Source organism: Gavia stellata, chromosome 6, assembly GCF_030936135.1.
Source record: "Gavia stellata isolate bGavSte3 chromosome 6, bGavSte3.hap2, whole genome shotgun sequence".
Taxonomy (NCBI): domain Eukaryota; kingdom Metazoa; phylum Chordata; class Aves; order Gaviiformes; family Gaviidae; genus Gavia; species Gavia stellata.
In genome coordinates, this window is record NC_082599.1 from 16,521,186 (window position 1) to 16,582,133 (window position 60,948).

General features: G+C 38.1%; 1 protein-coding gene across 1 annotated transcript; it reads left to right on the forward strand.

Annotated features, from left to right (window-relative positions):
- Positions 1 to 22,546: 22,546 nt before the first annotated feature.
- Positions 22,547 to 60,520, forward strand: KIF5B (kinesin family member 5B). Its single transcript, XM_059818415.1, has 26 exons — positions 22,547 to 22,814; positions 31,382 to 31,469; positions 33,136 to 33,209; positions 33,678 to 33,782; positions 34,191 to 34,239; positions 34,564 to 34,619; positions 34,725 to 34,812; positions 36,295 to 36,419; positions 38,117 to 38,221; positions 38,649 to 38,794; positions 41,698 to 41,846; positions 43,178 to 43,371; positions 44,185 to 44,253; positions 45,355 to 45,561; positions 47,476 to 47,619; positions 48,248 to 48,436; positions 49,280 to 49,397; positions 49,744 to 49,805; positions 49,888 to 49,997; positions 50,181 to 50,282; positions 52,415 to 52,475; positions 52,587 to 52,658; positions 52,832 to 52,936; positions 53,406 to 53,622; positions 55,440 to 55,572; positions 57,949 to 60,520. The coding sequence occupies exons 1-26, from the start codon at positions 22,689 to 22,691 to the stop codon at positions 57,953 to 57,955; spliced, it is 2,901 nt and encodes a 966-aa protein (XP_059674398.1). The 5' UTR covers positions 22,547 to 22,688; the 3' UTR covers positions 57,956 to 60,520.
- Positions 60,521 to 60,948: the final 428 nt, after the last annotated feature.

Genomic DNA, 60,948 nt, shown 5'->3' on the forward strand with positions numbered 1-60,948 from the left:
TTGCGACCTCAGCTCAGCTCCATCTGGTGATAGAGACATTATTTTTGCCCGTAATGTCACTATCGCTTTAAATAATTTAGACTGAAGACTTTCAGGATGACTTTCACAAAGAGATGCCTGCAATGGAAATCATAATGCTTCCTGTAGCATCCTGCTCTGGGCCAAGGTCTAGAAGAAAGATGAAAACCTGAGCTCAGCTCTCCCTCCGTCCTGTATGTAAGGAAAGCCTGTGCATGGCTTCTTGAGAAACTCAGCTCCTGTCTGCAATGCAGTACAGGTTTCTGAGCTAATTTCAGATTAGCTGGCTAGGACCTCGCTAGAAATCAAGCTTTGGTGCATGGGTCTCAGTAGGTAGGCTTGTCCTCTCACAGCGGACGTTCTGCTGCTGGGATGGGAGACACGAAGCAGTTTCAAGCTACTGAGGGCATGTGTTCAGGGGAGAGAAAAGCAGAGAAAGGAGGCAGGACAGCACAGAGATGCACAGCTTACCAGAACCAGACCAGGGATCTTTAAATCTGCTTCCTGCTTTAGTTAACTTGCAGTTAACACCTTGCATTTGAAGAATAGATCTTACCATATACTTCTATTCAGATTCAGTCCTTAGGCTGAACTCAAGCAATCAAAAAAATCATGACAGGCTGAAAACAAATAAAAAACCCACAGATTGTGCCCTTTGGCTCTGAGCCAGTAAAGTGTACACTCGGCAGTTTTTCAAAGACTTGAGGCATGCTTATTAGCAAGAAAACCCCTGAAAGTGAAAATTCCCACATAACTGTCAGACTCCAAGAATCACGGGTTGGAGAAAAAAACCTGGTGTTGCAAATCTTGCTGTAAACTGGGGGCAGCAGACAACATTCATATTGCAGGAACCCAGGACCCTATTGAGCCTGGATTGTTTTGCTTATTCGTTCTATGGACAATGACCACTACAGCCAATGTCTAGCTCATCCCCATCTATTCAAAATATAACCTGATTGCTGTTTTAAGTCAGTAATGGTGGGTTTCTGTGTCAGTTTATAGATATGTCTCTTGAAAGACAGCTGGTTTTGGCTTTTGGACAACAGCCAGCACTCACTGAAAGCACTGCACAGTTTCCTAGTGAAATGGCTTAGGAGGTTGCCCATTCTGTTCTCAGTGCACATTGCCCTCATCACCAAAAGCACAACCACATTGGCAGTATAACTAAGTTTCAACAGAAAAAGACTGAAAGGCTATGGACACCAAACTCACATCCCATCCTTGGAAATTATTTCTGCCTAGCAAAGCTGGAAATAAGACTTATGAAGTGTATTGATGAAGAGGGCTGCACAGCTGCTACCCATATTAAACATTTCAGTGGAGGAAAGAGGGCACCAAAGATGATTAGATGACTGGAACATCTTTCTTATGAGGAAGGGCTGAGGGACTTGGGTCTTTTTAGTCTGGAGAAGAGAAGACTGAGGAGGGATCTTATTAATGCTTATAAATACTTGAGGGGAGGGTGCCAGGAGGATGGGGGCAGTCTTTTTGCAGTGGTGCTCAGTGACAGGACGAGAGGTAACGGGCACAAACTGGGTCATAGGAAGTTCCACCTAAACATGAGGAGGAACTTCTTTACTTTGAGCGTGGCAGAGCACTGGAACAGGCTGCCCAGAGAGGTTGTGGAGTCTCCTTCTCTGGAGACATTCAAAACTCGCCTGGATGCATTCCTGTGCAATCTGCTCTAGGTGAACCTGCTCTGGCTGAGGAGTTGGACTAGACGATCTCCAGAGGTCCCTTCCAACCCCTATCATTCCGTGATTCTGTGTGATTCTGTGAAACCTCGCTGTATAAAAGTCACTCATGCCCTAAGCATCTTTTTCAATTAGGAACTCTCGCTGAAATTGCTGGAAAGGAAAAAACAGCCTTGGTTAAGGCAAGGGATATATGTTTATTGGAATTAATCCTAGATCCACTGAAATTACTTGCAAATTTTCATTGATTTCAATAGGATGGGATCTTGGCAACTTTTGATGGAGAGTAGATGAACTCCATAGGATGGCAAGTCATTTAACTTTTCATATGGTTTAGTGCAGGAATTTGAAGAAGGGCATCCTTCCTAACATGCATGTAGTGAAGCGTAGTCACTGTTCTGCTGTTCCCAGCCTCCTTATAGCCTCCAAATGAGGCAGAAATCTCAGCTGCTCTCTGATCTCACATGTGGTCTTTGATGCTCAAGTTGTATTACATGACTGAAGAATTCGACTCATTAACAGTTATAAATTAATCAACACAGATGCAATTCAACACAAAACAATTGGGGTATATGTCAGTCTACAAACATCTTAAGTTTCAAAAATCCCAACTGACTGTCCACAGTAACATGTCTGGAAAGCTCAGTTTTTGCTCTCACCAGTGACAGCTTACAGAGTTGGATCCCGATCCTGGTCCTGGTCACTCTTCCTAAGCAGATTTCCTCACCTACCCCACGCCTTTCTGAAGTCAACAGGCCTCCATATGTACGTCAGCAGCTGTCGTCTTAGCCTAACTGCAAAACTGAGCCCAAAGGAAGAAAAAAGGAAAGAAAGAAGGAAAGAAAACAATTTCTGGTAAATCAAAGAGTCGAATCAAATACGGTGAGGAAAGGCCCTGCAGAAATGTATTTGTAACACAGAGGATGTCAAAACAAACAAGTCAGTGATAGAGGGAGAATGACTCGAGCAAGTTAAGTGCCCAAATAATGCATCAGGCTTTCAGTTGGCAAAAACGCTACAGAACCAGATGTAGGCTGTGAATCAGCAGCTCTGGAATGCCAGCACTGAAAGAATGGTAGTAATGATCCAAGGGGACACAGAGGCATGCAGAAACTGTTCCAAGACCATTTTAGCAAAGCACATGTTTCTAATATATATATATATATTCCTGTGATGGTAAAGTAATGTCTCAAACATTTATTAGCTTAGTTCCTCAAGGCATTAATTGAGGTCAAAAAGAGTTCCTGAGATCCTGAACAGATTAAATCTTCTGCTAACCAGACACTAAGGCAAAATTTAAAATTGAAAAAACATGCTTTAGAAAGACCTATTTGCTGAAGGGTGGAGGCAAAATGCTGAATTACTGCTGCTTAGTTTCCAAAATCCAAGTTCCATAGGCTGACTTCTGCTCTGGCTGGCACTCCAATGGGCTGAGGAACAAGCAGAGGGGAGCGATCCCATGCTCCCGGCAATCTGGTGCCAAGCGCAGGATTCCTTTCAGCGGGTGGGGATAAGAGACATGCTGTGGGCAAGAGCAGCATTTGTCCTCAGCTAACTTTGGCTGTTTGCTAAATAGTCTTAGGATAGATGCAGATCCAGCAGGAGGGATTGGCACGTATCCCTACCCTCATCCTGCTGATTGCACTCTCTCCTTGGAGACAGGGGATGCAGGATTATTGCAGTACCCAAACTTAATTACTGAAGATCATTTGGACTCTGTGAAAAGACACTTGTACAGGTCAGTGAGAATCCTTATACCCTTCTCTTTTTGGCAGTGTCACTCATTCCTTCACTCCTATGAGAGGTGAGGGATACCAAGACACTGTTTGGCCTCCTCGGCCCTTTTGAATTCATAGCCCCTGTGCACTCCTAGAGAAAAATTAGATCGGTTTCACGAGAAAAAACAAATGAAGTTTCTGTCTCTGGAAGGAGGAAAAGCACATGATACTGTTGTAAGAATTATCTTTCTTTTCATGAATTAAGCCATACTTCAGGAAATTTTGTGGGACTTAGAACACACCTACTTAACTTCAAATGTCACTTACCGATTTTATGATTACTTTTCCTTTTCTTTCCTTTTTTATATTGAACAGGAAAAAATAATTAGTTTATAAAATTCTGACAATAACCTTTCCTCCAACTCTCAACCCAGAAAAAACTTTAAAAGAATTTCTCTTGGTTACCCCTATCAGCTGACTGACTGAGAGTATACCCTGTTCTGCTCAGCATACAAAGAGACCATTGTCAATATTCAGAAAACACCTCAACACTGCATACAGATATCACATGAGAGGACCTTCATGGGGACCAGATGGGTCAGTTAGCAAGAGGAGGACTGATAGCGATGAGAAGCCTACTCTGGGTGTGTTTATAATTACCACATAGGCTGCTCAGGATATTTTTACTTCTTTTTTCTTGTGGCTCTGCTGTCAGCAAAGTCAATTATCTGTACGGCTTCCATAATCTCCCTGCACATGCATTTTCCTTGAAATCCATTTCTTCATTATGATGGAGGAATAATCCTATCACCAAGGAAGCAGTAATTGTTTTCTTCTTTCAAGTAAAAATTAGTTCTAGCTTTGACTAGTTCCCCAAGTTACTTTGGTCAAGTTCAGAATAGCAATGCTGAGTTCTTTTCAGAGAGCAGAACAGTACCTCAGCTGCTTTTGTCTATGCTAGTGAAATCTCTGGATGTAGTTTGGATGAAGACAGGACAGGAAAAAAAAAGAAATATGATGAGAATTTCTAGTGTTTCATTCTGCTTCTCAGCTGAAAAATCCCATCCAAGATGGTAATGCATTTTACCATGGGTTGTGGTCAGGAGGAGAACATTGTTTTCAGAGAACAATTGCAAAAGCACCGTTCCTTAGACTGGCACTGTACTGTGCTCTGAGGCACATAGTTAAATTACATTCTTTTCAGTCCCACTATGCCCAAACTAAGGCTTAAGGGAAATTCAATATTAGTCTGTGTGGGCCTTCTGCACTCATTGCAATTATAGCTGCGATTGTGTGACTGAAGGGAGCAGCAGCAGCAGTCTTCTCCCACTGCTAATGTACCTCAGTCCTAACTTGAAAAGACCACTGGTAGGATAGGAAAGGTATGTCACTCTTCTGTTCATCCATCAGTAACTGCTGCCCAGATTGCTTACATGTGTGACAAAAATGGTAGTTTGGGTGCTGAGGACACCTCTGTGCTGGGAACTGGCCTATTGCTCCTTGCAGAACACCAAGCAAATACCTGGCAGTAATATGCTGCTGATGATAGGAGAGTTGACCTGAACTGTTTGTCCGACGCATAAGGTTATGCCTCCCACTGCAAAGCACCTGGGCATTTTAGAAATTTGGAAGGGTTTTTTTTTTTTGGACTGTTTAAGCATGAAAGGAAACTGCTCAAACCTCTGCTTATTTTTGTTCCAATTACTGAATGAAGAGTCTAATCTTGGCCTTATAATGTAAAAACAAAAGCTGGCTCCCGTTCAACACCTCTCCTCTAACAAAAAAACTTGAAATAATATAAATCAAAATAAAGAAATCAGAATAAATACCTGCCATGTGTATTTCACATGCAGTTGACCTGCTATGCCCTCTAAATACATACAGACAATGTCTGATCTTCTTTCTATTCATCACTTATTTAGGTAATACAGATGTTTTCCTCTCCAAAGTAAAAGGCAGAAAAGATGAAGTAAAACAAAATGTAAAAAAACCCCAACCAACTCTATGCCTAATGGCTTGTATTTGCAGAGCAAATAAAGCAGAAGTGTTTGCAACTGTTTCTGAAAAGCTTATGGATTTGGATATTATCTCACTGAGCAGAAAATCACTGAGAAATGGAAAAATGAAGAAAGACTTCATCTGTAAAAGTATGAGACCTCAATAAATGGATTAAAATAAGATGATCTGCATCTTGAATTAGAGATCAGAGGTATGGCTCTGTGTTTGATTCTTTGCCAGTTGTGTCACTGAGACTTTGTCTTTGCACTTGTAACCGAGGCAGAGAAATGACATGCAAAGGAGAAAAGTGCTGGAAGGGCTTCTTAATGCCTATGTAAATAGCAGTTCTTGCCTTGTATGGGCACTGGGAATGCTTTTTTTACAAAGATTCGGTGAATACCCAAGCAGCCTCAACACTGAAGGACTCGATATTGCTTTACAAACTTTATACAGACGTACAAGGTAAGATCAAAATGCATCTGCAAAATAGCTCAGACTGATCTGCAGCTAGAATTACCCTATTATTTAACATTTTGATATTGAAAGGTTTTTTTACATGCATCCCAAGTTAACCACTAGCTGTAAAAAGTTAATACTTGGAGTCTGATGGTACAAAATACAGTGGATGCAGAGCAAACACAACAATTATGAGTTTGGCTGAGCCTACATATTCTTTCTGCAATTTTACCTGGTTACATTCCCAACCTGAACTGCAAGACCATAGATGACAATGATAACTTCACATTGAGAAGCAAAAATACATGCCCTAAGAAAAGAAAACAGTTTGTACTTTCCAAAATTAATGGAAAAGTTTTCTGCACAGACTTACAGTAGTTGTTTATACAGAATTGCTCATGGTAGATTGTCAGACAGCAGGCAATCAGCATATTGTGAAAACAATATAATACAGTCAGTTGTACAGACCTAATGTTTGTGATTTAAAATTATATAGCTTGCTAGGGCAAATGTTTCAAGTTTTGTCAATGATGCATTTGTTCCTCTGACAAAATAATTAAGCGTTCTGTTGAAAAGGGTATTTCATTGTGGCAATCTCAGAAATATCAAAATATTTATGATAGACATCCATTGCATTCATTTGCACAGTTGAAAGGCAAATCATCTGTCATCTGATTGATTATCTCTGTGACAGCCCTGAAGCTCCATTAACAGTATTGGAAAATATAAGCAAGTGTAATGCAATCAAAGAGTTTGAATTCTGGCAGTGTGTCATCATATGCCTGTAATGTTAAGAGATGATACCTATTCTTCAGTCATCAATTTGACTCATCTAAAACCACACTATGACAAAGCAGAAAAAATTCAAAAGGAAATTCATTCAATCAAAGTAAGTCTTTCATATTTTGATTTCAGCAAATAAAACTTCCATGGTCTTATTCATCAACTTTCTCCGATTTTTTAGGAAATCATAAGCATTGCTGCAGGGTTGAAATTGGACAAAAAAATTCATAGAGATTGTTTGAACGAAGACTACTGCATACAGAAGAATCAGTCTGTCAGCGCTTGCTCCAGGAGTCTGGTATTAGAATACTAAACCATTTCCTATCTTCAAATCCTACATCTTGAATGATGTGGAGTTCATTATTTTCACTTATAACTCAATTGCAATAGTGAAAACGTTCTCTTACTTTGAAAAATGAACTTGAAAATATTCCAGAAATTTTCAAAATATTGATACTGCTCTTCTATTTAAATTTCATTTTGATTGCACATGCTGAGAGTTTTATGATTTGAGGCTAAATTATTGAAATACATTAAATTATAATAAGGACCATTTCATAAGCTTTCATAAGCTGGAGCTTATGAAAGCGAACTGTGTATTTAGAGGCAAAATAGAAAAAATATTCCCTAACATAAGATATGGTAGCTTATTTTTCATGTGTTTGTCTTTATTGTCCCTTCCAAAAAAGATGATCACTCTGATACCCACATAAAACAATACATAAATTAAAAGGAATATTGTATGCTGTGCTCTGCCAGTGGGATGTCTGTTTTTGATCATTGCAAAGTGTCAATTAAATACATATAATACACCAGTAGATCAAATTTTTTAACCTTGTGTGGGTAGATAACATCACTACACAATTCTGTACTTAGGGTTTGTTTTCATTGAATTTGACATGCATTCATCGATAATAATGTTTCTGTTCCCGCCTAGTGAGAGAAGTGCATAGTAGTCCATTACTGGCAGGCTGTTCAGTCAATCTGTAAAGGATTCCTCTTTGAAGCTGATTGTTCCTTACTTTTCTTTCAAATATACCATAGGCACTTGTCAAATTCGTCTCTTTGACATAAAAGTAAAATGTTTCTTTAAAACATTTGAAAAGCCAGTTTCAGTTTGGGGTTTTTTTTAACAGAGAAAGTGCAGTAATAGGGTGGACAGAACAATTTAGAAGTCACGGCACAGGGAGAAGAGGGGAGAGGATGTATGTACGCACATGCCAGAAGTGCAGTTATCACAGCATCACAGAATAGGTGAGGTTGGAATCGAGCTCTGGAGATCATCTAGTCCTACCCCCCTGCTAATGTCCTACGCCTTTCACTATGTACACAAATACCATTTGGTAGCTTCTATATGCTCATAACTCATGTCAGAGTCTAATCAGCCGTTTCAGAAGGCTAATGACAGAGCTCTTAGAGAGACTACTTCAGCACAAAGTTTGAATCAATAACATCTTAATGGATTCTATTTGATATTTGCAAAATACAGACAGAGAACTAATCCGATTTTACGTCATTTTAACATTTTCCTTCAAAGGAGTGCCAAATACAGCTTCTGCTTTGGAAAAAGTGTACTAAATATGAGCAGCACATATGAGACTATCATGTAATTAAAAAGGATGTTCTGAGACTGATGCTATAGGCTGCTATAGGCAGTTTTCTGGAAATCTCCTTAAAGCAGATTCAAATTTACATTTAAGAACTCCATGAGTGAATTTAAGCAGCTGAATAAAATTCTCCTACTTAGGAGTCCAACTCAGTATTCATCCTACCTAAGCTTTAGGCATCTAGGATTTGGCTGTCCAAAGCTAAGTTAGTTTACTTGGGCTCTTTTAGAGTCAACAGAAGGTACATGGGCCTCTCCAAAGGATGATTTATCTGACCTATCTTACAGTGACATAAATCACATTATGGGGTATTTAAATTGGTCCATAGACTGTAAGAGGAGACTAGGAAGACTAGACTAGATGCTAGACTAGATTCTAGATGCTTATGACAGGTTAGGTGAAATTTGCTCTAGGTTTTAACTCTTCTGGTTGTTTAACAATCTAAGAAGCCTCCTGCCCCAGGCAAGGTCAAAAAAAGAACATAACACCTCTCTGGCAGACTGAACTTCAGCTTTCCCCGGTCAAAATGCTGAAGAGACTCTCATGGACACCAGTCAGACCACAGAACTTGAATACCAAGGTTCCTATATACTATGGTATATGATGTTTCCTTATACAATCTGTTTTATCTTGATATTTCTCAAAAAAAAAGTTATTAGCAGAAGAACAGTGTTCCCACAGGTAAAAGATGAGTATTTTGGCTGTTTTTAATTTGTGGGAGCAAAGTAATCTGAAAAAAATTAATAATCAATTCATCAGTTGACAGCAACTTTAAAGTCTTTTTCATAAGATTTTGTTTATTTTAATATTGAACCTTGAGGAGAGATCAAAGCCATGAACACCAGTAATCTCATGTGAAGCCTGTCTGAAGCAAACCAAACCTTTGCCCCTTTTTCAGTGTTCTCATTAAGTTACATAAATATACTTGCTGGCAATGCAGTAAATTCTGTTGACCGTGTACAGAAAGGAACAGAATTCAGCTTATTACCAAATACATAATTACCATGTCTAACAGGAATAAAAAACAAAGCAAAATGACTTTATCACTTGTGTGTGCAGATAAAATCCTTACAGACAAAGAAATGGATTTGCTAAGTAAAAGTCTGTCATGTTCATACAATTTTTTTCTCGGAACAGAAATGCTATTTTCAGTAAAAAACTTTTATGCATCCCAAGACACTGGTGTGAGGACTCTGCTATACTTTCACTAATACATATGAGATTTTCTGAAAGGGTTTCCTCTGCAATCTTGTATCTGTCATAAAGCCTTCAGTGAGCTTAATAAAGATTTCTATTACATTGGATTTTTTAGTTAGTTCTGAAGTGATGCAACCAGTGTGCTAGTACTTGCCTCTTTTAAAGACCAAATCATGCTGTTGAGCTGTGAAGTACGAGAAAGAAAGGGAATGCCTCCCTCCCAGGGAAAAAGCTGTGCCACTTCCCATATCTACATGCAAATAGAAGAAAAAGAAAATGTACTTCGTACTCCGAGCAAAAAACAGCTTGGTACACATTCAACATCCACAAAATGCTCAGCTGGGATTTCTCAAAAAATCTTTTATTCGGCCAAGAAAGAAGAGTCCTAAGCAGTTCAGAGTCACAATCGGCCAGCCTTCCAAGCTTACAAGCACTGCTTCTCATTCTCTGAATTCAGATCTTAGCACAGTCTAGAACATGGCAACAGAGGACTGAAAAAGACTACTTAGGTCACTGAATGATGTCCCAGGCAATGCAAGAACCACTGAAACAGGTATTTAGTCTTAAAAGAGCCATACAACTACTCCATGAACAATCCCGTACCTCAGAGTGCGCACTGACTGCCTGTAGACCTGAGACACAGAGAAAAAGGACAAAAGCTGTACCTCTGGTGCACCATATGAAGAAAGCAGGAGTCATCATTTGCCAACATCCTTACAGTAGTAAGAATTGGAAGTAAATTGACCAAAAGATCCCAACACATTTCAAGAGCTTCTAACACCAGAAGCAACAGCAGTGCATCTTGCCAAGCACTAAGCCCACCACTCCCTACCCGACTCCCACAGCTAAGCAACAGAAGTCCTGTAACGGGAGGCTAAAACATTGCAAACACACAGAATCTCCTCTCTAATATGCATCTGGGTACCAGCCCTACTAATAAATCGGGTACAAAAGAACAGTTATCTCAAGCTTTAATTCTAACTTCAGAGTCATTCTTATCTTGTTTTGTGATCCCCATCCATAAACTTATCAACCTCCATCTTAAAACACTGAATTTCTTATAACAAAGTATCATTGTTGTCTATCTTTTCCCAGGGAAATCTAACTATGGGGAATACAGCAGAAATCTAATGCATTTTTTCTATTAAAACAACATGAACTTGTGTGTTAACCCTTACATTACGCTGCTAAATATTGTATGTCTAAAATAATAGCAACCAGTGCTGCTTTCTCTAGACCAGGCTGTACCTTCCAGCAATAGAAGCAGGACTGATGTACCTGTAATCAGTGTAATCTGTAATCCTCACACAGAAAGGACAGCTGCTCCAGATAGTCAATTCATGCATAAAAGACTGATACAATTAACCTTGAAATCCTAGATTCAATGCAAAACACATATATGCATAGTTTTTTCCAAAGTGTACTAGGTCTGGTACTCACCTATGCCACTGTGAACCCTGAGATGCTGATAATGTTAGAGAGGGAAGATTTCCAGAAATTGTGAAAGGATTAATGAAGTATTCTTTCCAATTTTTTGGGAGTATTATGTCTGCTCTGGATACTCGATCATCAGTAGTTAATTTTATTAACAGTGAGAAATACATATATGATTTTAATATCACACAAAAAATACTAGTAGTATATTTGCAAAGTAAATAAATACAAATTATTTACTTTTGAATAATGACAAATGCACATAACAATAGAAGTGGAAATTTTCTGCACTAAAATTACTTAAAGCCTTTGACACTGTCTCCCACAGTATTCTCCTGGAGAAACTAGTGGCTCGTGGCTTAGACAGGTGCACTCTTCGCTGGGTAAAAAACTGGCTGGACGGCCGAGCCCAGAGAGTCGTGGTGAATGGAGTGAAATCCAGTTGGCGGCTGGTCACAAGTGATGTCCCCCAGGGCTTAGTTTTGGGGCCAGTCTTGTTTAATGTATTTATCAATGATCTGGATGAGGGGATTGAGTGCACCCTCAGTAAGTTTGCAGATGACACCAAGCTGGGCGGGAGTGTTGATCTGCTGGAGGGTCGGAAGGCTCTGCAGAGGGATCTGGACAGGCTGGATTGATGGGCCAAGGCCAATTGTATGCGGTTCAACAAGGCCAAGTGCCGGGTCCTGCATTTGGGTCACAACAACCCCATGCAACGCTACAGGCTTGGGGAAGAGTGGCTGGAAAGCTGCCCGGTGGAAAAGGACCTGGGGGTGCTGGTTGACACTCAGCCAGCAGTGTGCCCAGGTGGCCAAGAAGGCCAACGGCATCCTGGCCTGGATCAGAAACAGTGTGGCCAGCAGGACCAGGGAAGTGATTGTCCCCCTGTACTCGGCACTGGTGAGGCCACACCTCGACTGCTGTGTTCAGTTTTCGTCCCCTGACTACAAGAAGGACATTGAGGTGCTGGAGTGTGTCCAGAGAAGGGCGACGAAGCTGGTGAGGGGTCTGGAACACAAGTCTTATGAGGAGCGGCTGAGGGAACTGGGGTTGTTTAGCCTGGAGAAGAGGAGGCTGAGGGGAGACCTTATTGCTCTCTACAATTACCTGAAAGGGAGTTGCAGAGAGGTGGGTGCTGGTGTCTTCTCCCAAGTGACAAGTGATAGGACAAGAGGAAATGGCCTCAAGTTGCACCAGGGGAGGTTTAGATTGGGTATTAGGAAAAACTTCTTCACTGAAAGGGTTGTCAGGCATTGGAACAGGCTGCCCGGGGAGATGGTGGAGTCACCATCACTGGAGGTGTTCAAGGAATGTGTGGACGAGGCATTGTGGGACATGGTTTAGTGGGCATGGTGGTGTTGGGTTAATGGTTGGACTTGATGATCTTACAGGTCTTTTCCAACCATAGTGATTCTGTGATTGTGTGATACTTCAGCATATTGTTAATTCTGTTGATGATATCTCTGAAAACAGAAGGAATTGAACTGTTGAAAATGGAAAACACCAATATTATTGACTTGGAAGTAAAAAGGAAGATTATGTTAATGAGGCTTAGAATTAACAGGTAAACAGAGATGAAATTTTGTAGCAGAAACATAGAAGGGTCTGTTCCAGGGAAAACACTTGAAAAAGGACCCTGATATCCATACCTATATTTGTTACAAGGCTGCTAACTCTGACTAGCGTTAAGAACAATGTAAACTGGGCCTACACCATACAAGGACTGTTGATGTCTCATACTAGAAGTTTGACATTAACTCGATTAATTTCAAATACATCTTCACTTTAGAAAATATTCTGAAGAACTTTAAAGTCTATCTATAAAACAGTTTTACAAGTTATTCTTAAAGTATTTCACTGATTATGATGAGTGAAAGTATGTCCCATCAAAGTTTCATTCAATTTTTTTCCAAACGTTTAAAATTTGCCCATATCAAGACACTCCTCCATCCTTTGGGAGCTAATATCAACACAAGATATCAGTACTGGAAGGGAAAAACTCATGATACTCCTTATGCAAATGAAATTCTCACTGTAAGAATTTCATTTCTGAACAGGCTACAAAACCAGTGCTCATCTATGCTACACTGCATATTTTGAGTATGCATATATATATACCTCAAGTATGTGAAGAGTAGCTAACTTGGATATCTCTAGTGATCTCAGTGTGACAGCACGAGATCCATGCAGACTAACTATCCTGCTGAGCCATGACCGGATAGAGGTCCGGTGGATGAAATAAAAGGAACTAAAGGCCACACAAGGCTTCAAATCTACAGTGGCTTTAATAACCTTTTCCAGGCTCATCTGCCAAGTTGCAACAGCCAGTGAACCATGTGCTTCAGCTTCCTCCCTCTCAGCTCCCAACCCTCTTCTTCTATCCTAACTCACACATACTCTTCAAGGTAAACCTTTAATCCCCCATCATTAAACTGTATTCAGAGGAATGTAGAGATCTGTCACCCGTGTGTGCTGCCAGTTAAATGCTTGGCCAGAGCAAAGGGTGTGTAGAAAATTCTAATTTTGCTCACGTTATGCTGAATAAGTTCCAGCTACTGCAAGGGGCACTGTTTCCCATTTTAAAGGACACAAACCTTACTGAAAACTTTATTATGTTTCCTTCACTTTCAGTTGGTGGCAAGTCTAATGCTTTTTGGGGATTCCAAAAATGGAGACTATACCAACTGAGGAAACCTTTTCCTTATTTTTCCATCTAAGTACAAACCGTGTCTTCACAGCTCCCTCCCAAGGGAGGAGGCATTCTTTGGCAGGAATGATGATACTATTGTTTCTGGAAGAGGTGCATATGGACAGATCAGAATACAATTATTTAAGAGGCATGGGAATCACAAAGGCAATTTCAATTCCATTATTCCATTTTTTCTCTTTATTTCTGGCAATGCTTTATAATGTTCTCCAAACGATTAGGAAAACAACAAGTTTGTTGATGTCTAGTGAAGAAGAAGAAGAAGAACTTAGAAGTACCATGGTCAAAAGATGAATAGCTTTGAAAGTGAATCCATGTCTTCTTAATATCAGAAATAAAAGGGGTTTCATAAATTGTTCTCACTGTTCTTTAGTCTTTGCCTAAATTATTCACCATTTTGGTAGGCATCATGACAGACAATTTGATAGCTGGATTGATGCAGTAGAAAGCATTGTGGCAATTCTGGGAGAAAGGGAAAAACTGTATCCTTTCATCACCACCAGAGAAAAGAGGACAGGAAAGCCATGAGCAGAGGCAAGGACAGATACACAAACAGCAGCAAAGTCATACAAATGATGGAAAGCAAAACCAATGATCTTTAATGCTGTGAAGGTACTTAAGGAAGAGAGAATTAAATATAATTAAAGCAAGGGGCAAGAAAGGTTATATTAGTAGAAATGCTTTTTTGGAACTGCTTGAGATGCCTGCTCCACATTGGGAAAGCAACAAATATATCAGGGAAAACCATTACAGGGCTGGATAGACAGGGTAGGGCTATATAAAAGCTGAAAACTGACCACCTACATGAATGAAATACGGATGTGATGGAAGTTTACTTATGATGACAAAAGCTCTTTAGATGTTGCCAGAAAGTGATTAGTACCTGTCTCATCCCTTACCTGATTTTCTTTTCTTTACTCAGCCACTCCTTAGTGTGCTAAATCAGCACTTCAGCACCAAAGCTTCTGAATAACCACTAAGAACTGCTGCTTTCCCACATAGTAACTCCATGTCGTAAGATCTGGCAAACATCCAGATTAAAAAAAAAAATAAAGACTTTTACTAAACATCTTGAAAAGCTGATGAAACCTCTCTACTGTACCCTGTGGACAGCATGGTAAACGAGCCTGATGAAAATAGGACTCTGAGGAGACAGAGAAAACGGTATGAATTGCACTATGACAAATACATGCACGCACACACACCTCCCACTCCCATCACTTATGGCAGCTCTCCAGCTAATGAAGGCTCTTTAACTTTTCTGCATGCAAGGCACACATCCATTTATGGGAAGATTAGAAGTCAGGATGGTGAGTCTGCCTGAGGTCAGCAGGAACTTAATATAAAAAGTTGATTTTGAAGCACAGTTGTCCCACCCTCTCACCCCACCATGAACAGTTTGTTTATCATTGCGAGGGTAATTCTTTCAGCGTACAACTTGAAAAAGCGCTTTCAACCTAGCAATTTCAAACTGGACTCTGAAAGTCAGGTCTGTTCTGTAAATCTCATGTGCTGTCACCAACAATGAATGTCAGAATTGAGATAATTCTGTTGATAAAAGAACTGGAAAAAGGCTTGGATTCCTCTCCTCTGGCATTATTTCTGCAGAGCTTATAGAGTAGAGATTCATAAAATATATTTTGTCAATAGATTTCAGATAGGATTTTGACCATAAGCACGTTTCAAAATTTTTGAGTAAAAAGCTGTATATGGTCATCTTTCTAAACGGAATGACACTTAAAAAATAAATACGGATTTTACAATCATTTTGTGTGTCTGTGTGTGTGTGTGTGTAGCGACTGTGAAAACCACCGTTTCCTTCAACAGTCATAGACCCCAATGTTTTTTGATGCATGAACTGGACAAAAAGATCTAGACAGGTATACTTTTTTGGAATACTATCAGTGGGAGGCAAACCCCATACATCTTAAACTGATTCTGTCTTTAATTTTCATTGGCTGATAGAAGCGTGACAAGCTCGGCCAGTTAGCCAAAAGAATTGAGGAATAAAAAGGAAGGCAAGATGCTATCTCTGCTCAAGCAAGCTTTTTAGGTCCTTCCCTAAGAAATCAACTAGACCTCCCCAAATACTAGTATCTTTTGAACTTTAAATTTTGAAGAAATATATTAAATGATGGGGTTTGAACTGCTACATTTAGGGGTTTTTTTTTATTCCTTTGATATCTGTAAATTCAAATTCAGAAAAACACATGAATTTAGACTTTTTTTTTTTGCAAGTGTCTGATGAACTACTCTTAATCACAGTGGAGGCAAAATGTCAGCGAAGGCTCTATAAGCTCCATCAAAAGTTTTTTTGAATCACTGAAAATAAGATCTTGCTGAATCACCTGCACAATCTCAAGAAAGGCAGACGCTCTCCAAAAAAAAGAGACCCAGGGATTTGTTCCTCCACACTCAAGATGGAACATTGCATACGATTTCTAACACCCTTATAGCCAGCTATATGAGATCACTGGAGACACTGTGATGTGCTTTAAAGTACACAAGATATATGACACTAATGTATTTTGATTGATAATACATATCATATAGATGGATATATGATAATACATAGCTTGACATTTCCTTATCATTCAACCTACTTTCTGTTCTCTCCTTTCTCTGAGTCTGGGGTCTGAAGAAAGACAAATTAGCTATCACCTAACCTGGATTATATTAGAGTGGTGGGGTTTGGCACATAAAAGCACTTAGATTAATACAGCAAGGTGATCTATACATCATACTAATGAGGAGCTGTGACTGATGCTTTAACAGATGCACAGTCTTTGGATCTATTGTTGATTGTAAAGTTCACAATGTAACTTGCGTCCCCTAAATATTTTTGCCATTTACAGGTGAAGAAATAAGCGGGGCTATATTTTCAAATGTAAAACTTTTATCCACAATTTTGCTAATTGCAGGCAAGGTTACCGGGGTATGCCCCTTTAGAAGAGCCATCCTGAAGTGAAGAGGAAGACAAAACAAAATTGAAATCAAACAGAAAAAAAAAAAAGGTAACTTTAAAATGGGGACAAAGAAAAATGTTGCATTCTGAATACTCTGCTGTTACATAGTTAAGGCTGACTTCCATTTTGCACTACAGGTAAGGATCTAGTCTCTGCTTCCTATGAAATGCTAGTTTCACCACCAGCGAAGTATGTGGCAGAACGATCATCTCAGTGGGATTTCTTGTCATTTCTGGATGCAACCTGAGATGCAAAGTAATGATGTTCATAGCCGTCAGTGGTTTGAAATTATGCTATTGTGAGACCACCACTCCCGTCAATACCATATCTTTATGGTTGGATCAGCCAAGAACAATTTTGTGTCCTTCTTAAACATTTAGATGCTAATTTTTACAAAGCTTGTCCAGTGCCTAATTTCTTTGTCTTTAAAAAAGCCTGGAAATTTCTCTATATTACACCATAGTGGCATCAATTTTCTTCTGCAGCACTTGAGTCAACTTTTCTGTAGTACCTCAGTTACCACACAGACACTTTCATGATTGCACTTGATGTCCATTGCCCCTGCTCTTTTCACTAACAAAGCATATGGTAGCTTCACCTGCTTTGCTGAAGGGTTCCACATCTCTTTGCTGACAGTAGAAAGTGAAGGATCTTAGATCCCATTCTTGATGCTGAAGGAGCTCCTGCAGCAGGCACAGACTTTTCTGCCTCGTTCCTTTATATCCCCAAATTTGGCTCCTCCACTTTGCTGCTTCTATCCTAACGACTTTTCTCAATTCCTTCTGTGAATAAAGCATCTTCCTTCTTGAATTCAAGGAAGTCATGCTCTTTGCTTTCAGCTTCAGCTCCCAGATCAAACAGATAGAATGCAAAAGGAAAGCCTGCTAAAACCCTGTTGCCTAGACATGGAGCAAGCTCATTTGTTCAGTGATTCATATATATGCATCAGTCATAGACAGTAGCTGTGATGGGATGGAGGTTTTACCTCTGGTAAAAGCTTCAGCAGCGCTCTAAAGAATATGTTCGTATGAGGTTTTTTCCCCAAGGTCAGTCTTGAGTAGTTTTAGATAATCAAGAGCAGAGCCCTGACATAGGTTTCCCCACCAAATTTTGATCCTTAGGTTCTCTGCTGTAACTCCCACGTGAAATGGTCGTAAAAGTTTTCCTTTAGCAACAATGGCAAACAATGCATGTCTAATCTCAGTCTTTGAAATAGCTAAACCATTTTTGCCACAACTATAAAAAACTTGCTTCAGGCAGGCACCCAGCAAGCTAAGATACAAGCCAGTGGTGAGTTTAGTAAGGGTTATAAACAATGAAAAGCAACTGAGAATAGGGATTTATGATGGGATGTTTCAGACAACAGATGCCGGATGTTTTTAATGGTTAAAAATATAAATGAGGGCCAAAAGTGTGTTTCGTCTTCAAAGAGGATTCAGAGTCAATGCTTTAGGTAGCAAGATGACAAAATGTTTGCATGAATTTGCACAAATTAGCCAAAATAAATATCTAAAATGTGATATTATTCCCAGAGCTTGCTTTTGCTTTTAATTAGTCTAACACTATTGGAAATAATTAAATGTGATCTTGGTGATTGGGAACAAACTAGAGGTTTTTTTGGGTTTTATGCATTTCCAGTTAAAAGGTAAAAATAAAAATGATTTTTAGAACTACTCGTATTTTTGTCAATAAGAAGTTAATGTGTATCAGCAGATGCATCCTCAAAGTATGTTTCATCCTTCCAGTTCACAAAAAAGCCTAAACCTGATTGGGACAGGAGATACATTCCACATCATATTGTTTGCTTGAGTGAAAAGAAGCTTTAGAATTTAGTAACTGAATGAGAGCTTCAGATAAGCTAGTTGGACTCCAATAGTATCTTAGGCCACTAAACTCCATCCACCAACCTGCTAATCTCAATAATTTACTTAATTATTGAGCTCCTCAAGGTGAGTTGACCAGTCACAGTCTGTTGCTAAAGAGACTTTAAAATGTATTTGAATAAGCTGTCTGAACCATAAAATTTTGTTACTTTTAATTATGCTTTTCCAGTGTCAGGCAATGATAAATCATCTTAATAGCCTTTATCTACAAAGTGTGTTACAAGCAAAAAAGAATTTTGTTTGAGGTACACCATATCTGGCAGATTAATCACTCTTTTGTCCTACAAATTGACTTGCAAATTTGGAATAAATTTGACCTGGAACGCACCTTAAATTCTCAGAAGTTGTGTGCTATATTTTCCCAGCACATTGCAAATTAAAATGAGAAGAGCACTTGTGTTTGCATCAGGAACACTGAATGTCAACAAGTACTGTCAACTGATGAATCTCGGAATTTAATTCTTTAAAGGGCAGGAGGAAGCAGCTTTAATTTGCTTCTCCACAGACACCTGGTTTGAAGATTTATTCAAATATGTAATATTCTTTTAAGACCAAATCAAGATCACCTTTACTCTGCTGGAAAAATGTTGATGCTTAATTACATCATTATCCAGATATAGCTTCCCTGTAAGGCTCAGGTTTGCCAATTCCCTTTGCTTAACATGCTTTTATTGCTGGGAAAGACTGGAGATCTAAAGGAGCTGTAAATTATAAAAGAATTTCTAGAGTTTTATTGCACAGATCACAAATGGGAAGAAACATGGTTAGTGAACTAACAAACACAAAATTGTTAGATAAATTACTTTTAATAAAACACATTGGCCTTTACTGAGAAACTTTACCAAACTTATTTGTCAGATAAGGAAAAAGTATGTGATTTATATTGTCATACTAGGCTTAAACACCAAACAGAAAGATTCACTTTTTATGACAGCTGTTATATCACTTTTTCTCATTACAATACTTTTAAAGAGTCTTTTATCCTAAGTGACAAAAAATGTATGCTACAGACATGACATAACAATAAAGAAGACAGTAAATATATTTCCAATTGGCAAAGGAGTATTCTGTAACTGCGACAAAATGGGAAATTTACCAGGATGTTTGGCCTCTGCCCTGTTTTCAAGAAAGTGGCACCGCACTTAAACGCAAGTCCTGAAGACTGTTGTTTTGACATACATTAGCGCCAATAGAGATAACATACTGCCCTCTTTGAGCACACGGCATCCTTGTGTCAGACTTCAAGCAGGTCATGTGAAAGAATGGTTGCTGGGTATTTTGAACAGCAGATCAGAGAAGAGAAACTTCGTGACAGAACCCCTGAAACAGGTACGAGAGCACGCATGTTCAGTTCAGCAGAGCTCATTTAGTAAGGGCTTCCACAGCCAGTTCTCTTATGAGTTTGCACAGAACCAGCAGCTTCAAAGTGAGCATTTTCTTCTACATACTTCACACATGCTTAGGGTTTTTATTTCAAACTAGTTAAAATGAGTAATTACCTATGCATGTGTCAGTGTTGTCTTTGTGGAGTGTCTGCTGTTTGAAAAATTGAAAAGCCCAAGCCTCTATTTTCTTAGAATCCTGTCATTATGAAGTTCCTTTATTTACTGAGATGTTCTTAGATTGTGTACTCTATGCCAGCAAATGTAGCTAATGAGACATCCCCTTTGCTTATGGATAATGACAACTATAAGTTTCTTAAATAGATTGGGGTAAAGGACGTCTCAGCAGCTGAAACATGTACTTCTGGGAGTAATAATCATGAAGTTGTTCATTTTGCAGCTAACATTTCTTTTTGCTCATGTATGAAAGCAAATTAGCTGAAAAAGTAGCAAATAATTTACACACCTTTCATCAAAGTAATAACCTCCTACCACAGGAAATCTGTGAAGATCCAAACCCAGCAGCTGTATAAGAACATTCCTAGCAATAAGCATGTGAATAATCCCAGCAATAGTTGAGTTAGATGCACTAATGTATCTTGCTGACTACGATATAAATTAATAATTTCTAAAATAGCAATCAACAAAAATAGGCTTTCTGACACTTAAAGGCTAATAACCATTATGTTTAAAACATTTTATTGAAAACATGAAGAGAACTGTAGACAGATGTTCATATATATCATATGCTAGATGTTGTGGAGCAGCACTGCACCTTGTGAAGACCGAGTATGCATCTTGGCTTTACCAGACAACTATTTCCACACGTACTCATAGGTGGGGAGGTGTAGCAGTTGCTGCCCTGGATAAGACAGCACAGTCCTGCAGAATTTTTAATCACAGCGGAAAAATAAACTTGTTACAACATGAACTCAATTTAGAAGACTTAGCTTACCTCATAAGATAAACTAGACACAAAAATATTTTTTGTATTACTGTGTGAAAAGAAGCTGTAGATGAAACTAGATTATTAGGTAATTATTCTGTCATATGGAGTAGTTTTGAAGCAGTGTTCATCTTGCACACCTATCCTAAGTGAAAATACACCATTGAAATCCCTAAACTGAGAAGGGTCTTGAAAATGGAGGATGCCTAATTTCAGATGGTCCCTGTTAAAATCCACGATCTTCTTCCTCTTTTTAATGAAAAAGAGAGTACTTTTAAGGGAGGGACATTGCTATTCTGAGTCTTTCTGGCCTACTAAAATTCACTAATTTAAGAGAAAGGCTGCCTCTTTTTTTTTTTTTTATTAACTTCAAGGCTATTTGAAAAATTTCTAGTACAAATTGTGATTTCTCTCAGGAAGCAGACTTCACTTAGCCAAGCTGCGAGTTTGTACTTTGTCCCAGTTTGAAAGTTCATACCCGGATGTAAGAGGTACTGTTGTAAACTCTTGAGAGTCTCTGATCAGAATGGTTTAGCTGACTTTTTTTGTCTGGATACAGTCTGCAAGTTTTGATTGACTAGAATTAGAGCCCCCTGTAATAAATAAATAAAACTTGCAATAAACTAAGCTTAAAAAAAATACTGTGCAGACTCTTTTTTAATTTGGGATGAAAAGGTGGGGAGAGACTCTGCCCCTGGAGGTGGCACCAAGAGCCGTGTGCTGCAGTGCAGCCCGATCCCCACTCGCCCGAAGAATACTGCTTCCCAGCTCCAGGCGACATGCAGGCAACAAGGTCCACGGACACTTTAGGAAACACTGGCAGTTCCCTGACATCTGTGAACACCTCACGGAAGCGGTTTTTTCCCTCTTTAACTCTCCGGACAAGGAAAGAAAAAAACCGAAAAGAAACATGGGAAGTTTCTACCTCAACCGCCTGCTTTAAGCCTTTACTTCACACCCGGCCCCTCGGTTTTCAGGCGCACTTATAAAACTCGGCTCTCGCCAGAACTGCCCTGCTCGGGCGTGCAGCTGGCGAGAGGGCAGTGTCGCGACCCCCCTCACCGCCACCACGGCAGCGAGCGCCCGGCACCGGCCGTTAGCGCAGCCCGCCGCGCGGGACCGCTGCCGCCCGCCCGAGGCGGGAGGCCCCCGCCCCGTCAGGGGTACCGCGGTGCTCGACTACTCCCCGCCATGCGGCAGGGCGGGATCTCATCCCTCCTTGCAGCCCCGTGGCCGAGGTTATCCCTCGCCGCGTGGCCACAAACCCGCTCCGCTCCGCGCGGAGGGGGAGCAAAGCGCTGCGCCAACCTCAGCGGGGCGAAGGCGGGAGACGGAGCCCCGGCCGCTCCCCGCCACGCCTTCCTCCCCACCCCTGGGGAGCCCCGCCCCCTCGCGAGCCCCGCCCCCGCACAGCCCCGCTCCTCGCGCAGCCCCGCCCCCTCAACCCAATGGCAGTCCCATGGCCGTCGAAGCCGCGGGTGGCAGCTGTCCTTCCACCCCAGCAACAGCTTCGCGCCTGCGCCGTAAAGCTCTGTGGAGCCGGGCCGGGCCGCCCGTGCAGCGGCGCGCCTGTGCAGCACGTCCCAGGCGAGGGGGCGGGGCTGGGCGCTGCAGAGGGTGACGTCACCCTCGCTGCTCAGCCGTCGGCGCCTCCTCTGCCCGGCGAGCGGGGGCCGGGGCTTGCCGGCTGCAGGCGCCGCCATGGCTGCCATATTGGGGAGGAAGTGAGAGCGGGAGGCGGTGGCGGCGGCCAGGAAGGAGCCCTTCCCTTTTCCCTTCTGCTTGGGCGGACGCAGGCTTCTCGGCAACGGCGGCTTGCGAGACCCCCAGAGAGGGCGGCGTAGAAGCAGCAGCGGGTGGCGGCGGAGCTGAACGCCCGGGAGGCGGTGTTGGCCTAAGATGGCGGACCCGGCGGAGTGTAACATCAAAGTGATGTGTCGCTTCAGGCCCCTCAACGAGTCCGAAGTGACCCGTGGCGACAAGTACATCGCCAAGTTTCAGGGCGAAGACACCGTCGTCATCGCGGTGAGGGGCCGCCCCGGACGGGAAAGGCGGGGGAAACGGCGGGGGGGTGGGGGTGGGGTGTCAGGGGTCGGCGGGGTCAGATACCGCGGGGATGGGCGCGGTGTGAGGCGAGCGGGCAGGGCTGAGGCGCTCGGGAGCGCCCACGGGCGGGGACGCCTTGGGAAGGGGGGTGGCCTTTTTGGGGTGGGGGGGGAAGGGGAGGAGGGCAGGCAGAGCTGTGGACGGGGCCGGCTAGTTTGGGTATGGGTATGGTCGGGCAAAGAGCGGGGAGCCGCTGGGGGCAGAGGTCCCCGAGCAGTGGGCGTTGTGTTGTAGGGACACTTCGGTGGTAGCAGGTCAGGAAACCTTTGACGAAGGCTCTAGCGAAAGGCTTGCAGTTTGGGGAGGGCGTAGCGTGAGGTTTCATTGCCGAGCCCGAGCCACAGGGCACGCTTCAGTGTGTCCACGGAAAACGCGTGAATTACGAGGTGGAGACTAACAGGCGAGTCCTGCAGTGTGTCCCCCGGCTAGGCTGTCCCTGGTTTTGGCGACCGTGATGAGTTTGACCGCTAAATACGCGCTCAAAATGCGTACATTGGAACTACCATCAAAGTAATTGTCTACAGAGAGTTTTTTGGGAAGAAAATACAGAACAACAGTGCAAGCTCCATTTCATTGGTGCTTGTGATCTGTAAATTAGTCTTCGGCTGATAACTTTCTTTTTAAATCAGAATAAACAGACCATTTGGTTTATTACATGTTTGTAAATGTATTTAACTGAAGTCACCTTGCAAAGTATGAGGCCTGTTATAAAACAATCTGAATGTTATAGGGGAAAAGGTAACCCTTTCTTTTTTGTTCAGTGTGTCATATCTAGCTACAAAGTGGAACTAGAATATAAAATTAAAATACAATAGTTTATTGCTTGGTTTAGTTGCTAATGTACAAGCACACTCTATTCCCAATGTTTGTTTTATTTTTGCTAACTTTTAATTTGTGTTTTCATATAAATACTTTTCTCTCTAGACACAGTGCTGGTTCTGCATTGCTGAAAGTAACTTAGATGTCAGTTACTATCTGTCTTCAAATACTGTTTTTATATTCTGTTTCTTGAGGCTACCAATAATAGCTTTTTTTGCACAGGATCTGAAGTTGAAGGAGGTGATTTAATAAAATACTTTTTTTAGTATGACTTACTAAATACTAGTGCTATAGTCTATTAATATTCAACTGAATTTGTCAATAAAATATGGGCTTCCATGAGTTTGGAGCTACAAGAACGGTAGCATGCTTGTGATATGAGGTAATTTGGGCTTATTTCAGCTGGCAAGTTAGTATCTTGCGGTATATATCTTCATCCTGAGGTTGTACAGGTAAACTTCTCAGAGTAAGGAACCAAGCCTGGAAAATGGAAAATTTAACTAGAACAGATGATCTCAGTTCCATCAGTGAATACCCATTCATTGTGACACTACATACTCTGTTTAAAATCCATGATCAAGTTTAGAAACCTTGATGTTTTCTGACTTTTTTTTTAAAATGAATTTTCCATGTATTCTTTCAGTAGCTCTAGTCTAAAGAGAACGGAAACCTTAACATTGTTTAAATATTCTTTAAGTATGCTTTAAAAATATCTCAAATGTAAATCGTGCTGAGGTGGTACTGTGTGTGGGTAGAACAGTCTAATGGCATGCTCCTGAGGGATCATGTGGGGCTTTCTGCTTCGGGTTGATATTGAGGGTTACAACTGTACTTTGGTGTTTTCTGCATTGGTGAAAATGACAACAAAAAGTCCTTCAGTGGTCCTAGGTCCAGGACTTGCTGTGTCTGACTTTGAGAAATATGCCCCCAAAAATTAGCGGTGACAGTATTTGAGTTCTGTTTCACAAAATCCTAATAAAGGATTGATATTCTGTGGTTTTGATTTTATAATGGTGGATATATGACAAGTTTGATGTTACCAAAGTTATTACTTGATTCTCTAGAACTGTTGAGACAATTACTTTAACTTGTGTTTTTGCTGGGTTTGTGTTTTGGTTTTTTTTTTAACAAGCTGACTGAGTTTGTACAAAGTTATGAACCTTCCAACTTGAGGCTGTAGCCAGACACCTCTTGTGTGTGTATGTGTTGTAGAATTGCTCAAGGGAGGTTAGTAACAGAAACAGTCCTCATGAAACAGTTTCTAAAAACATTCCTCAATAAGCTGTATGGTGGTTACGTTCAGCTGTTTGATTTCTGTCTTTATTGCTACATGCAGTATGCTGCCTGTTGAATGGTAATTGAGCCACTTTTTTTTTTTTTAAATCTGCTTTCCTCAGCTGCCTGAAGGACTTACACCTTCTGTGTGCACCTGGGTCTGTGCTGAAACAGCGAAGGCTTCTTTAATAATACTTGGGAGTTGCCTGTAATGGTAGATAGGAGGTGAAAACTAGGAGATGTGGAAGGAGAGCTTATACCAGACTGCAGATTTGACACCTCTGTGCAGGAGGGTGGGGAGGGAAATCAGTGACTATAACCAAACCATCCTCCTTCCTTGACTCCCCTGTCATCTCTGAGCTATCTATCCTCCCTTCTCTTCCTAGTTCCTGTGTAATTACTGCCATGGTTGTCTTTCTGGACGAGTGAGTTGTTTGGATTTCAGTTAGATAAAATACTTGTTTTAATTGTAGCTAGTGTGTAACAACAATTTGAGGGGACATATGGTGTTGGTCTGTTTTAAAGAGCAGACTTTGAAAAAGTATTGTCCTTCCACAGGATGAAACTTTTTTAACTAAGTAAAGAGCTTTTAAATTATTAATTAAAGGGGGTTTCTTTCCACTTTAATATTTCATTAAGTATTTTCTTCTAATGGTTCTTCCTGTTACGTAAATATAAGGGTTTTTTGTTAAAACAGATAATAGGGTGACTTGTTATGAGTATATAGCTTTTATAGTAAACATCATAAATAAGCCTATATACAAAAATTTGATAGCAATTTGCTTATGGATATCAGGCTTTTGAGTAAGACAAAACAGGGATGAATAGCAAGCTTACAATATATGTGATTATGTACTTTATTTTTTCAACTTAGTAGCTTTATAGTTCTGCATAACATATCTATACTTCTTTTCAAAAAACATTTCTATAGCTAGTCTTGCTCATCTTACAGCTGTCCAAAAGATAAGATAGATTACCGAATACAGTGACGCTCGAGGATTTCAGACTGAAGCCTAAGCTGAAAACAGTACTGTCAAATGACTGAAGTAGCGAGGTGTAATGGGCAGTATCCCTCTGTTGTCCAAATGTTTCTAGTAATGATCATAGTATATTCCTTATTTCTATGGCTTTTAAGAAAGAATCGTGGCTACCTGCCTGTATTTTCATATTTGTTTAGAGTACTGTTTTTTTGTACGCAAGATGTAACCCCTGTGATTCTGGGAAGAGCTTGAGAGGTTTAGCTTCTTTTTCATTACCTTTTAAACTAATATTGTAATGATAGTAAATGAGAGCGAAGCTAGGTTTGTTATGTTAGAATCAGATTAATGAAGATTACTTGCTATTACTGCAGCTTTTGGCAGCAGATTATTCAAAAGGAAAATGTAATTCATGTGCATTCTTGGAAGAAAGGCTGTGCCGGCCCGTATAAATGCAAGAAACAAGGTGCATTCTTAAAGCAACTTCTTTGTGGTATTATTTTGCTAGTGTGAAGGAAAGCACCATTTAATTAGAAACACACAAATAAAAATGCTTAATGTCTACAGCGCAGCTTAAACATAAATCAGAAATAGCAATCTGTAGCTGGAACAACAATATTCTTTCAGTGTTGCTCTCAATTTTTTTTTTGTTCTATGAAATGGTGGATGATAGAGAAGTTTTTCAGATGATGCTGGTATGATGATTTAACAGAAGGTAAATATTCTGGCTTACAGTAACGTGTAAAGGGAGAGCTATACTCCCTGGCTGGCTGCTGTACCACTTGCTTAGAAACACTTCACTCATCTCATATTTGGTTGTTGTTATGAAATTCAATGACCGTTTTTATGCCAGCAGTACTTTCTTTTCTCTTTAGAAGAAACTCTTTACTAAAGCAAAGCTTGGCTGAAACTCTCGTTCCAAATTTAATTTTCTCTCTGGTTTGATGCTGGAAATTGAGTTTCCAGTCACAATTTTTAAAAAATAAATTACATGGTTTAGTCCTTCTCTAACAACAATAAATAACTGCTGTAAAAGTTGATACTTGGGTTGCAGTATTTGCACAGAAATAAGAAAAAATAGGGCAGAAAGAGCTAAGATCCACTAACTGTTCTGTGTTGGCTGCAGTTTTGTATGCATAGAGCTAGGACAAGAAGAAAATCCTTTTTCCTTATCCTAAAAATAAAATACTAATTTGGAACAGTGCCTTTTCAGTCATTCGCAATGTTGGACTCTGTTAGGTGTGTCAAAGCAGCAATACCTTAGCTTAGTAATAGGAAGAACTGAGTCAGGTATTTGACATCATACTTTCTAGAAATTGTTCAGTGTGGGATTTTTCCTTTATCGTATTTTGCACTGATGGGAAGAATGTTCTTTATTAAAGATGTGAAACTTAAGTAATGGGCTTACCTCCCCTTTATTACTTCAACCTCTTACCAAGAATAAGCTAACCATGGGTGGGTATAATATTGCTCTAGCAGTCCATTCTAGCAAAAAAAAAAAAGTAAAGAGCATCTGGATGTGTTGTGGTAGAAAAATACGCTGCTGATTTTCAGTTAAGTTTTCACTATTGACTTTGCTTCAGATACTAATGCACAGAAAATAAGGTCAACTTAGGTGGTGTTATGAGTAACCAATTCTGTAGTTTACAGAAAGTTACAATGGGAAAATGAAAGATATTTTTGAATTATTTCTATGGAGATAACCTTAAGTATTTCCAGGACTTTTAAGGTAAGATTTCAATCTAGTTGTAATCAGTTTTTTGTGTAGTCCTTATTGAAGGTACTGAGAAAAACTAACTTTTCTGAAGAGTGAACTCTCATGTGTGCTACAATCTTGTATAATTTGGATACGCTGAGCATCCTTTTATATAAGGGTAATTGGTAACTAGTCTTTAAGTTAACTGCGGAACTGTCTACTTAAACCCTTTTTTAAGATTCAGTTTAACTACTGCTAAATCATGTTGGCAGATGTACATTGTTGAAGGCTATGAGAGTGCTTGCAAAGTTTTTGCTGTGGGACGACATACCTTTAATAGAAGCAACTACAGGAGCTGAAGTTGTCTTGTAGTTGATTACTGATGGAACAAATGCTAGGCAGGGAGTGAATGTAAATGTTGAATTCTCTGTATTTGGAGAGAGGAAGTCAGAAGCTCTACTTGTTTGCTTGTTATTTGGTTGCTTATAAGTTGTATGTTTTAAATTTTTATTAGGATTTGAGTAATGTTTGCTTAACACTTCTGGAGTATGTTGAAGCAGCATCATATCACAGTAGTGACACTGCTACTACCACTGTTATGGACACCATGTGGTAATGTTGCTTAATCTTTTGTGTTTTCAGTTCCATCATAGTATCTAATTGTTTACTACTTGAGGAAGAAAAGGCATCTGGTATAGAAAAAATAACTGATGCTTTAATCTTTCTTGATTAATCTCTTAAAGGTAATGAGGAGGCTTTCTAGGGCAGGCTAATCTGTGTAATGCTGTTTTAGCTTTTTTACAGCAGAAAGGAGGCTGCAAAGAGAAGTGGTAAGACACAGCATTCCAGATGTCAGAGATGTGAAACCTTATGAGTGGGAGCAACTTGTATGCTTAAAACATAATTATCCTCGAACCTGCTTGGCTAAACCTAGATGGTTAGATACTCATTCAGTAATGATGGAGCTGGGACATGCCTCTAATATGGGTTTTCATAGGTGTGATAAATTTACTGTGACCTGGGAGGGGAGGGAAGTATGTAGTTGGATTTTTGAGTGCTTTGAAGTTGTATTGTGGCTTCATCTAGGAACGTGTAATACTGAGGATGTGTAAACAAATACTCCATTTTCCACCTGCAAGGGATGGGGAAGTGACAAGTGGCATAAACAGGACCCCTTGTGAGGATTTTTTTTTTGTCAGAATTATTGAATTTTGTGGGTACATTGGTAACAGTTAACTTGAGGGAAATTGGGATTTGTCATGTGCCTAGCAGCTTTCATTGTATAAATAAACAAGATCAATTAAAAGCATTACTGTCCGAGTGAAGTCCTTACAGCTTGGTTTTCTGTTCTTAAGTCCATAGCATTCATCATATGTGCTATTATTTATATTAATGTTTTGTAAAACAAAAAAAACTAATAGGAGATACAGTAATTTGGCTCTGTTCTCTTATGAAGGCATTTGAATGGCAATTGGAGAGTAGATAGTCTATATGTATTCTATGTCTGCGGATTACTGTCAGATTAGTAAACATAATTTTCCTTTAGCACAGATGAAGAAGAATAGTTCAATTCAGTCAACCTTTGCTTGGCAGAAGAATTAAAAAAACGCAAACCCCTCTAAACACTGTTTAAAAATTTAGAGAAGGAAAGCTTTTTCAGAAACTGCTGCAAATACCTGTAGATTACAGGATGGTTGCAGACTAGTGCAGGTTGTGCCTACAGTTCTTTGTAAACAAGGTATCTTCCTGTACCTGTAACTAGGCTCGATACTTTTTTATCTTTAAGTTGGATTTCTTTGAAGTAAATAAAAAAAAAAAATCTGCTATTTGGCATCAGAAATATTCTGTAGTAATATATAATTACAAAATAATGTATGTCTATGCATTCAAGCACATACACTATGCAAAGTTATTTTTACATTCTAATGTACTTTTCTGTGCTCATAGTTGTCATGCCTTATTGGGAACAGCAAAGATCATATATATTGGGATCTGTGAGAAATAGTGAGTATAGTTGACAGTTGCTGCATAGACTGTCAGAAGATCATATCCAAGAATTTTCCGTAATTATTCTAAAATCAATTTAATTGGAATAATTGTCATATCTATATTTTCTGGAGCAATAATTTGGAGAAGAGTTTAAATCTTACAAGTACAAACACACAAATTACTAATGCTGCACAGATTGTTTGCAGTGACGTTGAATGCTATCACTCTTCTCACTATATTTTTCCAATGTCTAATGGTAAATATGATCCTCCAAAAGGGTGGTATTTCAGTGCATGCAAATATGTTGAAGAACTTGAGCATGAAACAGATCTGATTAATGTTTTGTGATGTAGATGACTTGCAGTGTGTAGTGTAGCTGAAGTTTGTGAAGTTGGAGGCTTTTTGAAACTGCAGCTGCTAGTGAGAAAGAAACTTCAGGGTTACTTGAATTTGTTAGTTGTTTGTCTTCTGGTGTATGTAATGGCCTCAATTCTACCTGTAGAACATATGAATTTGAGGTGTATTTGAAGCTAAAATGAGTAGTCGAGAAGGCTTGTGATTTCCTTGCTGTGAAACAAGCATTCTGACAAACTTCAGCACCTTAGGGATAGTTTCTGCCTACTGAGTCTTGTGGTTTCTTAGGCGCATTTACGCAGTAAATGCTGTAATTATTTTTTCCAAGAGGGAGATCATCCACCTGAATTCAAGCCCTCTCAGCAGATAGATATGTGTGGAATCTAAAAAGCTTTGTCTAGTGTTATGCTAGATGTTATTAAAAGACAAATAGAAGGTCAGGCTGGGGAAGGGAACGTGGTGGGTGGGTGAAAGATGGAAGCGGTAGTTGTTCCTTTTCTAGGAAGGCAGTTCCAGAATATCCTTGGGGAGGATGATAATGAATTAAATTTAGGCAAAATGGAGCACTTAACAGTTGCAGTGAGTTTGGCAATGGTAACTGACCTAGATCCCTTGTAAACCTTGCCTGTCTGCTTGGCTATCTACTAAACCAAGCTCTGAAAATGCTGCAAAAATTTGAACTTCATAAAATGAGCATAATAGTTCACATCAGAACTGCATTATGAAAAATCTCTTCTTTAAAACAAAGCAAAATCCAACATTCCTTTTGGAAAGCTGTGTCAGAGCTTCCTCTTACAGTGTCTTCCAAAATTATTCTTCTGTGAAAGGTTCCCTTCCTCCAAAATGGCCTTTTCCTTCTGCTTATGGAGCTTTATTTTAAGGATATAATGTGTGGGGAAATAGTTCTTGTGTTGACTGTAGGTGATCTGAATGTTTCTTCTTGGTTTGAGGTTTTTAACAAATATTACCATGACAGACACTATGTGTGATGTGGTATAAGCTGTTTTTAGTAATTGGGTTTACCAAAGTAAACCTGCTACCAGAGTAGAAGAGAATAAGGGGTTCTCAGATGTACAGACTAGGCATTAGTTTACCTTGTAAATCAAGTAAATTGAGGTCATGTGGCAGAATAGTTTTGGAGAACTAGATTGCACTTCGAAACCAAATGTATTTAATTAAAGGCCTTACTTGTAGGTAAGCATGTGAAGGTAAGCAACACGATATAAGCTGATTTCCTCACTACAGCCTTCAAGTGCTTAAAATAAAATAAAAGTTTGGGCTGAGACAGTATAGGCTACTTCTAAACTATATGAACAAACACCTTCCAGTATCTGTTTTTTTAATAGTGCTTCTGTGTCTTTGTTTTTTTCCCCTAGTCCAAGCCATATATATTTGACCGTGTATTCCAGTCAAACACATCCCAGGAACAAGTATACAATGATTGTGCTAAAAAGATTGTCAAAGGTAAGGTGGAACAGCAACTTTAACCATAAAAGTCTCATATTTGTGTGGATTTCAGTGTTGAAAACTGATACTTCTATTGTTCCCTTTTACCTTCTGAATGTTTAATAAAAGCAGACATGCATTGTAGCAGTATAAAATCATCCTGTAGTTGAGCTGATAAATTATGTCAATGTCAAACCTGCTGTTTCAGTCAATTGCAACATGTGATAACATTTACCTGTCATGTTTTGGTTTTTTGCAGTGCTCTGCAAAAGATTGTTTAAAACAATTTTGTCAGAAATTAATCAAAATAACTCTTATGAATAGGTTGGGGATTTTTTTTCCCAAATTTATTGGTGAAAACATCCTACAATTGCTTTAGTTTGCTTGGAGGAATATAAGAGGAAAGGAAACTTGTGAGATCATGTGTATGCTATAGATCTTTTCTAAGCTTGTTTATTTAATACACAGTTTAAGGGGGAGTTTTTTTACAATGTGATTTTTAGCTTCACAATTACAAATTTAAACGTGAGTTATTGCTGTGCATGTCAGGGTGTACAGTTTCTCCAAACTTGAATTGTCAGAATTGGCCTAGTAACTTCAGAAAATCAAGCCTTATCACAAAGAAGGTTATACCACAGTAAGTTGTTGCAGTAAGCAATTAGCTAGTTTCCTGAAAATAAAATTGATTAATCTCTTGAGGAGGTCAGTAATAAGTTCTAATTGACACAACTTTCAAAACAACTTTAACAAAGCCTTCCCCTAAAATATCAACTATTAGTGACAGGAGAAGATTGGGTCAATGTAGGGGGTTTTTGGACAATTAGGGAAGTGAATTGCTGTGGAAAATCCATGCTGCTGCAAGTATTTAACCTTCTAATGAGCTAAATAGTAATCAGGATTAGATCAGAAGTTTGCTTCTTAAAAATCTGAGTTTACTAAGAATTGTAATGCTGCCCCTTTTCTCCATCTAAAAATCTGATCTCTGTTTCTCTGTACAGCATTTCTAGGCTGTGCTATGTCATGTGGCAAATGAGCTCTAGTGGTGGTACAAATAGATTGCAGGCATGGTGGGGTGGCAAAGGCTTCCCAATTTGGAGTATCTCATGCTTGTTTTTGGAAAATAAAAAGTTTGTTTGCAGGATGTGATTCTACATTAACTGGCTTGTAAACAAACCAACCCATCAGTTCCTTACCTGTCAATCTAAAACTTTGTGTTGGTTCATTCAAAATTTGAAATACAAGCTTATGGCCAAAGAGTAAGATGCTTGAAACTTACAGCATAGCCCATTCTCTTCACAACTGGACAACTAAACTTTCCTGAGAGAAAATATTGCAGCATTCTCATGTATGGTGGTTTCTTCTGAGTTATCAAAGATTATCTGTTCAACCTGTCAGCTGTATCAATTTCCTTTTTGTTCTTGACTTTGAAGTCCTGATTTTTTTCTGGTTGAAGGAACAGGTGCTTCTAATACGGTATACTTCTAAAACGCAGTCGATTATGACCATGCATTAAAAGGGGTAGGGAGGAACACCCTCTCTCCCCCCAACTCTGGCACAGAGTTCCCAAACATTAAATGATTTAACTCGCTGAACATTTTAGGAACTGCCTGCTTGCATTCTATTTCATTCAACTTTCCTTTAGAAGAAGGAAATGAAACCTAATGAAAATACTCTTTCCCTTTAGATGTGCTGGAGGGATACAATGGTACAATATTTGCTTATGGGCAAACATCGTCTGGAAAGACACACACTATGGAAGTAAGAAATCTTAAAATAGTTTTCCTCTTAATGTCACTGTAATCTCTTTTCATCACAATAGTCTTTATCTTTCTAGAAATAAGATGTCTGCTTGTTTTCACCTTGCAATTTTAATTTTCATTCCATTGCAACATTTTGATACCCAAAATGGTTTTTTTAGGACTGAGAATGGCAATTACTGTATTTTTTTCAGCCCCCAGTAGCAGGATCAGAAACACAAGAATAATGTTAATAGTACATTTTCACTTCTAGTAGTTTAGGAGATTTGAGCTTGTTCTTTTCACTCCTGGCAAATGCTGGGCCTAAATGGATGGTCAAGACTTTCCTTTATAGATAAAATAAGTGCATCACACCTGTCAGCATTTTAAAACTAATTTGCCTGTTAACTGTTTGTTTTGCCTTCAGCTACTGTTTGTAATGTTGGATTCAGTATGAATGTTTCAATTTATTGTGTCTTTTTCTAATAAGGGAAAGCTTCATGACCCAGATGGAATGGGTATTATTCCAAGAATAGTGCAAGATATTTTTAATTATATTTACTCTATGGATGAGAATCTTGAGTTTCATATTAAGGTAAAATTTTCTTCATTGTTACTTATTTAATCTATATTAAAACTGGAAGTAGTCTGTGGTTAAATGGATGTTCTGTATCTGTTTCAAATGCCTGTAACTTGGAAAATCTAAACGTGAGTTATTTCTGAAGTAACTGACTCTTCTTAAAGAATTACGTTAACACTTTAATCTTGTTTCCATTAAACATTGATGGTAGCTATCCTGATAACCTATGGCAGTGCTGATAGTGCTTGAAGATTTGATCAAAATAGTTTCTTCTTAAAGGTGTATTTTAGTTAAGCCTTAAGGACTTGAGCTAGGTGTAGTATTATGTGGGAGGTCGTAATAATCATGCTGGATCCTTCTGATCAAAAAGCAAAGCATTTTTGCTTTCTGATGCTGTATCTTTATTCCCTTTCCCACTTCTAGGTGTCATATTTTGAAATATACTTGGATAAAATAAGGGACCTTTTGGATGGTAAGCCTTTTATTTATATTGAACATAGAAAATAAATTGTTTTGTCGAGAGATATAAAAAAACGCAAAAACCTTCTCATGATACCAAGATAGGTATGTTATGCTAATAACCTATAAATTATAAGGGTACTTCAAAATAAGAAAGCATGGAGCTAATCTATATAACAATACTAAAGCTGCAGTAGTGGTTGTTTCATGTATATTAAGTTTTTTATAAAGTGTTGCTGAGAAATAACATCTGTGACTTGGACATGCATTCTACACAGCTCATTCATTTTGCAAAGAAATCATATGTACCTTAGCTTTAGAACTTTTTCTCTTCCAGTTTCAAAGACCAATCTTTCTGTTCATGAGGACAAAAATAGAGTTCCCTATGTAAAGGTGAGCATCAATCTGATATGTTTTCATCTTTCACTCCTCTGGTGTATGCCATTTACTTCTGGCTTATTGGTGTGGTGGGTTTTTGCCTTTTTTTTTTTTTTAAAGGGTTGCACAGAGCGTTTTGTATGTAGTCCAGAAGAAGTTATGGATACTATAGATGAAGGAAAATCAAACCGACATGTAGCAGTTACAAGTAAGTATTTTTTTTTTGTCTCCTTTTAGTGCTTTATTGATTTGCTTCTGGTATGCCTTAAAAAGTAGGGAAGGCAAAAATAGTGACCTAAATTCAGGTTTTTGAAGGATCTAGTATAAGCAATTTTAGCATGTCTTTCAGAAACAAGTATTTCAGTTAATTTCTTATTAGATGTTGTTACTTAGACTTGGATTGGAAGGAGAGAGTAAGTGATCACTGTATCTCTGAATCATTGGAGAAAAACATGTAGTTCTGCGTTAGGAATCATGTAAAATTCCAGTTTGTAGGATTTGTTTCAATTAACCTATGAACCCATAAGTAAGGCACTGTGGCTTGTCTACAGTTTGGCCTTTCTGTTACATATTCTAGGAAAAGCTGGTCAGAATATATATTCAGACATGCTGCAGATTTAAGCAGCATCCCAATGTCCTAAGCTTTTTGGCCTGTGGCATGCAACTGAGTTGCAAGGTGCCGTGTCGTAAGTCTCCAAATTCCCACAAGAAGCAGAATTAGGAAGTGGCAGAGGGTTAAAAAAAAAGGGCAAGGAAAGATGAGGTGCATGCAAAATAATACTTCAGTTCTTAGCAACTGAAGTGACTGTCAGAAATCTTTGAGAGCCAGTTTGAGGGTGAGTTTCGTAATCTTCCTGTGTCTAGTTCTTTATTCAGGAAAAGAAAGAATATACAGTCATTAAGAAAATAAAAGATTTTTCTTCTCCTTTCTTTGGTTAAGGATCAAAAATAAAAATATAACGTTCCTTTTAAGGATTGACTCAGTCCTGCACATCTGCTTTGTTGCTTCTAGGTAGTAAGGTTCTGAAGTGGGCACCAGACTAAGTAACAGAGAAATAGCAGAAATTTGGAGAGAAGGATATTTTTGTATGTTGAGCTGCTTCTGTGGCACCACTAAGCTGGTCCTTTCAGGCTTGTGAGGAATTTATGGTTAAAAGGAAGAAGAAATAGGCAGATATTCAGATTGCAGCGAGCTTAAATTTTGTTAATGAATTAAAATCATTCTTTAAATTCACTAAGTCTTGTTTACTCTGCATGTTTCAAGGCAGAGGGAGCAGTAGGCATTTAAACTAGAAAGTGGTGAAATGTTATGGCCATCTAGTTAAAATTTTCACAAAGGGATAAAATGTGATACATTGTAAATCTACCAAAAAAAAAAGTTCTGGTATCAGAATGTAAATGTGCTTTCTGTTCTCACAAAATAAATGAAATGTGTGAAATCTATAGTTGACAGGCTAGCAAATCTTATCAGTGAGCTTATGTGGTATTAATTAAGGCCAAGGGAGACTGGATCTTTCTTACTGAATTAGATGATACTATTGGTTTTGCTGCCTCTAATTTTATTGTCGTTGAGAGATTACTCGATACAGTTTCATGAGCTTTAGATCTGTCGCTTTGCTGTGGGAAGATACTGTTTTGTTAAGTTTGATTGTACAAATATTTTTGACAATTTATATATTTTGGATTATAGATATGAATGAACACAGCTCCCGAAGTCATAGTATTTTTCTTATTAATGTAAAACAAGAAAATACTCAAACAGAACAGAAACTAAGTGGAAAACTTTACCTTGTGGACTTGGCAGGTAGTGAAAAGGTAATTCTAAATGTCTTTTTCTACTCTGAAAAACTCCGGTTATTCTTTACAATCAAATATTTTACATTAATGTAATACTGATTGTTTAGTTGTCATCTCTGAAGTGTTTTAATTTTGACTTTGAAATGTGGTTTCTGAATCCTAGTCTGGGTTGGCTATTAGATACTGCTTCTATAAGCTGATCTGCATTTCTGCAGTAAGGGTTTGTAAATAGGGTGGGGAAATAGGCTAAAGTTCAGTCTCAGTATATGTGAGAGCAAAAAAGTGTACAGGTGTGTTGGGTAGCCAGGTACTGGAATAAAGGGAGTTTTATGGATGTGAAATATCTGAATTTTCTTATTTAGTGCTACCAAGTTTCTTCACCTGAAATTCTGATTAACATTGTTTTAAATGACAGCTTGCTTTCCTGTGTCAGTGGCTTAAAGCAGAGAAGGAAATATGTAGCATTCTGCTTATTCTGTATCACTTAGACTGTAATTTAGCTTTTTAAGAGCTGGATTTACGTTCTTTTCATCTTTGCTTCTGGGGTAGGCCCCATCTTTTTCAGTCCTTTCTGCTTGCTGTTGTCTTTCCTTATGTCATTGTTCTATGGCCTTATTGTTGTCTCTGATCCTGTGTTTATTCTGAAATGCGTTTTGTAGTAGTGGTCTCTTTTCTTTTTTTTTCTTTAATGAGAATGAAATGAAGCATTAAACTGAGAACAAAGTTAGAGGAAAAAGGCTGGGTTGCAGGTCTCCTTTTGTTGTAGTTTTGTTCCTTTCACTGTTTATTTCAGACTTTGCTTTTGTGCTTCTCCCAGTCTTTTTGAAGTACATGAGGTTTTTTGATGCCTTGTCTTGGGTTGGTTTAAACATAGGCAAATAGAATTGCTTAGTTGTAGTCATGATCACAGCGTGGTGAGAAGAACAGTAAAGGGAGGGTTATAGAATTATAAGTCAAATTCAGCCCTTGAGGCAGAAGACCTAAGGTAAATAAAATGGTGTCAGGGTAGAATTTTTTTTCACATTTCTGTTGATATCTGCTTAAGTTCCTAGAGCACTCATGTAGGTCAGACTCAGCCTCTAAAATCTGTTCTCACAAATTCTTTCTAATACAAGCTCTCTGCTGTGTTTTCCGCAGGGGTGTGGTGGGCGTAGAGTGGTAGTATGTGGTTTGTCTCGTTTTTGATTGTTGTTGTGGGGTTTTCTTTGGTTGGTTTTTGTTTGTTTGGTTTATTGTTGGTTTTTTGTTTTGTTTTAAGGATGACTGCTGGACAAACTATAGACCTTCTCATTAAGAAAAAGTTCTAACTCTTGGTTGCTTTGATATTGTAAATTATTCATAATGCTTATTTCCTTTCACTTTAAGGAATTCAAACTTTCTGACAAGCTTCAAACAACTTTTGAAGTTGTTTATTTGATAGACGTTTTTAACTATACATTTATCTTCTATGAAAAGGCATACTTTGCAGGGAAAACACTAACTTCAGTTAAAAAAATTGGAAACATCTTCAAACACTGAGTTTTGAATGAAAAACGGAAGGTGAATCAGGGAAAGAGTCTGAGGAGGAGTTTGCTTATTGTAGTCCAACTTGCTTAGGAGTACCTCATAAAGTCAGGGAGACCGACTTAAAAATGGGAACATTACTCAAGTTTTATATTCAATGTGGAAGGTATTTTTTGAAGATGCATTTAGTAATTTACTGAAATATTGTATAGGTTAGTAAAACTGGTGCAGAAGGTGCTGTGCTGGATGAGGCTAAAAACATCAACAAGTCTTTGTCTGCTCTTGGAAATGTCATCTCAGCTTTGGCCGAAAGCAGTGTAAGTGTGCTCTTTTGTATTTTTATACTTCAGTGTTAAAGACTTGTATCTCTAAACATGATACTATGCAGAAATTCTTTACGGATCTCAGTGATATGCATGGGAGTCTTTTAAACTAATCCAATTGCATCAGTGCATTGCAAATGGCTGTTACTCTTGTACTGACACTGATGAATAAAGTTATGTTTAATGTTGAGGGACCTAAACATAATACTGACAGTTTTCTTGTACTCTAGAAGTTACCAAACATAGAAGTACAATTTTATGTCATCCCATGCATGTTCAGTCTTATGTTTTATGAATTTAAGTAGAATTTAATGTCTTTCTAATGAAGATATACCTAGCAAAAGCATAGCTCTTATTTCAACTAATTAAATAATGTGTCTGAAAAAAAAGTGACTGATTTATTTAACTGTTTTCTTGGTAGACTTATGTTCCATATCGTGATAGTAAAATGACCAGAATCCTTCAAGATTCACTAGGGGGTAATTGCAGAACCACTATTGTTATTTGCTGTTCTCCGTCTTCATACAATGAATCTGAAACTAAATCTACTCTTCTGTTTGGCCAAAGGTGAGTAAATGACTTAATATTTTGTTCTTACTATGCTTGGAAATAAATGCAGAATGAGATATTAATAAGTTACTCTGTTAAGATTCCTGAACCAAACTAACTAGAATGTTTACATTTCTGTAATTCTTCAGTGCACACATGGCTAAGTGTTGTGATCTATCTTACCTATATAAAAATCCTTAAACTGGGCAGGATCCTGAAGACTCTATTTCCAGGAAGGCAGCGTATAGATTGGTTCCAAATGCAATTTAATGTATAGTCTTGGAGGGTAATTAATACTCTTTCTTTTTTTTCTTTAAGTGGAAGAAGGGAGGAATTGAGATTTCCCCTATTAAGTTGAATCCTTTATATGGCTGGGAGAGCCTGTCCTCTGCCAACCTTTCTTTGACAGCGTGCTGAATTACATCTTCTGGTCTGTTTCCTGTATCTAGCATTCCAGTAACATCTGAGTTAATACTTCTAAATTCCTGTGTCATTTGTAACTGAATTTATAAGTACCCAGGTAAAATTTGGTATTTTGTTAGTTATCTCTTCTTTGCTACTCTATTATTAGTGCTTCATTGTAATACTCCAGTTCCTGACCACTAGATTTAATCACTTCATTTACTGGAGCACATTGCAAAAGTTGTCAACATTTCACTTAGTTCATCTGGTCTTCTGTGTTAGCGTATGTCGTGGTTTAAGCCCAGCCGGACTAATCGCCACACAGCTGCTCACTCACTCCCCTTCCTCAGCTGGACAGGAGAGAGAAAATATAAGGAAAAGGCTCGTAGGTCGAGATAAGGACATAGGGAGATCACTCACCAACTACCATCATGGGCAAAATAGACTTGACTTGGGGAAATTAGTTTAATTTATTACCAATCAAAATCAGAGTAGGATAATGAGAAGTAAAACCAAATCTTAAAAAAACACCACCTTCCCCCCACCCCTCCCTTCTTCCCGGGCTCAACTTCACTCCCGATTTTCTACCTCTCCCCCCGAGCGGCGCAGGGGGACGGGGAATGGGGGTTGCGGTCAGTTCATCACACGTTGTTTCTGCCGCTCCTTCCTCCTCACACTCTTCCCCTGCTCCAGCGTGGGGTCCCTCCCACAGGAGACAGTTCTCCACGAACTTCTCCAAAGTGGGTCCTTCCCATGGGCAGCAGTTCTTCACGAACTGCTCCAGCATGGGTCCGTTCCACGGGGTGCAGTCCTTCAGGAACAGACTGCTCCAACGTGGGTCCCCCGCGGGATCGCAAGTCCTGCCAGCAAACCTGCCCCAGCGTGGGCTCCTCTCTCCACGGCTCCACAGGTCCTGCCAGGAGCCTGCTCCAGCATGGGCTTCCCACAGGATCACAGCCTCCTTCAGGCATCCACCTGCTCCAGCGTGGGGTCCTTCACAGGCTGCAGGTGGTTATCTGCTCCACCGTGGACCTCCATGGGCTGCAGGGGGACAACCTGCTTCACCATGGTCTTCACCACGGGCTGCAGGGGAATCTCTGCTCCGGCGCCTGGAGCCTCTCCTCCCCCTCCTTCTTCACTGACCTTGGTGTCTGCAGAGTTGTTTCTTTCACATATTCTCACTCCTCTCTTCTCTGGATGCCGCTTCCCGGTTTTTTCCCCCTTCTTAAATATGTTATCACAGAGGCGCTACCACTGTTGCTGATTAGCTCAGCCTTAGCCAGTGGCAGATCCGTCTTGAAGTCTGCTGGCATTGGCTCTATCAGACATAGGAGAAGCTTCTAGCAGCTTCTCACAGAAGCCACCCCTGTAGACCCCCTGCTACCAAAGCGCTGCCACGCAAACCCAATACAGCGTACCTCTTCCACTTTAGTTCAACAAGATAGTTTCCTACTGGTCTTTTCAGAGAAGATTTTTATTATGGAAAGTAGACTAGATTACTTCAGAACTACTTGGCAGAAGTATGGGTAGTTAGTGGGTGTAGAGTAATGACTGTATTCTGCAACACTGGAGTTTTTTGGTCTCCTTTTAGAATCTAGGAGGTCCTTTCTTTTCCTCTTAGTATTTCTTGAATGAGCTATTGGGAAGTGTCTTCCAGCTGTAGCTCTGTAGTTTCACTGCCTCGTGCACTTGACTTCCCCAGGAGTTAGAGTATGCTTCTATCGCAGCTGCCACAGTTAGTCTGGTATATTAATTCAACCTTCTAGAGGTGTTAAATTTATGCTGAAAACCTCAGCTGTAGTAACTGAAGGTTAGATAAAGATGACATAACTTAGTAGGAAATCATGTGCCTCTTGGTAATAATCAGTTCCAATAAGACGCTGCGGAAAGGTGCTTATAGGAGTCTTGATACGGGGGGGGAATTTATAACTACCATTAAAATTTTCCTGAATTACTGAGGTAAGTGAGGTACGGCACTAAAGTAAAAACTATACATTAACTTCATGAAAATATATTATTAGTGCCTGTACTTTTGTCTCCAGAGCTAATGTGTTCAGATGAGATTCGCCTGACAACGTAGACAATCAGTCTGAACTTTATAGCTTATACACCTTTTTGGTTAATGGAGATCCAACAACTGGATTAAATAAGCTTGATGGTTTGCACTCTCAAAGTATTATGCTCTCTATTGGAGAAATGTTTGCTAGGTATGGTGAGTGCTATCTTTTGTTCAAAGCTGTGCACTGTCCTGACTCAAATTCTTCCAGATGAAAGTATGCAGCTGAATTTTTCCAACTCAAACAGCTTGAGGTTTTTCAGCCTTCCTAAAGTTCATTGTACTGCTCTGTCCATTAACAGTTTTATCAATCCAACTGAAAGAATATAAGTTGGCAGGGAGTAGAAATAACTTTTGGAAGAGGTGGGAATTGTTTACACTTTCACCAGAACTTTTATTTAAGAGCCTTTTAATTATTTTCTTAAAAAAAAAAGTTTCAGAGCTTTTTGCTCTTTCTGTGTAGAGCAAAGACCATTAAGAACACAGTCTGCGTCAACGTGGAGCTCACTGCAGAACAATGGAAGAAAAAGTATGAGAAGGAAAAAGAGAAAAACAAGACTCTGCGTAACACCATACAGTGGCTGGAAAATGAACTCAACAGATGGCGGAATGGTAAGAAGTAATTATATTTTTGTTCTGCAAACTTTAAGCAAAATAATAGACACTGAATTAGTATTCAGGATACCAAAAATAACTAAGAGCACTATGCAAGACAGTAGTTGGAACTTCATATTTTTCTCTGTATTGCAACTGGAACAACTTCTAATAATCACATAATGGCAAAAATGTCTGGAAGTATATTGGTATTAGGTTCTTCAACATTTAGTTTACTACAGTACTAGAGTTACATACATTCTAAAAATTTTACTTTGGGGGAGAAAAAATGATACTAGTTGTAAATGTGGAAACTGAGTAAAATTTCCTCTGGTTTGGTTTTCTAATTCAAATTAATATCACAAGATCTTATCTTCATTTAAAACTCAAACATGTTAATAGGCCAAAAAGCCACCCAAAACTGCTGACAGCAAAGAATGTGTGCCCTTCTCTTTTTCCTAAATAACTCACTACTTAGCTATTGAATTGTCTGGCAAAATGCAAGTGAAATGTGAGCCTTAAATTCAGGAAAGGAGGAACATAGGTCATACTTATAGATGTATTCTGGAGTTTGGCAGCTACGGAAGATGATTTTACAATCATCTTTGCAACTGCACCACATCCCAGTGTAAATCTAAGAAAAATGGGCTCACTTACTTAAGTTTAGTGGGATGTGATTTTTTTTTTTTTTTCCCATCTTTGCTAGAGATGGTATGAGGCCACACCTGAAATGTTAAGTATAGTTCTTCCAGAGTATTGACACAAGATACTGGAGTGTTGGAAGGAGCCCGTTCCATCCAAGGACTGCATAAAATGTTTTGTAATAAGGTGCTAAGGAATTTAGTTTCGTTTACTAGAGAAGCGTCTTGATTAGCGTGTGTGGTATTTTTTCTATGCGAAGTTAGTAAAGTGTTCTCATCAGAAAAGGCTTAATGAACATAAAAGGATGAAAGTGTAACTGAACAAATACTTTCAATCAGAAGCAAAGCAATTTGAAATTAAATATGGCTACCTAGCAAAACAGACTGCCAAGGGGAAGAGAAAGGATTTTCTGTCTTCAAGGCAAGTTAGGTGCTTTTCTAGAAGATACAGTTTAATGTGAGATCTGGAGCACATAGCAGAGTAACTGGGTGAAATACAATGTTCTGTGGTAAGCAGGAGATAGTTTGGATGATCTAGTGATTTTTTTTTTTATTTTTTTTTTTACCATATAATCATGTGAACTTGACTGCTTATTAACCATGGAGCAGTACTGCTAGTAGGGAGTATGTAATACTTCTCAAGGCTAAGTTTGTGGAAGATACCTCATGGCTGACTGTACTAAAACTAAGTATATTCTTTTCTTTAAGGGGAGACTGTACCAGTTGATGAACAGTTTGACAAGGAGAAGGCCAACTTAGAAGCTTTTGCAGTGGACAAGGATATTACTGTTATTAATGATAAACCAGCTACCACAATTGGAGTAACTGGCAATTTCACTGATGCTGAGAGAAGAAAATGTGAGGAAGAAATTGCCAAACTATACAAACAACTGGATGACAAGGTATGCCATTGTTATTTTTCCAAGAGGTCCTATGTTAAATATCTTGAACTGTATTATGTAACATTTAATTTGCTAGTCTTCATTTGTTAGTACAGCTTGCTTAAATATTTGCTGGGAGTGCCTACTTTAATTCTGAACCTCTGGTAAAGAGAAATCAAAATTGCCTTATCTGGTGCTAAGTGAGCATCCTTTCTTAGTTGCTCTCCCTCCTTTGCTGAAACTACTAAAAAACATCCTGAAAACTAAAGTATCAGTACGTAAAAACAAGATTAAAAATAAAAGTTAGGAAGGAGAAGTTAATGAGAATCTTGAACGATATTTCTACTTTCTGGGCGTAGAACATTCCTAGCTGATTGTTTGGAATAACGCTGTACCAGAAGAAGGAAAGTAATGAGAAAACAGGAACATTAGTAATTTGAAGACAGCAGTTTTTTTCTTCCATATTATGCATATTCTATTTGTACATAATTTTAAATTTAAGCAGTAGTACTACATTTGGAGAGAAAAAAAAAAATCTTTTAATTAAGTCTTAGTTGTTTCTTGGAAGTTAGAACAACTTGAAGACTTGCAGAAACACAAGTATTGAGAGTTTTGTCTCTAAAGCATGGTATTTTACACATATATGCCAGGTTAAGAGCCTAATGGATCAGCCAGTGAAATCAAAAGGATTATTTTTTTTACTTTTATTGCTTTCAGTTGTATAATTGTCTCAGAATATGGAGAAGTTAGATGCCTAACATCTACTGTTTCTTAGATTATTTTTCCTGAGTGGTATTTGTCAGTTTATTGAACACAGTCTTACTTCAACTGCAGGATGAAGAAATTAATCAGCAGAGCCAACTAGTAGAAAAACTGAAAACGCAAATGTTGGATCAGGAAGAGGTGAGTTTCGCTCTTGCAACTTTATTCTATTTTTGTTTGTCTTTCCTTTAAAGAAATTTGAGATGTTCTGAATAGGTCATCGTTTATGACCAGGGAATAGAATGGCGGCTTACTACTGTACAATAGTTCTCTTTTGTTCCTTATCTAAATGCTCTGCCTATTCATTCCCCCACTTACACTGCACTGATGGCTAAACTTAAACCAGTTTACTTGAACCTTAACTATCCATGAAGATTGAAGGAATTGAAATATTTTATGCAAAGACATCAGCAGTTGTTTTCCCCATGCAAACTTAGCAGTTTGTCAAAACTGAAGATACCTTGATTTACTGCAAAAAAAAAAAATCTGTTTTAAGATTTACTTTTGGTCAGTTGCTATACAGAAAGAGAAGGGGGAGGAGGGAAATGTAATGGCCTATAATGAAAAAGGAAGTATCTATGTGTTACTTCAGACCATACTTGCTAGAATATTCAAAGGATTTGTGTGCATATGTTGCCAGTGATGTACCTTAATTAAATGGGAAAAATAGCTATTAATAATGAAAATGTTAATTTCGTTTAGCTAAGATATTAGAGAAAATAATCCTATATAGCACAAAAGACTGAAAAAAATAAATATGTACATGGCAAGAAGGAAATGGGTCGAGGACTCAGGAAGTTGGAGCTACTGTTTAATCTTACTTAAATAAATTGCCTCTTTAGCAACTGTTCGCTTTGTCTAGTTATTCTTCAGCAGCTAACAGCGTTAAAATCCTGGAAGTTTAGTCCCTAGCCTGTTGACAATTTCAGACTCAAGAGTAGAGTTCAGTGGCTTTTTTGAGAACTTGCAGTATTCCATGTGCATTTTCAGTTGCTGTCCTTATGTGATTTGTAATCACTTCCATTTTGAAAATACTTTAAAAGCTAAAGAACTATGGATATAGATAATAAATTTAATTGTTCATTATACTCTCACTGTACATCCTTGGCATCCTTACTGCATTAAAAATGTAAATATAAGCTATTGCAGTAGCTGAAAGATTTAATAAGATTCAACTTATACATGGAATTTTCTTGATAATTATTTGTTGTCGTAATTTTAAATAAATCTGTGATGTTGCAGCTTCTAGCATCGACCAGACGGGACCAAGACAACCTGCAAGCGGAGTTGAATCGCCTTCAGGCTGAAAACGATGCCTCTAAAGAGGAAGTGAAAGAGGTGCTACAAGCCCTTGAAGAATTGGCTGTCAATTACGATCAGAAGTCTCAGGAAGTAGAAGATAAAGCAAAGGAATATGAATTGCTTAGTGATGAACTCAATCAAAAATCGGTACGAAATTGGAATAAGAAATTACTGACAGTCTTCAATGTAACTTTTCTTCCCTTACCTGTATTTCTTGCTTGAAGTCATTTAAAGGTTTTTCACAAGGGAAAATGGGAACTTAAGTCTAAAACTTGTTTAGTTTTAGCAAAGGATGATTTTCTAAAACCAGTAAGCTTCAGAAAAATGCACTGTGAATATTGACCTTGATAGCTCTCATATTTTTAGTACCTGTGGCATTTTACTACCTGAAGAGTATTCAGAGAAATCCTAGATATCAGAAGTTAACACTTTCATTACATGCTGGTGATCTGACTCAGTTTTGTTTGTCTTTGTGGTGCAGTTGGGGTAATCCTCACTTAAGAATCTGCTCCTTCCAATCTTGAAATTGCAGTGAGCATGTTACAGCTTTTCTTGAAAGGAATGTGTATTTGCATACTGTATTAATGACACATAAAATACAACTTGATGGCTTCAAAAATAGGCAGTTGATTTTACTTTCTGAAAAAAGGAGTAGTCCTGAACACTGAGGACGTATTCCAAAAGATCGCCCTGGTTAAAATACAGATGCAGCGTCAGTCCCACAAGATGAATACCATACGCCTCCTCACATACCTGCATAGTTTCTGAATTGACTGACAGTTTTGGTAGCCAATTATTTGCAGTCTTCAGTCAGTTTTAAACAGTTAATTTCCTACCCACTACCCTAAAATTCTAAGTATTGGAAAGGATCAGCTTCTTTGCTGGCATTGCAGATTGTAATGGTGCAAGTCTCATTCTTCTCTGTTCTTGAAGATGGAAATTCAGTGGGTCTGGGTCTTCTAGTGAATGTGACTTTCAATTTTCAGTTAGTAAGGTTTGACTAGATAAAACACTGGCATTAAAATTGATATTCACAAGATCATGAAACCTCTCTTTAAACTTCTAAGTATTCTGAGCTGAGTAATCTTTATTGGTAACTTAATTGCTTTAAGGTCGGCTGAAAGTCAGATGATCTCTGGTCTTCCTATTATAAGCAGCATTTAAAATTTGGTGGAATAGGCTAGCTCTGTGTGTGTATGATTCTGAAGTGTGTGGTTTGGGTTTTGTGGGTGTTTATTTGCTTTGTTGTTCTTATTACTTTATAGATAATCAAGTGATTCTAGATATTGTAACTAACATCCATTGAGTGTCATGAATAACTCAATCCATGAGAAAGCAACAACTGTTCTGAGATGTAGTAAAATTAAGCCATTTCAGTGTTCTCAGTCTGTCACAGCTAACCCATGCAGTAACAATCCTTTGGCATCACTGGGCTGAAACTTTCCTGCTATAAAACTTCTGGCATTTTTTTAAAACTGGAGAACAAAGAGCAGACAACTTCTGAGTGTGCAAGCTGCTGAGCTGCAGCCATTACAACCACAGCAGCTCGAACTAGCTGAAAAACTACTCTAGAGTAAGTGTAGTGCTTATGAACTCTCGAAACTGGGTACCATTTTTTAATCTGCAAGTAGGGAAGAGTTAAGAGCTCTGCAGGTAAAGATGAAATTATTTACCAAAATGTGGTGAAAAGTGTTTGAGTTGTCCATGTACCTTCTTCCTATAAATGCAATCTTCTGCAATATTTAACCGTATATAACTCTGAATGCCATTTAACAATGTTGATGTGAATTTTGTTGCAGTTGTAAGATTATATTTTGTCAGCTGAAGGCCTCTGTCCCCAGTACTTTACATTCCTTTCAGAAGAAATACCAGCACTCTAGGACTTCTAAATTTTTACTATATGGTGTATTCACATAGGTTGATACCAGTCTGGTTTTAGACATAAAAATGGGACATTTCAGTAGGCAACCACATGTTGCTGTAATTAAATAAATAATATGAAACTAGTTCTAAAAACAAGAGTGTGTTTTGTTTATTAAAGTGTAACTTCTTTTACTGTAGGTCACTCTAGCCAGTATAGATGCAGAGCTTCAGAAACTTAAAGAAATGACCAACCATCAGAAGAAACGAGCAACAGAGATGATGGCATCCTTACTAAAAGATCTTGCAGAGATAGGAATTGCGGTAGGAAATAATGATGTCAAGGTAAGAATTAGTGCAATTTTTAATGCCATGTATTACGTACATACATTGTGGATAGGTGGGGTCAGTTTTATTAGTACGGTAAAAATAACCACCATACGGAGCCTCCTGTATATTAATAATTTGGGCATAAGCTTATTCCTTGCTTATGCTGTGACTTATCAGGTCCCATACAAAATTTGATTATGCAAAGACAAGGAAGAGCAGGCATAATTTTTTTTTTTTTTCTGAAGTAGCGTTTTCATTCATACTGTTAAACTGCCATATGAAATGGTCATAACCAACCGCATCATCTTGGAAATCTAATGCTGACCTACAGTGGCAATCAAGATGTTACTTCTTAAAAATGGAATGAGGAGCTGAAATAAAAGTTAAATCTAGGAGATCACTGGAGGACAAGAATTTAAACAGTGTTAAAAATCTACAGTGAGCTGTATTTCCCACTTCAAGTGACTCATTACCTTTGTGCAAACTTCTAAATAATCAATCAGGAAACTTAGTTACATTTTGATATGTAAATGCTCTGCTTATGAGTCAAGGTGGGGGATGTGTGCTGGGCACTAAGTTGCTCCAGCTCATCTTTCTCTTTCTTTATCTGCGCTTTCTAAATATGTCATGCTGCACTTTTCAGCAGCCTGAGGGAACTGGCATGATAGATGAAGAATTCACAGTTGCGAGACTGTACATTAGTAAAATGAAATCGGAAGTAAAAACAATGGTGAAACGTTGCAAACAGTTAGAAGGCACACAAGCAGAAAGCAATAAGAAAATGGAAGAAAATGAAAAGGAGTTGGCTGCCTGCCAGCTCCGTATCTCACAGGTAAATGTTTCTTTACACTATACTACTTAAATGTTCTTTTGAATTAATTAAACCTGCTGGGGAAAAAAAGTTGCAATTTCTTCTTGACACCTAACAAAGTACATTGTGATCAAACAGCCACAAGACTCAGCTGTATCCTCAATACTCTTTTCAGTTTGGATGCTTCTGAGTAATTGTGTGACAGGATGTCAGAATTTCTGCAATATGTCTGTAGCCTGATAATGCTTTCACAGCATTTGTATTAAATACTAGGGTCCATATGTTCTCCTTCACAGGAGCCTTTACAAATACAAGTCTTACAGAAGCAGTGGCTAGTGAGCACTCTGCCTACTAATGCAGCAAGTTGGAAGTGGGAGAGGTAGCAATAGCACAGTAAGATTACAGTAGGTTTGCATAGCATGTTAAGTTTACTTCTAATGTGAGGAAAAGCCATTTTAATGCAATTGTTAGAAAAGGTCAGTAGTGTGACTTCTAAAACTCTAGAAATTGTGATCTACATATGCAATTTAATTTTTCTATATTTTGTTTAACATACAGATGGTCATCTTTTAAATCAAGAGATGCATATTTCAGTGCAGTCTTTAAATACAGTGGCACTCTCTTGCTTCTGATAGTATTTAACATGCAAAACATCTCTTCTCCCAGCCAAAAATTTATTACATTCCAATCCAGAATAAAGACATTACAGATCTACTTGAGTAGTCATATTCTTCTTAAAGTTTAGTTGGCACCATTTTTGTTTTGAGATCAGGTTACTTGTTTAAAAATAAGTATAAACTGTTTATGCAGATGTAATTCTGTGATACCTAGTTCCAAAGTAAATGAATCTTTCCGTTCTACAAGCATGAAGCCAAGATCAAGTCATTGACTGAATATCTTCAGAATGTGGAACAGAAAAAAAGGCAACTGGAAGAGTCTGTGGATTCCCTTAATGAAGAACTAGTTCAACTCCGAGCACAGGGTAGGAATTGCCTCCCTACACCGCACCCACCACCATTTTAAGTATATAGTGATAAACAGGAAATTGTTCTGTCCTGTTTAGATTGAAGGGCAGAGCTATAGAATGGCTTTTTGCTACTGAATGAATAGAATTAGTCAACGGGAAAGCATGTTTGCTGTTGGAAAGAACTGCTGTGGATAGTATTACATTAAAGATGTTACTGATTAATTGAACTTTGTGGTGAGAGGGGACTGCTTCCAAATTTTAAGGTGTTGGGGAAGGAAGGGGGAATTAACACCATCTTCCCTGTGATCACCTAGTTACCTGGCTGAAATGTGTTTTCTTTTCTCTCCTATATCCCTACTAGAAAAAGTCCATGAGATGGAGAAAGAGCACTTAAATAAGGTTCAAACTGCAAATGAAGTCAAGGTAAGTTAATTTCATTTTTTAAAAAAAAAAAAAAGTGAAGTACAGCAACTTAAAGCATGTAATACATACTTTTTTCTAATAGCAAGCTGTGGAACAGCAAATTCAGAGTCATCGTGAGACACATCAGAAACAAATCAGTAGCCTAAGAGATGAAGTTGATGCAAAGGAGAAACTTATCACTGAACTTCAAGAGTAAGTAATTGTCATTGTTTTGTTAGTGCCAAGTATCTCTGGACTGTGTGAGTACAGAAGCACAGTATGGTGGGAAGGAAGTGGCTAGGGTTTCCTCAAGCAGTGTCTTTCTAACTTGTGTTGCTTTACTGAATGTGGTGTCTGACAGGTTCAGTTAATGTAGTATTTACTCTCTGTGTTCAGCCAAAACCAGAAGATGATGCTTGAACAGGAACGTCTTAGAGTTGAGCATGAGAAGTTGAAAGCAACTGATCAGGAAAAAAGTAGAAAACTACATGAACTTACGTAAGTGATAATTGCGCATAGAACAAATGTGTGGGGGAATGCTTATATTTTAAAAACTAGTGACCTAATATGATGAAGAGGCTCTCACTTACTAAAGAGAGAGGCTCGAGAGCCTTCTTCAACTTAACTTTTTAAAAAACTTTGCACTGCCTTAATATTTAAAATTGGAAGTAAAATGATGAAAGGTATGAAGCCACAACTTTTTCTTTGTTAATATGCTACAGGTTGGAGTAATTAACTTTTCAGTTTGCAGCTAAGTATTGCATGCTTTAAGACTGGAAGAGGCTTGTAATGGTTCCCTTACTCTTTTTGGTTCTGGTGTGATTTAACTAGTTAGGTGGTTCTGACTCGCTTATTCTTGAGATTAAATAGCTGCATACTTCATTGAGTAACTAAATACAGTGTATTAATGAACTTGAGACTGAAAAGTTAATGCAAAAATTAGAATTGAATTCTACTGGTAGGTAAGTAACCAAGGGTCAAGCTGAAAAACAGTTCTCAACTTCTAGAAATCTGACTATAATCTCGTGGAATTGTTTCCCCTTTCTGGCATATATGAATTTATCTTTACGAAAGTTAAAACTACATTACACTCAAAACCTTTTCAAAAGTGCATGTTTTTTGGCCATGTCTAAAAACACGTGGTGGCTTTCAGGTTTTTATCATAGAATTTGAAATAATCAGAGGGACCTGATTGGTCTGTACTGGTAACCAGTAAGCAACACTTACTCTTCTTTTTCTTTTTTTTCTTTTAGCCTTACTGTGAAATACAATGTTGGTTAACTGACTGAAAATTTAACAGTACTCTGGTCTTGTGAATCCATCTTATTCTGATTTATTTATATGCCACAATGATTATAAAAGTTACATTAGTTACAATAGGTTTTCTTGTCTTGTAAGATTTGGTATACATACCACATTATTGCTGCTTATTTCAGTTTGCAAGCTAAAATTTGTATAGCACTGATCCCTTAAAGAAACTTGCTATGTTAAAAATTTCCTCTTCAGAAGACTTGCAAAGAAACATTAAAAATTGGTTTGGTATTCTGTGTCTTGCCCCAGCCTTCTTGAATCCAGTTATTTTCCCTTGTATGTCATAAATATGCATGGCAAATGATAGGACAGAAACAATGCAGATTATTCACGTTTTAATTTTTTTTTTCTTAGAGTTGTATAAGATGACTGGAACTACCTTTCCAGTGAGGTCTGGAAAATGGATAGGATGCTGAGATACTCTAGAAAATTTTATTACCTCAAATGTTTAATCATTTAGCTGTGAGCCGGTAGTGGAACTGGCCGAGCGAGAAGAAATTTCAAGAGGAAAAGAAACTCGTTGGCTACTTAATAGGAACACTTCATTTTCATGCAGTCCCTGGCCTTCCTATTCCAACCTTGAGTCATAAAAGTCCAAATTCCTTTCCTGTATCCTGTCATCTTAGCAACTGCACTGCCTTATAGTTCTGAGACATAACATTAGCAGTGCAGTAAATGCTTTCACATTAGATAAGGCAGAAGCTCTGTAGAGGGATAATCATTAGGGATAATCATTAGGTTATATTCCTGTAAACTGAGATTGTTGTTTATGATGCTAGCTTTGGCAAATGTGTTGGGGGTGAGGTGGTAGAATGAAACAAAGAAAAAATCCTTAATCTGTCATGTGATACTTGTCATCTCAGCTTTTCAGAGCTAAGAATATTTGTAGGATAAGATCTCCCCAAGTATTCATCCTGAACCTAACTGAGAGCCTTTCTTTAGGGACATTGTTTAGTGGTGGCCTTGGCAGTGCTAGGCTAACGGTTGGACTTGATGATCTTAAAGGTCTTTTCCAACCTAAATGATTCTATGATTCTGTTCTAGAAACTTATAATTTATGCATCTGAATGTACTTATTTGTATTCCTTCAATATTAAAAGTACTTCCTTCTTTTCCTCCTGCAACTCCCCCACTCCCACTCAACCCCATATGGGGTTTTCTGAGTGTGGTGTCATCTGTTGGTTACATCCTTAACTGAGGACTTCAACTGAAAAACATTTTTTCATTTGTACCATGTAGTGTTTATCACTTTAGTCTCCTAAAACATTAAAATTTCCAATTTTGCTTGGATATTTCAGGATGAATTTATTCTCTTTTAGGGTTATGCAGGACAGACGGGAACAAGCGAGGCAAGATTTAAAGGGTTTGGAAGAGACTGTGGTAAGATAATCAGAATATGTTCCAAATGTCAATACGTGCTTTTTTCCCTTCAGAGTTATTTTTTAATTTCTTTTTTTTTTTTAGTTTTTAATTCCTTGTCCTTAACTGTAGGCAAAAGAACTTCAGACTCTTCACAATCTTCGGAAGCTGTTTGTTCAAGATCTGGCTACTAGAGTGAAAAAGGTAATGTGCTGTAGTGAAACTTGGTACTTCTGAGAATTCTACATAAATTTCAGTTTAGAACTAAATTAGGAATTGATCTTTATGCGCTGTAATTTTTCTAGCTTAATTTTAATATGCAAGTTCAGATTTGTACTCAGCCTCCTCTCTCCCTCCCTGTGCCTTTGTTACTGCAGAGTGCTGAGATTGACTCGGATGATACAGGAGGCAGTGCCGCACAAAAACAGAAGATTTCCTTCCTTGAGAATAATCTTGAACAGCTTACAAAGGTTCACAAGCAGGTACAATGAGGCTTAATTTCAAGTTTTAATTAAAAATAAACTACTTAAGGTGCATTATTATAGAAGATATTGGTCATAAACTAACTGTTTTATAATTAAATACTTCTACATCTTGAGTGTGTCTCTTGATAGGAAAACCTTAGTCTATTGTTTTATATAAAGTAAATTAATAGCTATTTTAAGTGCATGTGGGTGTGTAACAAATAGCTGCATTTAAACTGAAGAACATCCAAATTAGTGTTTAGTGGGGGATGCTTGCCTGTCTCTCTGGATGTTGGGTAGCATGTTCTTCCACAGTGGCTGATTTTTCAGATGTCAATCTTACTGATGAATTATTAGATTTACTAAAAGCTTAAGCAAAGATAATATAGTAGCCCTATTGCTTTGCCTGTTTAGGGGCGGGAGGGTGTTTGGTTGGCTGCCCTCATGAAGGGAGATACCAAGAAAATAATGGATTCCGGTTTTGTAGCTGGTACGTGATAATGCGGATCTTCGCTGTGAACTTCCTAAACTGGAGAAGCGACTTAGAGCTACAGCTGAAAGAGTTAAAGCTTTGGAGTCTGCGCTGAAGGAAGCCAAAGAGAATGCTTCTCGTGATCGCAAACGGTATCAGCAAGAAGTAGATCGTATAAAGGAAGCTGTAAGATCCAAGAATATGGCCAGAAGAGGACATTCTGCGCAAATTGGTTAGTAAAGAATCTCTTGCCTTGTAAAGCTTCCTCTGTCTCCTGATTTTTTTATCTTTGCGCATGTATGCATCTTTTAACCCTCATTGGAACTGCATGTGTGAACATGGTGTATTTTCTACCATGAGTTATATTTTGGTTAATAGACTGTAAGTGTGTGTGGATGGTGGTGTATGGTTGGTTGGGGTTTTTATTATCTATTTTAAATGGGTCTTTTCCTGGGAGCTGGATTTTTGTACATGCTGGGAAAGGCTTACCAACCTAGAATTCTAGCCTGAATGTGTGTTCCATTTACTAGAACAAAACAATACACTGAATGTGAGTCTTAAAAATTCTTATGGAATCATGTTAAAGATCTAAGATTTAAGTAGGTGTTCCAAAGTAAGGAGAGAGATTAAGCCATCACCCTGAACAACAATAACAAAATTGTCTTGCTGTCACTTGATCTTGTGGAAGAGAGGCAGACAGAAACCTACAACTAACATACTAAGATCCCTAATTGCCTTTTTGGTTCTTTGTTCCAAAACATATAGTACTCCATAGCCCTCTCTAGGGGAAAAGAATGGAAAAAACAGAAATCTGTAGTAGGTAGTAATTTCTTACTGTGTGGTGGGAAGGTGGTCATATTCCCTTGGTCCTCCACCTGCCATTATGCTGTAAAGTGCTGAGGGTCAAGAGTGTGTGTGACCTGTGGAGGACTTAACTGTGCCTATTACATCATTGTTGTAAAAGTAACTATGTGTTGCAGCCTCTTTGTGGTCCTGTGTCAGAACTTCAGTAATCAATACGCTTCTCTTAAATGCTAATGCAATGGAAATGAGCGTTGCAGTTAAACTTCACTCATATTCTGTAGGTCTGCAAAGAGCTGTTGCAGCATAAAGTTATAATTTTTTTTCTTGGTCGCTTTAAGTGGCGGTTTGAAGACAGGTGCTTTCCTGTCTTACCTTTCTCTCAAATAATCTCCAAGAAGACAAACAGAATTCTCTAGTGAGCTAACCACAAGTATAAAGCCTCTTGTACTTAAATGTCTAGTTGAACTAGGCATGTTATACTGGAGATCAGCAGAAGTTGAGAAGTGTTCTTCTGATGCAGTTGCTACCTGTAGGTACTTTATATCCACTCTTACCTGCTGAAACTTTAAATGCTTCTGTTTAATATTACCGAACTTTGTAAAGTCATAGTGGTGTTCATGTCCTGTTAAGAGCTAGCGCAAAATTGATTTAAAATATAGTTTGTTAATCAAAGTGTATGCAGCTTGAGAATTACCTGTCAAAACTACTGTTTTTAAATTCAGTAATAGAGCAGGTTTTGTATGGTGGTAAGAAGTTGATGAAGCAGTGTTACCTGTGGAGTAATCGGTACACAGAACTTGCAGAGCAAAGTAACTAGTGGCTTATCAATCAAATAGATGTGGAAAATACAGCTGGGTATAATGATTCCTTACAGGAACGTAACCTTTGTGAAACTTTGTCTAGCGATGTGTCTTATTTGAGTTCTTATTGCCAAGAAATAGGACTCTTACAGGGAGATACATTAGGTGGGGTAGATAATACATGTGAAGATAATCATTATCAAGAGCTTTGCAAGCTTTCATCCTAAGAGGGACAGTAAAAGCAAAATGTTGTCTGTTTTTCAGGACTTGTTACAGTTGATACTAATCTGTTAGGAGATGCTATTCTGAGAACCTAAACTTGTTTTCTTATTCGAAGTGCATTCAATTTTTATTATTATATTTGGGATACTGTAAAATAAAGCACTAGCAAACTGGAATAATCAAAAGTAACATTGTGGTGTAAGTCATGTTTCTTTTCATGCAGCTAAGCCTATCCGTCCTGGCCAGCATCCAGCAGCTTCTCCAACTCATCCAAGTGCAATTCGTGGTGGAGGTGCATTCACTCAAAACAGCCAGCCAGTTGCACTGCGTGGAGGTGGAGGACGGCAAGACAAAGTGTAAGTTTGTCTTGTAGGATTTTTAAATGTGTGATTAAACCACTTCGTATTAGTTTTATTACAGTTCATTCTGTGGCATAAGATCGCTCGGATAATCAGATTAACTTCTTTTTTTACAGAATTGTATAGTTAGGGGTAACAGTATACATGTACATCTGACTAATGCTGCTGCTTTTGTTATAAAACTGGTGTTTGTTGTAAAATGGTAGTTCGGGAGTTGTTCTGCTGAGTAGAACAAAATGTGAAAACAGTCAGTTGGAGACAGTTACCAGTCAGTAGCTACTGTTTGGGAAAGGAGTGGACAGTTTAAATTCTTTTGGCTTGCTACTATCGTTTTAAGTATTTTTTTTTCAGAAAACATTCAGTGATGAAATAAAAAATGGCCCTATTATGTTGTTTATTTGCTGTTCTTACTACAATTGCACACTACTTCATGTGTCAGTAATTTGGAAGTATTTAACAGAAAAATTCATGTCTTCATCTGGTAAATTTAAAATGTTAACCTAGTTAAAATACAGTTACAGTAACTAAAATAAATATGTGCACTTATTTGAAAATGTCTCTAATCTCCTAAGCGTATTAAGTACCAGACTACATATAATTACTTAAGTTGCTCACAGAATCATGTCTCTTTTTAATTAATGTCTGCATTATAGTTGGTCTGTTGGTCATCTAACAGTAATGCTTTGCTGCATTCTTTGTCATCATCTTCACTTTTGAGCATTTGTATAAATGTCTTCTAGGCATTCCCTTAGTTAAGATTATCTGCATATTCAGTTTGAAAATACTCCTAAAATGATTGTGTGGGGTTTCTCTTTTGAAGGGCTCCAGAGCAGCTTACATTAATCTTGTTTCCATTTGTTTCTTTTTATTAGCTGACTTTTCAAAGCTTTTTCTCTCCAATTTAGAGAAAATCAGACTGTAGTACTAGTTAGGGTACCTGGTTATGTTCAGTACTGTCTCTTATTTACTAGGAGGTTGAAGTGATACATACTTTTATCTTGAATGACCACGAAACTGGCAATTCATGGATTCTTGATTATGTTGATATGGTGACATTTATTTTCAGATAGCTACTTAGATTGCTTTTGTAGTCCATCTCAGCTGTCCAATGTAGAGGCATTTCAAGCTATGATTGACCCAATTTATTTTAGATGCCTACTTTAGCATGAGGTTTGCACATGCTCTGGTGTTGCCTGGAATTCTAACTGAAGATAGCCTATTTAGTCTCATACTTCTTTAAGAGTACTCTTAATAGTTGATATAATCAGCAATGAATAACTAAATTTTGAGCTTGCATCTTGCTTTGAAGAAGAGCTTTCACTGTTGGTCCTGGGGAATTTAAATAGGAGACTTAGCACTTTGGGACTATTTGTAGATAAATCATGGAGGAGTAGAAAATTGCTAAGTATAGGCTAGAACCCCTTTTTAACAAACAAACCAAATAACTCCCATGTAATATGGTTACAGAATCCCTTAAGCAGTTGTAAAGCTTTCATATAATTCTTCTAATGTCAGCATGTTACCTATTGCTGCAGAACCAAGCAGAGTTTAGCCCTTAGAGGCAGGAGAGTGGTTGTAATTTATTCCAACTTCCCTGTCTTGTTTTTGGAAGAACCTGTCCCTTATGGAAGTAAAGAGATAAAACTTTCTTGAACTTTATTTTACTATTAAATATAAATTTGTTCTGAGCTTGTGAATACTCAGGTAGCCAGTATGACTTTTCTCTTTGGTAATGTCTGTTACACTTTTTTTGAGGATTAATACAGATAGTAAGCACCTGAACTTCTAGTTAGAGAAGAACTTTTGGTACCAGTAGGAACATGATGTACTGTTCACGTTTGGAGACCACCATTTAACAATTATTTGGAAACTTTAAAGAAATATGGAGATGGTAAATTGTTATTTCCCCATGCAAATCAAACTTTTTTTTAGTATGATTAATGCCAAATGATCTATTCATTCCCTTTTCATCTTCCCAAAATAGCAAAGTCAAAACTTTGCAGCAGCTGGTAGGTGGTATCCAGACAGTTCTCAGTGGCCTGGAACAGTAGCAACAGTCATGGGAAATGGAGCTGGGTTATAACTGGTTTGTGTTTGTAATGTTTACTCTGTTAAGGCAATCAAAATTGGATACCCAGTCAGTTTATTGTGCTGTAAATTTGTTGTTAACAGACAACATTGCTTACATGCTTTGTGTTGTGTAATTTCTTATTCTAAGGCAGATGTTTTATTAGCTCTTACCTGAGTGGTCTAAGAATTGGGCTCTTAAAGGCTATGTAAATAATGAAAACGGTCTACTGTGAATGTAAATAATTTGGCTTTTCTGGCCAATGAGGTACAAGCACTTAACTCTGTTATTTTTCTCGTTTACAGTTGCTGAAAAGTAAATGCGGTGTGAGGAGGATTGGATATCGTGTAGAGGGAGTCATTCCATGACAATAATCTCTCCCTTTGGGGACTGTAGGATTATTTTTTGAAAATGTATAAATTATACCTGGCCTGTACAGCTCTTCCCCCTTCTACAAATTCTGCTAACTGATTCCCAGAAAAAAACTAGAGTGCAATTTTGGCGTCTTGAAAAATGACACATTACTTAAAGTGTAGCTCTGCTCATTACACAGTTTGTCTTTCATGTCTTAAATTTAGTCTGCACTGTGCCAAGCTGAATGTACGTTGAGAAAATCTTAGTTCAAATTTTCTAGCCTAATTTGTGTACATCTTACTGTCTTAGGGAATGTGCAACAGTGTTTAAGTATACTTTCATTTTTATCACTTCACATAACACTACGTGTCCCACTGAATTAGAACAGCACTCTACATTACAGTTGTCTTTTGGAATGCTCCACAGAGCATTGGAACTAAATTTATTTGTACAGTGTAAGGATACTGAAGTGTGCTTACGACAACTGCCATAAGGCACTGCGATTGCTACACCACAGAACTAAGAGTTCAATATGAACAAGGCTGTTTAACTGTTATCTGATTAAATGCCCGTTTATCGGGTAATTTAGGATTAAATATTGTACAGTAATAAGAATAAACCTAAGTTTACAAAAAAGACTTTGGCAATGGATTATCCCATCTGTCCTGTTCTTGATTCTACACACAGTACAGTCTGGTGGAATGAAAACATTCTGCTTCATTCTGATGAGCCTGTTTTGTCCATTTGTCTGTATCTGTGACAGTTCACTTTTGCTATTTTATAATAGTGAAATGAGCGCAATCTAAAATTTAACTTGATATTCCACTACATACACAGTACTGGAATTTTTGGCTAAAATTTTAACTTTCAATTTGAAAAAAAAATTTTCAGCAACTGGCCAATGAATTCAGATACACTAATAAAGGATACAACTTTTTAAAACTGATGTATCTGGAAATCCCAGACACATGTGTTTAAAAAAAATAATAAAATAAATAAAGTGCTACCCTGAATTGTATTTGTAATCCGTTTGTAAGTAGGTATATGAAATGTCCAAAGTAGTAGTTGTTGAATATTTTTCTTCTCTTTGCAATAAAGTCCTGTAAAGTGGCTAACAAAATGAAACGGGTTTTTTTTGTTTGTTTTTGAGCTCCAATACTCCTGCTGAGCTGAATCTGGGTTTTAAAGTTTTATAGTATAATTTTCCTAACTTATTCATAGGGTTTAGCCACTATAATTTTTAGAATGGCCTTCTGGATAGAAATTAGTTAGCAGGCCTTTGAGAAAGAAGGAACTTAATATTACTGAAAGAATTCGGTTAGCTTTCCAGACCCAGTCGGTACCACTTTGTGTGCTGGCTTGAATTTTTTGCTGGGTATTCATCAGTTATTGTGGAAACAGTAGAGACTCTGACTGTTCAGACAGCAAATCACTTTCAACTTTTATAATATAAATAGACAAAATATTTGTATTAGGATGGTGTGTAGTCAGATTTTAGACCTTGAACCACTTTTTTCTATATCTGCAGTACTCTGAATTTTTAATAGTTTGATTTTTAAAGGTTGAATGTATCAGTCGGAATCTCACTATTTTGGAGTTTTCAGCTTTTAAGACTGTTTTGTTCATTAAGGCTGCCAGACACTCCAAACTTGCAGTTGTTTTAGAGCATGATTAAAGGCAGCACACTGAGGAAAGAAAAATAAAGGAACAGCAAACTATTTTGAATGAAATTTCTCATAATGGAAACAGCACTGTGTGTTATCTTTCTCAATGTTAACTACAGGTTTTCAGACCTTCATTTGTTAACATGCAATCATAAAAACAAAAAACCCCACTTTCTTTAAAGTACATTCAAATGAAGCAGGATTTTTTCTCATGCTTGTGAATGGGGGTTTCATTCCTGTAGGTAATTATAATGGATTTTGGTGCTGAAAATTGCTGTGTTTAAAAAAAAAAAAAGAAAATTAAATGGTAACTAGCCTGTAGCTCAGTGTACATCACCTTTTTATATTTAAACTTTTCTTTATTTTAAACCTTTTATGAAGTTTACCAAGAACTGCCTCTTAAAATGTAAAAAAGAAAAACAAAAAAACAACTTTTTTGTTTTCTGGTTTGGTTGTTGTAGGTCAGCCAGACAGGACAGTTACTGTTTTTTGTAAATTAAAATATTCAGTCTATACGGGGAATGTTCAACACTGCTGTTTCAACTTGCAGTCTTTGAACGGTTCTTATTTTTATGTTCCTCTAGATCATATTTTTTAAAAGATGGTTTAGGATAGGAACTTGGTGAAATAATATTTATTTCTGGTGAACAACTAAATTATTTACATAACTTAAATGCTGACTCACTACTGTGTGTAACTCTAAATTTGACATGAGAGGACAAGTCTACCTGTGGAATATGATTTAACTTCAGTACACTTAAGATGCATTAAAACAATTGGTTTGGGGAAGACGCCATATAGTTTTAACTTACCTGCATGCTGTAAATGTATTTGTGTTTAAATAAAGAGAAGAAAAATCTTTGAACTTTGTGCATTTATTCAATCTTTACAACTGTTTGTTGAATTGTCTCCATATAATATTTTTTACTTTATCAAGGTTTCATGACCAGTTACCTCTGTGTAAAACCTCTTATTCCAGTGTTTGTTAATACAAGTAAGCTTTCCCACCTGCAAATATGAATATTGAAGTCTTAGTCTTTAAAAGACTGTTCATGATAAAAAAAAAAAAACACCACACAAAAAACCCCAACCCAAGCAAAAGGAAAAAAAAAAACCCAACCCAACAGTTGATGCCTATGGAAATGTTCAGCAATTGATTACAGGCACAGTATAGCAGAATTTGCACCCCTTCAATCTGGGATTACTTTGACTTCTCCCAAAAGCATACACTACGTAGTTCACAAATATGCCAATTTAATATCTATTTTTAATGGCATCTCTTGGTTC

Coding starts and splice junctions, on each gene's coding strand:
- KIF5B (XM_059818415.1), top strand. CDS start 22,689: ATGGCGGACCCGGCGGAGTGTAACATCAAAGTGATGTGTCGCTTCAGG. Junction 36,420..38,116: donor ACTTGGCAGGTAGTGAAAAG/GTAATTCTAAAT, acceptor AATATTGTATAG/GTTAGTAAAACTGGTGCAGA. Junction 48,437..49,279: donor GCCAGCTCCGTATCTCACAG/GTAAATGTTTCT, acceptor CCGTTCTACAAG/CATGAAGCCAAGATCAAGTC.